We start from the raw sequence: 69,666 nt of genomic DNA on the forward strand, positions 1-69,666 counted from the left end.
CCTCAACACGAACACCCGCCCGGGATGGAAACACCCACGCGTAACTATTAGGGAAGGTCCAAGGTGGGTCTTTCTTTTCCAGAGTTCTTTTGTCTTCATCATGTCTTTTCCTAGAAGAACCTTCTCATTCCCACATTGTCACCCCACCGGTTGGCCAGGCCACCCACTGCATGGATCCACACTTGGTTCATCTTATCCTATTTTTGGTATATTTTGATATGCCTTTGACATAGTTATTCTATTTTTGGTTTTTGGAAGTTAGTTTTGAAAGCCACTGGGTGGCTCAGTGGGTTAAGCATCTGCCTTCGGCTCAGGTCATGATCCCAGGTTCCTGGGATCGAGTCCCGCATCGGGCTCTCTGCTCAGTGGGGGGTCTGCTTCTCTCTCTCTCACTCCCTCTCCCCCGGCTCATGCTCTCTCTCTGTATCTGCCTCAAATGAATAAATGAAATCTTTAAAAATAAATAAATAAAAGTTAATTTGGTTTTCTAAGCGTGAGAGCTATTTACTTGGGTCCCAAGCCCTATCTGTAAGAGAAGGGGGGTGCAAGGAAGTTGTGTCTCCGTCCTACACCCTTCAAAAACACTTATGGATTATTCTCCCCCGCTTATTTTTAAAATAGAAGCAAATTGAGAGGTGATAGATACATAGATAGACAGAAGATAGATGAGAGAGAGTAGACAGATAGTTGACACGTAGAGAGGTAGAGAGAGAGGCTGATGGACATCGGGCTGCTTTTCTGCCTCCCCTCCCCCCCCGTCTTGGATAAAGGGCAGTGCACATCTCACGCTTTCCTCTGCTTGCTCTGTTCACAGAGATCTCTGCCATCTCTCCAGAGCCGGGGGCCGAGACTGCCCTTCCCCCTCTTCGTGACTGCGTGTGGGTGAGTGGAGGTCACCCACGATGGGGCTCTGGGCGGCCCCTGACGTTTTGCTTTTATGAAGTATGTGATACCGGAACAGAAATGGGTCACACGGAAACAGCTGCAGCTTGCTCTCTCATTGACTATACTTTGATATGATTCTATGTGGCCACGTCTATGGGATGTGTGGAAGCTGGGATGGACCAGGAGGGAAGACTGTCAGAGGCCGCTGTGGTGTAGGGCACAGGACATGCACTGTTCTGGGGACACATTCATTTATGAATCCCCCCAGTTCTGTGAGGTAGGGACCCTTAGTGTCACCTTCTCATTCTACAGAGGGAGAAACTGAGGCAAGAGAGCCTGGAGAGCTGCTGGGAGGTGGCGGGGCAGAGCTTGAACAACATTGGTAGCTCACAGTGCTGCCTCCTTCAGGCAGGATGCCTGGGATTTCACCCAGACCTGGACTGAGCGACCTGGGAGGGCAGAGCCAGCCCACTGCCCCCCTCCCAGCAGCCATGGCCCACAGCAGGTGCGCCAGAAATACTCATGGAGTGAATGAAAGTGCTATGGTCTGGAGTTGGGCTGACTCCTCCTCCAAGGGGACCTCCGGATTCCCCAGCCCCACGGCTGCAGTTCCCACGCTCCGTCCGCAGATGGCAGGTGGCCACCTTATGGAAACGCTCCCTTGAGAATCTGGCACAGCCGCCAGGGTGTGTGTGAGAAACAGTACCCGGGGAGCATTCCTTTCCAAATAGATGTCTTGGGGAGAAGAGTCTTGGCTGGGGACGTCTGATCATCAGCCGCGATAGGAGAGACCCCGTTGGCAGAGCAAAGGCCCTGGGGTGGGCGTGACCCATGATGGATGGTAGGGGGGCAGCCCCATCCTGGGCCCCGGCGGTGGGAAAGCTCAGCCCCCACAGTGGCCGGCACCGCCAGCCAGCAGACGCCTGTCTCAGGATCCTCACGGTCCAGCCGGCTCGCAGCAGAAACACAGCACCCGACTTCTCTGCCTCTTTTTGTCAGAGGACCTGTCCTGACAAGCGGAGTCTCCCGCCCTGACTGCTCATGTCACCGGCCTTGAACGGTAGCATCAAGCTTTCCTGCCTTGGCTTAGAAATGGCTTAAAAAAAAAAAAATACGGGTGCCTGGGGGGCTCAGCCAATGAAGCGTCTGACTCTAGCTTTTGGCTCAGGGCATGATCTCAGGGTCCCGAGATCAAGCCCCGCTGCGGGCTCTGCTTGGAGTGGGGAGTCTGCTTGGGGTCCTCCTTCTCCCTCCGCCCCTCCCCCTGCTCTATCTCCCCCTCTCAAATACAAAAAATCTTTTTAAAAAATACAAGATGCCAAACAGCCTGCAAAAACGCTGTCGCTTGTGCCAGGAAGACTGGCCTGGCTTCAGCAAACAGTACTGAAGCAGAGCAGGCGCCTTGACGGCCCCGCCTGAGCCAGGCTTCTTCAGAGGAGCTGAAGCCGCGGGGCCTTACACATCGATCTATCATTAGGAAGGGGCTGACACGACTTTGGAGGTTCACAAGCCCCAAGATCTGCGGGCGATTGGGCAAGCTCGAGCCCCGGGGAGAGTCGATATTTCAGTTTAAAGGCCACCAGGTGGCAGGGGCGGGGGGCACTTAGTTCCTCCAGACCTTCAACTGATTGAACGAGGCTCACCCACGTTCATGAGGCTGGTAATCTGCTCTCCTCAGTCCACTGATTCCAATGTTAGTCTTATTCATTCAAAACAGCTCACAGACACACCCTGTATGTCTGGCCAAATATCCGGGCACCCTGTGGGCCAGTCAGGATGACAAGTAAAGTTAACGTCACAAACCCCCACCCCCGATGACTTATTGACCAGCTCCTGTCAGCCCAGAGTGCACACAGAGAAATTCAGTATCTCCCGTTTTTGGACAAAATAAGGATCCTTAGAACTGGGACAAAGACATTGATCTAGCTGGTTAGTATCCTGAGGCTGTCGTATTAAGTACCACGAACTGGGGGCTTAACCCAACGGAAAGCTGTTCTCTCCCAGAAGTCTGAGATGCAGGCATTGGCAGGGCCAGGCTCCCCCTGATGGCACTGTGGCGTCGGGGGCGTCCTTCCTGCCCCCTCCAACTCCTGGCCTTTGCGAGCCATTGTTGGCTTGTGGAAACTTCTCTGAGGTCACATGGCCACCGTCCCCCCTGCGTCTTTATGTCATCTCTCCCTTGTACTCATCGGTCTAAATATCCCCTTTTTGTAGGGACACTTACACTGCAGAAGGCCCCCTCCCAGTGAGCTCTTCTTAACTTGATTATCTGCAAAGACCCCATTTAAAAATAATGTCAGCTTGGGACACCTGGGTGGCTCAGTCAGTTAAAACTCTGCCTTCAGCTCGGGTCATGATCCCAGGGTCCTGGGTTTGACTCCCAGTTCAAGCTCCCTGCTCGGTGAGGAGTCTGCTTCTCCCTCTCCCCCTCCTCTCTCTCACTCATGCCCTTTCTCTCAAATAAATAAACACATCTTTAAAAAAATGTTACCTCTACAGATCCTAGGGTTTAAGAATACAACATGTCTCCTTGGGGGGGGGGGGCAGTGGGGACACAGTTCAGCCCCAAACAGTGGATCTCACCAGGCCCTGTGGGCACCCAGCCCCCAAGTTCTGCCCCTGCTACTCTGGCGGGTTGTGGGAGGCTCTCGGGGTTTGGGCCTCGTCCCTGACATGGCCATTTTCCTTTCCTCTGTGGTCGGGTCCCTGCAGACTTGCGCACTTGGTTGGGCTGCCAGGATCCTTCATACAGCTCTGAAGACCCCACGGGCAGCCCCCAGCTTTAAGATGGTCATGACAAAACGCGGCGCGCTCCCCTCCAGGAGTGAGTGGAACATTCTGGTCAATGTCGCTGCCCCATTGTTTTCAGCTGCCTGTGCCCCGGGCCCAGGAATTGGTCTGGGGGCCCGGCTCCCCACGCCTTGCCGGGTCTCTGTGCTCCACTCCCCACGGGCCCCATCACCTAGGCCCTGCCCAGCAGGGCCCTTCCCTCCTGGCCTGCCTGGTTTATCGTCCGTGACCACCTCATCCCCAAGGCTATGAGCTCAGCAAGGGAGGCCCCTCAGGTCTTCCCTGCGGCTGGTTTAACTCAGCCGATCTCCCCTGTTGTCCAGTGAACGTAGATGAGGTGCTGCTGGTTACCGTCTGGTCCCACTCCGCTGCTGGGGTCTGCTGACCCGCTTTTTGAAGTCACCTCTGCCTTTGCAAGACGGCTCGAAATAGGCATCAAGCTGTTGGAAAGGACCATTTGGCTATGTTTCTGGACCACCCCGGGCCCCTCGCCTGCCGTAGGTAAGAAGGGTCCAGTCCCTGCTTTGCCGCTGAGATCACCATTACAGACCCGAGATTGGGTCCTGATCTTTACAGCCCAAAGGAATCGGCTCTACCTCCAGCTCTCGGCTCCTGGCCTGTGCTCACCTGGTTGTTTGATCCTAACTAGCTAATAAACGAAGTGCTGGGCCTCTCTTTGTCCCCTGGGACAAGGGGTTCTGTCTGCGGAGGAAGCTTGAGAGCCTTGGGCTCAGGGAGCATATCCCGTGGGGCCGGGCGCCGGGGCACTCTCCCGGTGGTGAGCACATGGGACTCACCCCTGAGTAACCGAGCCCACCATGCATTTCAGGAGGAGTGTTAACAGAGAGGTCCCACCCCCACTCCAGCCTCCCGGGGCGGCTCTCACCGGGGCGGCATCAAGCTGGGCTGGACGGGTGCTGTTTTGGATGGGTCACCTGGGAAGGCCTCGGGGAGGTGGTGACATTGAACAAAAGGGGAGAAGGCAGGTGAGGCCCGCTGGGGTGAGCACCAGCCTGTCCCCCGAGAGAAGCTCCACCTTCAGAGGCTTAAGGCAGGCGCTCAGATTGTGGAAGAATGGAAAGGCCAGGGCCGCCAGGACAGGGAAGCGTGGTGGTGAGTGATGAACCTGGACAGAGGGCAAGGGGGGTGCCTCCCAGAGGAGCAGCCCAGAGTGGAGGAAAGAGGCATTCACCAGCAGGCCCTAATAAACAATGCCCCGTGTGCTGGTCCCAGGAAACTGAGTCTGGGACATGGGGAAAGACAGAGAGGTGGGCGGAGTGGGAGTATAGAAGGCCTCAGAGAAACTTTCCTGACTGACAGGACAGCTGGTGCAAAGGCCCTGTGGAGCCTCACAGGCAGAGGACTTGGGGTGGGGGTGCAGGGGGAGAGGGGGACTGAGACCAGAGACTGGAGGGTGAGGCTAGAGAGGGGCTTCCATTTCCATCCTAAAACAATGAAGTCAGATTTGCATTTTCCCAACCTCCCTGAGGAACCCCTGGGGAGGTCTACCAGGGACCTAGACAGGAAATGACCCTGACAGGCCCAGGGGCTGGCCTGGGGGTAGGAATTCCATCAAGAGATGCTTAGGAGGTGTTTTGGTGTTTTGTTTCTGGTGTTTTGGTGATCAGACTGTGATGACATTTTTGCCAGAGGAAGGATACCATTGAGGCCAACGTGCCAGTGTGTCTAAATGGTCAAAAATCCTAGATCAGGGGCGCCTGGGTGGCTCAGTGGGTTAAGGCCTCTGCCTTCAGCTTGGGTCATGATCCCAGGGTCCTGGGATCGAGCCCCGCATCGGGCTCTCTGCTCCGTGGAGAGCCTGCTTCCTCCTCTCTCTCTGCCTGCCTCTCTGCCTATTTGTGATCTCTCTCTGTCAAATAAATGAATAAAATGTAAAAAAAAAAAAAAATCCTAGATCAAGGAAATTCTAGATCAGGTCTCTTTCCTTCTACCCTTTGCCCCAGCCTGCTCATTTATGTGCTCTTTCTCAAAAACAAAAACAAAAAAAAGAAACACAAGATGGATTAAAGACCTAAATGTGAGACCTAAAAAAAATCCTAGAAAAGAGCACAGGCAGTAATTTCTCTGACATTGACCACAGCAACATTTTTCTAGATATGCCTCCTGAGGCAAGGGAAACAGACAAAAATGAACTATTGGGACTCCATCAAGACAAAAGCTTCTGCACAATCAACAAAACAAAAAGAAAACCTATGGAACGGGGAGAAGATACTTGCAAATGACATATCCGATAAAGAGTTAGTATCCAACATATATAAAGAACTGATACAACTTAATACCAAAAAATCCAAATAATCCAGATAAAAAATGGGCAGAAGACATGAACAGACATTTCTCCAAAGAAGACATCCAGATGGCCAACAGACAACATGAAAAAGTGCTCAATATCACTCATCATCAGGGAAATGCAAATCCAAAGGACAATGAGATATCCTCTCACACCTGTCAAATGGCTAAAATCAACAGCACAAGCAACATTAAGTGTTGGCAAAGATGTGGAGAAAAGGGCACCCTCTTTGCACTGCTGGTGGGAATGCAAACTGGTGTAGCCAATGTGGAAAACAGAAGCAAAGGTCCCCAAAAAGTTAAAAATAGAATTACCATACAATCCAGTAATTCCACTACTGGGTATTTACCCCCAAAATTCAAAAACACCAATTTGAAGGGATAGATGCCCCCCTATGTTTATTCCAGCATTATTTACAACAGGCAAGATATGGAAGGAATCCCAGCGTCCGCCGGTAGATGAAGGGACAAAGAAATGCTATACATGCACAATGAGATATTACTCAGCCATAAAAAAGAATGAGATCTTGCCATTTGTGACAACATGGATGGACCAAGAAAGACAAGTATCATACGATTTCACTTATACGTGGGATCTAAAAAAAATCCCAAATGAACAAGCAAACAGAAAGCAGAAAAAGAGGGGCACTTGGGCGGCTCAGTTGGTTGAGCGACTGCCTTCCGCTCAGGTCATGAGGCTCAGGTCACGATCCAGGAGTCCGGCATCGGACTCCCGGCTCCATGGGGAGGCTGCTTCTCCCTCTGACCTTCTCCCCTCTCATGGTCTCTCTCAAATAAATAAGCAAAATCTTAAAAAAAAAAAAAAAGGCAGAAAAAGAGCCCTAAACACAGAGAACAAACTGGTGGTTGCCAGAAAGCGGGGTGGTGGGGGGGGGGGGGGGGGGGTGAGTGGAAGGGGGCCCAGGGTCGGGGGAGGAGGGAGCAGGAGGCAGAGGCTTCCGCTGGGGAGTGAGGGAGTCAGGGCTGAAAGGCACAGCCCTGGGAATAGAGCTAATGGTACGGACAAGGCGCGGTGTGGGGACAGCCGGTGGCTGTCCTCGTACTGAGTGCCGCCCGACGCAGAGCCGCTGAATCACTGCGTTGTGGGCCTGAGACCGGTGGAACGTGTGTGTCGCTACCCTTCAACGAAACGAAGGGAAGATACAGGCTTGCTGAGAGCGAGGAGTTAGGAGCCGGTCCCTGTCGCCTTCTCTTTCCCCCAAACCCCGGGGACTGCGGAAGCCCGGGCGGCAGGATCTTGCTCTCCGGGCCGCTCGGGCCCCAGGAGGGCGGAATTGCCGCGGTGACCAAGTTCTGCTCTACAGCAAGTAACACTCAAGTCGTGCAGGGACTTCTCAGAGACAGCGAGCCAGTTGCAGCCGCAGGAGAGCAAAGCCACCTTCCTGGGGCGGAGCCCGCGCGGCAGGAGGGGGCTGGACCTGGGGGCGCCTGCGGGGCGGGGGCCGGGGAGGGGAGAGGACAGGGCGCGGGCGGTGAGGGGAAGAGGTGGAGAGTGGGGAGGGGACGACCCGGCGCGGCTCGGAGGAGGCTCCCAGGGCTCCGCTGTCCCTCCCAGGGGGCGGTCCCGCAGGGGACCCTGGTGGCGCTGGGTCATTCTGGGCCCCGGACTTGGTGGCCCCAGGCTGGCTCCAGGACTAAGGGAGCCGGTGGCCTAGGAGGGCCGTGTCAGGGTGGCGCGCCGCTCCGGGGACCTCCGGGAGACCAACGCACGCGGCAGGCGCACCCAGCAGAAGCGACCCACACCCGCACTGCTCATCCAGCACCCGGCCCACGCCGCGCCTACCGGACCCCCCGGCCATCCTGAGGCAGGGACCCCTCTCCCCGGGTTCCAGGGCCCGCAAAGTCACCCGCGGTCCCGGCGCGGGGACCCTGCCGCAGGAGAGCCCCGCACCCGCCTGCTCCCGGGCCTCGGGCTCGGTGGGTTCCCCGCGGCGGGACGCAGGGGCAGCGCGCGGAGAAAGGGACATCCCCGCCCAGCCGGGCACACTGGACCGGGAGGACCCTGGGCTGGGTGGGGGGCGTTGGCGGAACAGTGCGGGCCAGGCCCCCGCGTAGGAGGACGCAGACTTGGCACTTCTTTCTTGAAGGGCGGCAGAGTCCCCGGGGGGTTGCCCTGCCCTCCCCGGTGCTCTGCTCTCCTCACCCGAGCTCCCGGACAGGTCGACCGTCACTTCATCGAGCGTCTTGCCCTCGGGGCTCACCTCTCCCGACGGCCTCCGCCTCGAGCCCCTGGAGGCGCCCACTGAGGCGCTGAGTTCCGCGCGCTGGGGCCACCCCCGGGGCGGTGCACAGAGGCGGTCACTAATCTTCGAGGCGGTCACTAATGTTCACGACGGCCGCTTCCGGAGGCTGAGATGCAAAACTTGAACCAAGAGTTTTCTTTAAGTCAGTCCGCTTTTGTTTTTACTTAAAATATCTTAAAACTGAAACTTCATGCTTCGATGAAAGGTTTTCATTGGCAGAAATTATTGACACTGTAATGGGTTCAATCATTTCCGATAATACGAGTGCTTATAAAATTATGGATGAGTTTTTCTATTTATTAAGAAAATTGCTACAGCTCATTAAATGGAAAATTCAATTTAACATATTTTTATTTAATATTCCGATAACTTACTGTACTTTAAAGCTAACATTAAAAGCTTCAAATTTCAATTTGTATATGCGTAATCTCAAACATAAAATGATACGCTAGTATTAATTTTTTTTAAGCTTACAAGTGATAAAACAGTTACAGGTAAAAAAAAAAATGACAGTCTTTACGTTCTGTGCCCTTCCGGTGATTTAAAGCAATTCAACAAATTGATTTGCTGCGTTCATTTTAAATCTTTTCACCTGTCACTCGTATTTGCTATGTATTTATGCTAAGTATTTGCACAACAAAATAAAACTGTAAATGTTTTATACATACCTCAATATAATATCAAGTTTTTTTCTGTCAAAAATGGTAAGGTGTCTTCTACATTTCAGCGGATCTTTGGGGTTTCTTGGATGGCCCACAGCGTAGCCACAAAGGCTTGGCCCCTCGCATTATAAAATAAACAACAGTCAAATAATCACTAAATTATTGAGACTGTAAGTCACTTTTACACTTAAGGGTTCCAGGCTTTCCTAGGACCAGTGACCATTAACATAAACAACAGTGCTCTCCTTTAACCCCACAGGGTCTGCAGCCTGGACTCCTGCAGGGGACTTAGTTGTCATTTTACAGATGAAAAAACGGAACTTCAGAGTGGGCTGAGTGGCCTGCGCCAGGAACCCAGCCAAGTCCAAGGAAGAGACTTGCCGGTTTACCCAACCAAGGCCTTGATCTTGGCCCCCGTGCTCTTGCCCTTGGGGACTGTCTGTGGAGGCGGCTGTGGGCTCTGGTTGTGGGCTCAGGAACCCCATGCTGAGCCTGCAGCAGACACTCCATAAATATTTGTTGAGTGAAACACCAGATAATTAAATAAATGGAATTGCTGTATTTTATTACTAGACCAGTGTGGGCTGTTAGTCATGTTGCTGAGCCTGGTACAGTAAGATTTGGACGCAGAGGAAGTCTGGAGAAAGGTGCCTCTTGCTGAGTCCCGGAAACAGCGTCCCACAAGTGACTCACTTTCTAGTCGATTCATTGTTTTTCAGCAGCAAAACAGCCACTGTGTTTACTTCTAAGTTATCTTTGTATCTTTAAAATCTCAATTATTTTTTGAAGGTTTGTGTAAATGTTAGTTACAGTTGCTACAATCAATAACCATTTGCCCCTCCAGGCTCCACCAGATCAGTTCTGGGTTCAAGGTTCTGTGGCGAAGGAGGAGTCTGCAGTGGTCTTCCTGCCTAAGAGGCCCAAGGGCAGGGGGTGGGGGCTGGAGGTGAGCAGTGGCCAAAGAGTAGCCCTGTGGGGGAGGGGACAGTAGGTGGCTTCCAAAGCAGCACTAAGACTCTGTTACAGGGAATAATATAGAATTATCATATGCCCACTGGAAGGTAAAGCCTGTGTAAGTCTGAGGCTCCCACAAGCCAGCTAGGATCAGCATCTCCTTCTTTGGGTAACACAGAAATACAGTTAGTGTCATACTCCCTCCTAGGTCCCCTCTCCCCCACCTCCACAATTCCTCTCATATGGCCCAGAAGAAACCTTCCCTCACTGTACAGTCCCACAGGGGTGAGTGGTGTTTAGGCATGAAGTTTGCAATCATACTTCTCGACCTCTGACGCAGACATCTTTCCAAGATCTGAGCTCATTCAAGGCTGGGGATTTGTTTTCCCCCAAAGGTGAAAAACCTTTTCTCCCCAGTTTGTTCTACGCATACAAAAGATACTGTTCTCTAGGACAGGATGGAGGTAACTTCCTGCCTTTACACTTAGGATTTGCTGTTGGAATGATTAAAACAAAACAAAACAAAACTTAATTCCAAAGTGGAAACTTCAGTATAGAAAAGCGAGACACTAATTTCCAGGGAATTACGCCCAGTGGTGGTGGTGGTGGTGGTGGTGGGATTCCAAAAGATCCCACACGAGGTCATTCCTGTGGGCAAACATAGCATATTTGCAAATAACACAATTTTTGAAATAGAGGTAAGACGCGTGGCGGGCACGGTTTGGGGGTTCGGTTCTAAAAAGGGGCGCCGGGGGGGTCCTTCCGTGGTGGTTTGCTCTAGATCTTGACAGCAGTGGTAGGTACACGAGCTCACACGGGTGATAACGTTGTACAGACCTTCATGCGCGCCAACGAGGACACGTAAAATGGGGCAAGTCTGCCTAAGATCCGCGGTTTGCACGAAAGCCCAGCCCCCGGTCGTCGGATCCCTTTGTCCTTTTTTGGCAAAGTGCGGCCGGGTGGTAGCACCGGGAAAACCCGGGAAAGCCTGCAGTCGCGGGTTCCCTCGGCCGCGCGGAAAATCGGATCGACTCGGATCGAAGCGCCCGCACCCACGCACTCGGGCCGGCAGCCGCGCGCAGCGGAGGACGCGGTGAACCCGCACTCGCCTCGGTGGGTCTGCGGGGCCTCGGGGCCCCGGGACGGGGGGCGGGGCCGGCGGCGGCGGAAGTGACGTCAGCGGGCGGGGCGCACACCTGGGCACCTGGGCGGCCCGGGCGGCCGCGGCGGCGCGGGGTGGCGGCCAGACGCGCGCGATGGCGGGCGGCGGCGGGAGCCCGTGGGGCCTGGGTCTGCTGCGCACGTTCGACGCGGGCGAGTTCGCGGGCTGGGAGAAGGTCGGCTCGGGCGGCTTCGGGCAGGTGTACAAGGTGCGCCACGTCCACTGGAAGACTTGGCTCGCGCTCAAGTGCCCGCCCAGCCTGCACGTCGACGACAGGTCAGCCGCCCGGGCGGGGGCGCCGGGGCGGGCGGCGCGGCCGGGGCCGGCGCCGGGGTGCCGGGGTGCCGGGGGCTCTGCTCGCCGCCCGGGTCGCCGCCGGAGCACTCGGGAGGGAGCAGCCGGCGCCGGGCGAGGCCGTGAGCCCCGGCGGTGTCCGCGCCGCCCGCCCGGCCGAGGGACGCGGAGGCCGGGTGGCGACCTCCACCGTCCCGTTGCGCACTCCGGGCCCCGCTGCGGCTCCTCCGGGGCACTTCGGGGGGCCGCGTTGGGTGGAAGCGCTGCGAGGAGCCCGGGGGTGCTCCCTGGCTTTGCGGGAAGCCTCGGATTTTCGGGGCTTTGGACCCGCGCCCCTCGGAGGCGCGTCCGGCCCGCCCGGGACCCGCCTGGGCGCTGCGGTCTGCGCCCGGCTTAGAGAAATTGCCGTGTGGGGATCCGGGCTTTGTGCCTTAGCTACACTCCGTTCGCCTCACTTAGTAATTTACGCCGGAGCACAAATTGGTGTAAGACGGTAATTATTTCGGTCGGAAGTACTGGCTTGGCTTGGCCAGGCTTCCTCCGGGCTGCGGGGCTTGGCCTTGGGGTCCGGCAGGTGGCCCTGGGGGTCGTGTTTCTCGAAGCACTTACTCGCGGCACACTCTAGTTTTAGCGACTTTATTTCTACACCCAGCCTCTGGGAAGGGGTCTTTACAGTGACCTGCTTTGTGTCCGAGTCAGAGCTCCCTCCTTCCTTGCAAACCCCCCACCCCCCACCCTCCAGTCCAAAAGCACGGACAGCCGGAACCTGCCTGTCCTGGCCTAACAGGGGTGTTCAAGTTAATGACGATTGGAAGGGACACAGGGCCATCCCAGTTAAACACAGTCGCTGGATGGTGATCTGTGCATCGTTTTGGGGGTGGGGGTGGGAAGAGGGGGTTGTGGAGAAGCTCCTTTTACATGTGCATTTTAGGAGTTTATAGGTAAGCTTCGGTTGGACACATTTAAAACATCATTTAGTGAAAGTTTGCATTCTGCATGAAAGTATTCTGTGTGGAGATCTCCCTTACAAAGTCAGTCCCGGACACACAGACTAGGGAAAACAGCTCGTTTTAAACCCCACGTAGCCTCTGCTGTCTCAAACGCCTGGTTTGTAATCCTTGGCTTCTGGGAGGTGGGATGGTAGCGATGCCCTTCGCAGGGGCTGTCTGAGTCCCCAGGCCTGGGGTGGAAGGATTGCCGTGCCCTCAACCCCGTGTGCTCCGGCCTCATGTTTTCTTCCGGGCCTGGGAGATGAGACGGTACTGCTCTTGGAGGCTCCTCGTTCTAAGCCTCAAACCCAGTGTTTCTTGGAAACTTCGGCCGAGTGGTGGCAGGTGTCATAAAAATAGCACCAGCAGCGGTGAGATGCTGTGCAAGCCCTCCCCTCCTCCCACCTGATCCTGGTAACTTCTCAGGCCGGGAGAGGCGCTGTGGTTATTTTGATAGAATCCAAACCTCTTTGAATACTAGCTAGTGCTTAGATTCGGAAAGGCAAGACCTTGGCCCTAGCAGCTTTCTTGGGGTCTGGGGGACAGGTGTCGGATGGAGTCTGGGTCAAAGTGAGCTTTCTTCATCAGCAACATTTGTCATGCCAATTTCTTGTGTCAGAGCAAGCAAAGTGCAGCTCGTCCCCAGGCTGACACCTCCTCCTGCATCCCCCGACTCTGTGACTTCCAGTCGCTGGGCCCTCGTTTCTTGGGTGGCCCAGATGGAGCTAGGGTTTCTCCACACGAGGCAGATCACTGAGGTTGTTTCGTAGCCTGGGTGAAAAGTGTTTTGTCCTTTAACTGGAAGCCTTTCCTGCCCTGCCCCAAGCAGGCAGGCGCTGGCATGTCCTGGGCGGCCAGGCCGAGGTCAGCATCACCCAACAGGAAGAGGTTCACCTCTTACACTTGGCCGGCCCGGTAGGGCAGGCTGGAGTTCTGCGTGTGCCGCGGTGGCTGATTTCTCTGCTCTTGGAGAAGCCGGCTCTGCTCGGCTGATGGCTGACGGTGTTCGGCTCCAGGTGCTGGGTAGGAAGGGGCCGGCTGCCCAGTAGCCCAGCACGGGCTGGTGGCACTGCAGGCCTGCGAGCTTCCGGCTAGACCTCGCAGTGTGGTTTTGCTACCTGTCTTGCCAAATTGGTGCTCTCCCTGCCCTGCCATTTGCAAGATGTTCCCTGAAATGGGAAAGAGGATCTTTATGGGGTTCTGGAAGCAGCCTCTGCCCGCGACCCCCAGACCCCACGCCAGGCCCCTCGGAGCAGCCGGCCGCCTCCTGCTTGTGTGCAGGGGAGGCAGGGGCTGCCCAACCCCAGACAGCCCTGGAGGATCCCCGGGATGGTGGCGGGGTCGGGGGCAGAGAAGCCCCTGCCCAGGGAGCTTCCAAGGGGGTCTTCAGGGATTTCAGGGATCAATCTGCGTTTCCCACTCCTTATGGGCAGGTCTGGTGGCTTTGGGGAGATGAACGGCCTCCCTGGTGAACCTTAATGAGGGGGTCACGAGGGCCAGGGTGGAGTCTAGGGTTGGGCGTGTTTCCATTTCAGCAAGCATAGTGACCCCAAAGGCCCCATTCCTGAGGCTGCCGCCCCTCCCCCGGGCTAGGAGGAAGCCCTGAATAACAGAGCACCAGGCCCACAGCCACTGCGTCCCAGGCCCCCGGGCCCCGGCTAGTCTGGACGAGCCTGAGCAAACCCCAGGTTTGCAGCTACAGAGCTGACAATCTGACAAGCCCGTTTCTTGTTGGGTTTAAAAATAGCAGTGTGGGAACCCTCGGAGGCTCCCTGGGAGCGCACTGGGATGGCTGCGAGGTGAGAAGGCCGGGCCCAGAAGCCGCAGCTCGCACGTGATTAAACTTTTCTCCGCTGCCTTTCCCAAAGCTGGTTCCTGGGTCCCCCTCCCAGGAGCTCTTGGTTCCTCGTCTCCTTCGCCACATCCGACCCCCACCCCCACCCCGCATTGCCCTGCACCTCAGCCACCGCCGTCTCATCCCATTCTTTCCCCCTTTTCCACCCTGAATTCCTCCAGAGAGGGAACCCTTGGTGTCCCTCACCATCGGCCTCTTTGGAGTTTCTGAGCGAGTGGTGAGGAGAGCCCGCAGCGTCTTAGAAAGTATCTTCTAGAAACAGTCTGTCTGATGAATTTCTGGTATTTCCCTCTCACCTGCCCTCCCCGGGAGGGAGAGAGTAGCTTCGGCCGGCCCTAAGTGAGCAAAAAATTGAATTACTATAAGTGCTGTTGAGAAGGACCACGGGACAAGGGGAGCCCCACCTCAGTCCTGTTAATGCTCAGAGATTTTTCCATCTGGGACCAAGAGAGGAGGTGCTGGGCGTGGGGGTGCTTTGTCAGTTCTGCTGGGCAACAGAATTCGTAAGCCTTCCCCAGAAGGAGCTGCTTTTGAAATGGTCCCCGGAGAGAAACGTGACACTGGTTCTGCCGAAATGTGCCTGATTTTAGATACTCTGTAGGCGCGTCATAACTTTTAGGGTGCTTTGACTAAGACTGAGGTCAGTGGATTCGGGTGGCTGCGAGCTTGACTCCTAACAGCAAAGAAAGGGGTTTGGTCATGCGGACCCTGACCCGTGACCCATGGCGGAGGCGGGGGCTGGAGCTCTGTGCGCTGGGGTCCTCCAGGAACCCTGGGTCTATAGTTTCTTCTCTGTCGTCTGCCAGAGCCAGAGACACAGTTGGAGGGGAAGTATATGGAAAATAAATAATTGCTGTTGACAAGAAAACAATCGGTGGTTTCTTTTCGCTGGGGGAGCACTTTCAGTCCCACTGGGTGGCTCCCTGCGAGGGCTCATTCCAGGCTCATTGAATTGCAGATGCCTACTGTAGGGGCGTTGGTGTTGCCGAGGGAGGGGGGGCTGGGGCAATTAAAGAAAAGCTGAGGGGCGGGGTCATTTGGATTTGGGCCAGGTGGGGTCCCAAAATTGTTGTGCCCACCCCTTCTGAACAAAAGCATTGCTAGCGCTTTGGGGGCCCAGGTCAACCCCCCTCCCCAGGCCTGTGTGAGGCGTCTCCTCTCCGTGTCCCCCGAGACCTCCCCGAGGTTGTCCTGGGACCCCCTTCCTTGTCCCGGGGAGCTGTGGTGAAGGGTGGGGTCCACTGTGCTCTAGGGCATTCTGCTGGAGTTGCCGGAAGACCATTTTCCAAGCTGGCTGGTTTTCCCCCGGTGAAATGTCCTTAACACCAGTGGTCGGTTGTGCAAATCCTGCCTGGCATTCTTCCCAAGAGGGCACGGGGCTCTCAGGACACAGCTGCCTCTGGCATTTGGGAGCAGACCGGCACGGGGGCGGGGTGATGGGGAGGCAGAGGGGGGCCCTTTCTGAGTTTTTGAACCAAGGCACATTGGGTCGGGTGCAAAGGGCCTGGGGCCGGGGGAGCCGTGCCTGCTGGGGGAGCGGGAGTGAGTGGCGTGTTGCCAGTGGGGCTGTTCCACCACTGATGAGCTTGGCGAGGGATCAGAAATCACCCTTGTTTTAGGTGCTGCGCCCTTGGGGCAAAGGGAAGAAAACCCTTTATTTGCAAAGTAGCCCAGAGCTTCGGGTAATGAGAAATTGCACCTCAGTGCCGCTGACTTTGTTCTCAGAATCCGATCGGTTATCAGTCAGGCTTGGAGGGCTCATCTCTGGATGCCCCACGTGGGCAGTGACCCTCCCTGGTCACTGTCCAGCTGGTAACACCTGAGCCATCGGGCCTGTGGGCCGGGAGGGGCGCCCCGCCTGCTTTCCCATGGCAGGGTCTCGGGGCAGGACACAAGGACGCAGGGCCCCACAGACACACAGTGGGAGGGGAGGGGTGGGAAGCCAGCCGCGTTAGAAGAAAACAAAAGCAGTAAGATCAGACAAGTTCTAACGATGATTCCTAACCAGCTGGAAACAGAAGCTGCTGCTGGTGTTTTGTCCGCGGGCAGCAACTGGGGCCCGAGTGCTGGTCGTAGTGGTAGGTAGTGGGAGTAGTGAGCTCTGGGAGGGGTGGTTGGTCCTGTTCAGTGCAGGTAACTAGGTCTTCCCAGGAGGACAACGGAAGAGATGGGCCCAGGGGTCTCTTTAAATGACCAGCCTTTCCTCGGTGCTTGATGCTGGCACCCAGCCGCTCCCTCCTTGATGCCTGCGGAGCCCGGGGCAGGGTTGGGGTCTGCCTCTGTGTGCGAGGGGCTGGTGGACCTTCTGTGTTTCCTCAGGAGGGTGCAAGCAGCTCTTCAGCCCTGCACAGGGACCCCCTGCCCCCCGCCCGCCGCCGTAGGCAGCATTGCACTCCTGTGGGCATTCGGCTCTCCATTCATTGGCCATTTAACAGCGTGTTGCGCAAGCACGCTGTGCTAAACTCAGTTTTGTGCTGCAGTAATCTCCTCTCCATTTCCGATCTGTGGGTCCCTGGTTCCTACGGCCACGGGGATTCTTTGCTCCTTGAGTGTGTTCCAAACCAGATTCTCCACCTTCTCCGGGGTGCTCCCCAGCATCGGTGAGGGTCCCCCCACTGACCCCCGGTAGAGATCGAGGGCGTCCTTGCTAGCTTTCCCCTCCATACTCATCAATCGTCAGGTCTCCTCTCCGGTTCTCTCTCTCTCTGCCCGGAGCTGCGGTGACCATGTTGAGTACAGGTGCTCAGGGCAGGTGGACCTTGGGTGCTGCTGTCTTTGGCGTGTGATCTGGGTTCCTTCTCGCCAGCGGTCCCTCCTCCCTGGGAAGGGTTTTCCTAAGTGTGTGATGCTTGGTAGCTTATAGTCTCAGAGAGGAGGTCCATCCGACGTGGCCTCATTGGGTTAGGACAGTGTGGGACTCTCTGTCAGGTTGGCACACGAGGGTAGGCGGGGAGGGTGGCAGGACCAGGTGCGTCCGGGCCCTGGAAGAGCCCCTGTGGCAGGTTCTGGGCTGCTTGTGCCAGAACCTGCACTTTGGGGGCGTCCCTGAGGCCACCCTGGCCTGCTGCATGCGTGGCCGTGTGCCAGTGCTGGACCTGCTCAGTTCCCAAGATGCAAGAGGGTGTGTCTGGCACGCGGTTCTGGACCATTCCTTTAGGAGCTGATTAGAAAGCACGTTCCCCAGCGCATACCTGCAACCCATTGTCCAGGACAAACAGATTCGCTTCTTTTAATCAGGTGCATTTGACATTGTGCAAATTTAAGGTGAAGACCGTGTAACATTGATACATTGATACATTCGCATAGCCCAGAGCGGAGAGATATTTACCATATTACGTACTTACTGTCTGTGTGCGGTAGACTATGTTTGTTCACCTGTACATGGCTGTTTTCACGCTCGTGACAAGTCTGTACCCTTAAGCACCGTCGGTGTTGTCCCCCCACCCTTTTGCCCCTGGTCACCACCACTTTATTCTTTCTTAGATTCCGCATGTAAGTGACATCACGCAGAACTTTCCCTATCGGGCTCACCTTGCCGCAGGTAATGTGCTCAAGGTCCGTCTCATGCAGATGCGGCGAGAGCCTGATTCCCGTGGCCGAGTAACTGCCCACTGTGCGTGCAGCCCAGGCTTCCCACCCCTTCGTCCACTGATGGGCATTTGGGTTGTTTCCGCATCGTGGCTGTTGTAAACAGTGCTGGGGTCAACGTGGCTGTGCAGATGTCTTGTGGAAATTTGTTTTCATTGCCTTTGGGTCCCCCCCCAAGAAGCCTTGTGGAACAGTTCTGTGTTTTTTTTTTTTTTAATTTCTATTCGTATTCATTGTTTTTGCACCACACCCAGTGCTCCACGCAATCCGTGCCCTCCCTAATACCCCCCACCTGGTTCCCCCAACCTTCCACCCCCTGCCCCTTCAGAACCCTCAGATTGTTTTTCAGAGTCCATAGTTTCTCATGGTTCCCCTCCCCTTCCAGTTTCCCTCAACTCCCTTCTCCTAACTCCCCATGTCCTCCATGCTATTTGTTATGCTCCACAAATAAGTGAAACCATATGATACTTGACTCTCTCTGCTTGACTTATTTCACTCAGCATAATCTCTTCCAGTCCCGTCCATGTTGCTACAAAAGTTGGGTATTCATCCTTTCTGATGGAGGCATCATGCTCCATAGAGTATATGGACCACATCTTCCTTATCCATTCGTCCGTTGAAGGGCATCTTGGTTCTTTCCACAGTTTGGCGACCGTGGCCATTGCTGCTGTGAGCACTGGGGTGCAGATGGCCCTTCTTTTCACTGCATTGACAGGTCTGTTCTCACTCTTTGGAGGAACCTTCATCTTGTCGTCCACAGCGGTCGAGTCAATGTGCATTCCCACCAGGAGTGTGTAAGGAGTGTGTAAGGACTCCCCTTTCCTCCACGTCCTCTGTAGCACTTGTTCCTCCACGTCCATGACGCGAGCCCTCCTGACAGGTGTGAGGCGCTCACTGAGGGTTTGAGTCACACTTTGCTGATGGTTAGCGATACCCAGCATCTTCCCATGGGCCTGTTGGCCATTGTGATGTCCTCTTTGGAGAAATGTCTGTTTAGTTCTTCTTCCCATTTCTAAATCACATTTTTTCTTTAAGTTGTGTTTATTTGTTATCTATTATGGATATTAACTTTCTATCCATTAGGTGGTTTGCAGGATTTTTCTCCCATCCTGGAGGTCTTCATTTTGTTCCTTGTTTCTTTGGCTGCGCAGAAGCTTCTGAGTTGGATGCAGTCCCATTTGCTGATTTTTGCTTTTGTGCTTTGCTTTGGGTATCATGTCCAAAAAGCTCATTGTCAGGACGGATGTTAATGAGCTTCTTAATGTTTTCTGCTAGTTTCACCGTGGCCAGCCTTTCATTTAGGCTTTTGACCCGCGTTGAGTTCATCTCCGTGAGCGGTGACACCGGGTACCGCGTCACCGTACTGCACGGGTTCCTCGGCTTCCCGAGCGCCGCGTGTCAAGGAGACGCCCCAGTCCCTGCTGAGTGTTTGTGGCTCCCTCGTTGAGGATGAGCTGCCCGTGGAAACAGTGAAGTTTGCATGAATGCCGGCGGTGCTCACGTGGGCACTTCCGGTCTGGGGTGGTTTATTTTAAAGTTGGCCGAGGCGCACTGAAGCTGGGTCTGTACCGAGGGCTCTCAGGCTTGGCGCGGTTCTTGGGTAGCTCTGCGTTGGGAGCTCTCTTACACACCGTGGGACGCCGAGCCGCGTCTCTGGCTCCCGCCCGCTGGATGCCAGTGGCAGCCCTGAGCCGTGACACCCAAAATGTCCCAGACTTTGCTCCGTGTCCCTGGGCGGGGGCAGAGCCGCCAGTACGCGAGCACCCCTGATCGATACTCAGGGATGCTCTCCCCGCGACGCCCGCTGTACAGCTTCTTGGCAGATGCTCGAGACCCCCGCCGCAGCGGTAGGGGGTGGGCCGAGGGGCTGAGATCCCACCCCAGCACCCGGGGGCTGGGAGGCCTCGGCTCAGCCAGCTTTCTGGGTGCGTTTGACGGTGCCTGTTAGGACAACCGCTGACCTCGATGGCACGTGACCAAGCCGCCCCCTGTGACTTGGCCCTTTGTCCTGCGTGCACCCTGGGACTTTTGCCCATTTTGCTGACACAGACCAGGATACGGGGGACTCTAGGCTGTGAGCTCGTGGTTGCACCATGTGTGACCCTGGACCTGGGGCCGACACACTGTGGGGGGCCTGGGGGCAGATGTCCGGAGCTCTGCACCCACAGCCGCCAGTCTGCGCCGTGGGTGGGAAAGCAGTCATGGCCGTGTGGCTTGAACAGGGGAGACTGTCTTCCCGTCAGAGCTGAGGGCAGGCTGTGTGCAGTGCTTGGGGGTTCCTGAAAAGGTTTGGCATAGATGGCCCAGCTGTTCTGCTCCTCAGTGTGGAGCCCAAAGGCTTGGAAACAGGGACGCAAATGGATACTTGCGCACCAGTGTGTGCAACATACAGCTTTAGTCACAGTAACCTGACGCGGGAAACCACCTACATGTCCACCGTCAGACGAGTGGGTACGTGAGGGTGACATGTTCCTACAGTGGAACATTATTCAGCCCTGAAAAGGAATGGGGCTTGGATGCACACTGCTGTGTGCATGTGCATGCTGGCGCACGAGCATGTTGTGCTGAGATGCTGAGTGACAGGAGGACAGACACTGTGGGACGGCACTTCTGTGAGATGCGTAGATGAGTCTGTCCAGGCAGGAGGTAGCCCGGGGTGAGCGGGGCCCGCAGGACGGGGCTCCTGTTGAATGGACACGGAGTTCTTGTTGGGCCGATGAACGAGGTTTGGGTGTGGAGCGTGGTGATGGTTGCACAGCCCGTGAGTGTACGTGATGCCTTCCAACTGTACACTTAGTGTGGTTAAGATAAAAACTCCATTACATATATTTTACTACAACTAAAATGACGGTTTTAGAAGAAGGTGGCTTCGCCAGCTGACGTGCCACTGACGTGAGTGTGGGGTTGGATTCAGGGGCCCCTGGGCCAGACGGAGTGTTGGGCTTCACAAGTGACTGGGGGTCTTGGGACGGATGCATTGTCTCAAGGAAACTTCTCTTCCGTTGTCCCAGGAGACGGGATTGCCGGCATCAGCCGCCTTGCTCGGTGACCCCTGGGTTTTCAGATAATAATTAGTGTTACCGTCCCCCCAGTGCACAGAAGTGCCTGGATAGCTATAAGACGTGTGACCTTGGGAGGCCCGGAATGGGATCACGTGATGTGCGTGTGGGTCATTTTCTCCGCCCGCGGAGCTGGTGGCCTCCGGGCTGTGGTGCTTTGTGTCAGTGGCTGGGGGAGCCCCATGCACGTCTCATGTCTTCGACTTTTCCAGGGAGCGTGGGGAGCTTCTGGAAGAAGCCAGGAAGATGGAGATGGCCAAGTTCCGCTACATCCTGCCCGTGTACGGCATATGCCAGGAGCCCGTGGGGCTGGTCATGGAGTACATGGAGATGGGCTCGCTGGAGAAGCTGCTGGCGTCCGAGCCGCTGCCGTGGGATCTGCGCTTCCGCATCATCCATGAGACGGCCGTGGGCATGAACTTCCTGCACTGCATGGCTCCGCCTCTCCTGCACCTGGACCTCAAGCCCGCCAACATCTTGCTGGACGCCCACTACCACGTCAAGGTAGGATGTGCCCGGCACCATGGGCAGGGCCCCGGCGGCCCGGGCGGTAAGGGCGGAGAGAGCACAGTGCTCGGGGGGCACTCGAAGCAAAGGCCTACGTCAGCAGAAGGACTCCAGCAACCCCCGTCTTGTCATGGGCAATGTAAGCCCCTCAGAACGCGTAGCAGGGGAATGGCCCCTTCTGCACCCGGGTCGCTCCCCTAGATCCTGGAGCAGGAGCCTGAATTCTGGGCACCCTGGAAAAAAAGGCTTCCGGGGTTGCTGACGCGGGTCTTACTTAGGTCTTACTGAAATCCGGCTAGGAGTCCGCCCCTGGGTGCGCTGTGGGTGGGCTGTCTCCGTGGGCCCGCGGGCTCCGTGGTGACAGCTGCACCCCCTTCCGTGGTCTCCAGGATGAGGGTGGTGGGATATGGGGGTGTTCTTAAACAGAGGCTCCATAGAAAGAGCTCCAAAGGGGGCTCATTCTGTCCTCATGACACCACGCCCCTGAGGTCTGCTCCTGGTTTTTGTTTTTTGGGGGTAAGTTTATGAAACAGAAAAGCGTGAGGGATCATAGAGCTAAAACCAGGCACTGGTCATCTGGAATTGCAGTTCATAACGTCATCGGGTTTGTGCTCTTTGACTCAGGCTCTCCTCTGGTGTCCGGGGTCCTGTTGTGGACACCAGGGTGGACACGTGTCATGCGTCTTCTCCGTGGGGTGACGCTGGCTCGCTTGGGAGGCCCGGGGCTGCCTGCCTGCCTGTGGGATGCGCTCGTCGACGTGCTTTCCCTGCACGGGCCTGAGAGCGTGTGAGAGGGAGCCGAGGCCTGAGCCCCTTTCTGTTCCCTGTGGGAACTGTTCCTGGAAGACATTCACCTGCGGACACTTGTTCTCCTTGCCGGTCGCCCCGCGCTCTCCGGACACCCTCCCGTGCTGGTCCGAGGGCTGGGAGAGACCCGGGTGCAGTCTGGCCCTGCCCCTGGGCTCTGTTGGAAGGAGGGGCGGGACCAGGTGGCCTGCTCCTGCGGCTCCCCAGGCCCCAACTCTGTGCACCGAGGCCGACGGGGAGACCGCCGTCCACTGCGAGCTGTCCCTTGAATGGGTGTTGCCCGGAAATCAGACCGTAGCCAGCAGGTGGAGGTACCCTCCTGCTAACAAGCGGTCGGGCGTGAATGGGTGCCACGGCGGTTCCCGGGCTTTGCTGGAGCCCTGTTTCCTTCCAGCTGGCGTGCTGGCTTCCCGCGGGACCTTCTGCCCCCACTGACATCACAGGGCTGTGTCAGGGAGCGTGCGGTCCTCTGGGCACCCGGGGAGGAGCACCGCTTTCGACCTTGGGCTTGCGTACTCGTGAGCCGGAGGAGGCAGTGGCAGACCCATGGGGTGAGCCAGAGGTCCCTCCCACTGGCCAGGTGCCCTGGGGGGGGGCCTGGGTCCTGCTAAGCTGCGGCTCAGGGGTTTGGCTGCTGTCTATCATCAGTGGTAGTAGCCGTGGGGTCTGTGCCTGAACGAGGTTCACACAAACTGAGCGTGGGGCACAGCGGTGTCACACGAGGGCCGGACAGGTCCCAGGTGGCAGGTGCCCCACAGGTCGCCCACCGGGTGGGGGAGGTGTTACTCAGGGGGCTCCAGCTGGAGATGGGGGTTCTACTGGGGTGGGGTACGGGGTTTGCTGCAGGAGGCGGGGGCATGGGCAGAAAGGTCATGGAAAATTCTAGGTGTCTTAGCGGGAGGCAAAGTTAGATTAGGGATTAGGGGAGGGGCTGCTGGGTGCTCACCAGGTAAGCAGATCCTAGGGGTGCAGTCCCCACCCCAAGCTGTCACCTGGGGGTGGGGGTCCCCCTCTGTGTTGTAGTGAGGGTCAGAGGTGATGATGGGCTGACTCAGCACCTGGCCTGCGGACGTGCGCTGTGAGGGCGCCGCTGTTGGCACCGTGGGCATGGGTGGCCGGACAGTCCTGTTTGCCCCCGGGGATGCCGACCTCCGTCCAGGACGCGACTCCAGTGCTGGGTGCACGGGGCGCACTTAATGCTTGCTCAGTAGGGAAACGAGCGCCGTCCTCCACGCCGGGTGCTGGGGCTCGCGTTCCTGGTAGGTCGTCCTGCATCAGCCGCCAGCTTCTTCTGTTTGAACACGATTTTCTCCCGCTCACGCGCGTGCCGGCTGGGCAGCCTGGCGCTGGTTGCCGTTTCAGGAAACGGGTGAAGCTCCTCGAAGAACCCAGTGGGTCCCAAGGAGCTGGGGGTGACTGAAGCCGGGCCCCTCCCCCATCAGCCTGGAAGGCCCCGGGGCTGGGGGCTGCTCTTCTGGGACCACTGCTCAGCCCAACAGACAGACGACGTATTTGCATCACACGTTTCCCAAGTCCCCGAGGTGGGGCGTGGAGGGAAGTGTCTGAGCTTCTGTATTGAGGGACGGGCCCCCAGATTTTGGGGAGGCCTGTGGTCTGGGATGATCAGGATGATAAGACTCGAATCTGGAATCCTGAAATGAGATCAAGTCGTCAGCCTCCCTCCTCCCCTTGGGCCCCTCAAGACTGCCTTTCTGTACACAGCAGGGGTGGCTAGAGGTCACGGTTTCAGAGCAAACGCCTACTTTGCGGAGTGCGGTAGAGACTTAATGTTAGTGTAACACGTACGTTAGTGTGAACTGTGTGAAATACCAGGGGAGCAAGCCCATCTCAAGCGGAAAAAAGCTTCGTTTACTGTTGCTGTATTTTCTCTCTTTTTAAAACAGGCTCCACACCCAGTGTGGGGCTTGAACTCATGGTGGAGATCCAGAGTCCCGTACCACACCCGCTCAGCTGGCCAGGCGGCCCCTGAAATGGTTTAGTTTAAAATTGTAGGCTTCTGTGGTCCATTCGGCCCAGACCAGACCGTATGCAGGGGGACCCTGAGGGTCCTGTGCTCCTGGGCTCTGTAAGCCAGCACAGCCCTCACCAGGCCCTTCCTTGGTCTCGCCCAGCTGGGCCCGGAGGGAGCAGGGCCCAGGTCCTGGGGGCCTCTGTGAGCACCGAGCAGTACTGAGGCGGTGCTGCATGTGAAAGTGTGTTTGCAAATTAGAGGGCACCTGCTGTATACACGATAGACACTGGGATGGCCTGGGCCCCAGTGTCCGGGATCAGGACAGACAGGCCCTGCACGGGCAGGACAGGGCAGGAAGGGGGCGAGGAGCTACCCGATGGGGCGTGGGGGGAGGTGGCGCGGCGGGTCAGGGGAGAGAATTTGGATTTCTGATCTGCATTTTGTTGCTGTAGCGTTTACGTGAAATTTACGCTTATTTCCTCACACCGAGGACATTCTGAGGTAGACAGCAGAAATGCAGAAACGAAGGGCAATAAGGGCTTGAGCGGGGCGGGAGGCACGGGGTCGGGCCCCGGACCCCGTGGGTCTCCACTTCCGAACTCGAAAGGTCGAAGCGGCTGAGAGTTCGAACTGAGACGTCCGCACTGTGGACTTGGAGAGGTCCCGGGCCAGCTCTGTCTCGGCCCTGAGCAGCTCTGTGGGCGTGCGGGGCAGGGCAGTGGGCGGGAGTTTCTGGAAGGCCGACATGGGCAGCAAGCAGCCGGGCGCCCAGCAACAGCCAGGCTGACCCTCCTGGCACGGCCCCACGCGGTCCCAGCTGGGCCCCAGCCTGCTCCCATTCTGTCCAGCCGCTCCCTGCAGGTGTGGTCCCAGCGCCCCTGCAGGACTGGGTGACCGGGGGTACATTTCTCTCTGTGTTCAGCGGTGCTGACGCCAGGCCGTGGGCTCCCCTCCAGGGCACGCGAGCCCAGAAGTCAGGCCCAGCTCAGCCCCATTCCCTCTCCCTCCCTCTGCGTGTTTGAGGAGGGGCTCTGGAATTCACTGGAAGGCGTCACAACAATTCGTAAGCCTTGGAAGAGACCAAGAAGGGGCAGTTTTCCATGTGGGTCCCCAGTCCCTTTGTGTCAGGGAGTATGACCTGAGCCCACGCAGAGCTTCAGCCGTCGTCCGAGGGTCCCGACGTACGCAAGCGGGGGCTGAGCTGCGGGGAGCCGGTGACGCCTTCCCTCTCACCGTGGGGTCCCCCGAGCTTCCTGAGCTCTCCGGACACCTTGTCCCAAAGGAGAGGAGAAGGCGGAGGTGTGGGGCCTGCGTAGCTGGGGTCCGGGCGCTCCTTCAGGTGGGCGGGCGGCGCACGGGGAGGAGAGGTGCCTCACGCCTTTTATGTGGATGCCCTGCGTTTGGGGAAGGAGACCGTGTCTGTTGATCGCACGCTATTGCGGGTGGAGGGCAGAATGCCTCCTCCAGGCTGCATGGTGTGTGTCTTGTTTGCTTTAAAGGGCGTCTGAAGGCCCAGTTCCCTTTACAGATCATGCTGCGGCCTGCCCGTCTCCCCAGCCAGGCTGCGGCGTGACCGGCGGCGGTGGCATGGCTCGCGGCCTCAGCACCCGGCCTTGCTCTCATGTGTCGTCTGAAACCCCGACAACCCAGAGGGTCGCTCTTCTCCTTTAGGCCGACTCGGGCTGTGCCCGGTGGCAGGCGTAAGATTGTGATCTCCGGAAGTTCTGTCTCTCAGTGAATTCTTTCCTTAAAGCGTAATCTCTTCCCTGCGCTTCGAGCTCCCAATGGCCGGGACAAGGTTCCTCCAAAGCCGGCTGTGCCTTCCCTGGAGGAGCTGGAGGCCGGCGCTCCGCTGCGGGCTCCCGAACGCGCCGACATGGCAGCGTGGGGACGGAGCCGTGTGGCCCTGCAGAGGGGAGGGGATGGGAAAACCCCAGCGCCTCCCCGGGGGGCCCCACGAAGCTCGCTGAGCGCTGTCTCCTCGCTGTGTTGCAGATTTCCGATTTTGGGCTGGCCAAGTGCAACGGGCTGTCCCACTCCCACGACCTCAGCATGGACGGCCTGTTTGGCACCATCGCCTACCTCCCTCCGGAGCGCATCCGGGAGAAGAGCCGGCTCTTTGACACCAAGCACGACGTGTACAGGTGCGTGACAGACGTGCGAGTGGCCCCAGCTGGGGCTCCGCACCTCGATTCCTCGGGCACCGAGTGCCGGCTTTCCCAGGAGCTGCGGTCAGCTCCGAGGTTCAGTCCCTGTCACAGGTTTGGGGTTTTTAGCTGGGGGTCCAGGCTACCCCAGACGTGTCCCCTGCAAGTGCCACCAGCGGGGGTGGGGAGTACTCGCGCTTGGTGCCAGTTGGAGACCGCGAGCAACCGGACAGGCTCCCGCACCGGGAGAGCACTGGTGTTCTCGTGAAGTGTGGGTTCCTCTAGCCAGGCTGCCCTCCGTGCTCCGTGTGTCTCTACGTGCGAGGACGTGGGCTCCTGCCCGGGCCCCTCCCTGCAGCCCAGCAGCTTACACTTCTAATGTCACTTAGCTTTGACGGAGGAACGCAGGCTTGCTGGGGCTGTCCACAAATCAGCGTCCGTGGGATGGAGGTCCTCGAGCATAATCCCCACGCCGTCGGTGCCTGCCTTTTCCACATTGCAAAGGTCTTACTCACCCAGGCCTGTTGGAAGAGAAAAGAGGGCGGGTGGGAGGGCGCGCCCAAGCCCCTCAGCATGGGCCTTCCACGTGGTGACTGTGACCCTGAGCCCTCGAGCACGAAGCTTTGCCTTCATGACGTGGCCTGCGCCTGGGGTCCTGGCAGACTGGTTCGACCATCGCCCTTGTGTGCGTGCTCTGCCGGGCTCTGAGCTGTCCGCCTGTTGTTGGTGGCATGGTGGGGGCCTGTCCCAGCTTGTAGAGTTTGGGGACGATAAGGTTCCGTGTTTGTTTTGGAGGTGAGCGTTTCAACTTTTGAACTTGGAGACTTCGGTTACTTTTCAGTGGAGAATTCTGGGCTTCCCTATTGGAGCCGCTCTCCACTCAGGGCAGGGTGCTAGCTCGGTGTCTGGGCTCCTTGTTTTATTTATTTACTTAATTTTTAATGTATTAGACTGTGCTTTTTGGGGGGTATAGTCAGAATAATTTTTTTTTAAAGATTTTATTTATTTTTTGACAGAGATCACAGGCAGAGAGATAGGCGGGGTGGGGGAGGGGAAGCAGGCTCCCCGCTGAGCAGAGAGCCCGATGTGGGGCTTGATCCCAGGACCCTGAGATCTTGACCTGAGCCAAAGGCAGAGGCTCAACCCACTGAGCCACCCAGGCGCCCCAAGTCAGACTAATTTTGTACACTGTGTATGTATCCAGAGAGTGAGTGAGTGTGGATATGATTTCCACCAACCAAGAAAGGGCCCCAGCAAGGTCAGCTGGCCCGGCTCTCATGTTCCCCGCTCTCTGCCCAGCCCCGTGTGACATCTCAGCGAGCAGGCTCCTCGCCCTGTCCGGAGCTGGCGTCAGCGCCTCGTGCCGGGTGCCCGCCAGAAGACGGAGGGCGACTAAGCAGACACAGGCCCGTCTCCCCCGGAGCCAACTGTCCAGCCGCAGAGCCGCGTTCCTTTCCTTTGGCCCCCCCACCCCCACCCCAGGCACGCTGTTGGGGCAGCAAGAGGTCACGTGTGTCCGTCAGGCAGCATCTGACATCGGAGCCACCACCCCGACGCGCTCCGAGCGAGCCCGTTTCACGAGCCCGTGGAAAACGTCTTGGTGTCCTTTCTCCCCCTCGCCTCTCCCACTGCCTCGCTCTTGAAGACGCTGGAGCGCTTTCCTTCTGGCCCGTTGCCGTGTGGGTGAGCCTCTGGCCCGCAGAGACTGACCTGGCTGATTTTCCTTCCAGCTTCGCCATCGTGGTCTGGGGTGTGCTGACGCAGAAGAAGCCCTTCGCAGGTGAGTGGGCTTGGCTCTGGGGGCCGTGCCTCTGTCTGTCCCGGGACGGCGGAGGGCATGCCGTGTGTGGTCCCGTCTCAGTTGAAGCTGTGCCTGCGACCCGCGCGCCCAGGGGACGGGGGTGGCTCTGGGCCACGAGGCCGGCGGGACTGTCCTGGGGGCACCATGGGGGCACTGGTCCATCCCACCCAGCATGTCCTGCAGAGCCCCACAGCCCGCGCTGCAGGCCTCTGTGTGGAGACGAGCACAGTCAGAGCGCAGTTCGGGGGCCGGGGAAGGCGGCCACACGAAGGGCTCTGTTGGGCAGGTTTCTGTTTGTACCAGCTCGTTGCTCTGAGTGTGTGCATGTGTGTACGCATGCTTGTGCTTGTACGTGCGCGTGATGTGATACACGTGACACGAACAGCCTTTTATCCCTTTAAAGTGTCTGAATCGGGGACATCAAGTGCATTTGCCACTGCATAGACGCCCCCACAGCCTAGAACCAGAACATTCTCACCCCCTGAAGGGACCCTCCCCCACCCCCCGTCCAGGCCACAGGCCACCCCCACCCCCCCGCCCAGCCCCTGACAACTGCCCAGCGGCCTTCTGTCTCTCTGGATTTGCCAGCTGTGGATATTTCCAGCCAGTTCTTTTCTTTAATTTAAAACACGGCAAAATACATGTAAACTCTACCGCCTTGGCCACCTGTAAGTGTGTCATCGTGTGAGGTGCGGCCCCTGCGGGGCGACCAGTCTCCAGGGCAGCTGGGTGGATTTGGCACCAATGAGCACACCCAGGTCCCTGACGCCCCCCTTGAGGGCTGCGACATCTCGTCCCCCTTCAGGGAGCCACTCCGCCGTCTGTCCTCCGGGTGCTCGTGCCTTGTTGCGTTAGAAAAATTGAGGACTTTTTACCCTCATCGTTTTCCTCTACGGGTGTACGTGGGTCATTCGTGCTACTTTGCACTTGGATGAAAAAGATCTGGAAATTCAGAGCAGCGTCAGTGTGGGGCCCCCAGGTCCGGGAGTCCCGTCCTAGTGTGGGTTTGTGTCCTTGTTGTCTGCCTCCCTGCCCCTCCTCCGTGGTGGCCGTGGTGTGAGTCCGTGTGGTCTGGCGGTGCCACTCTGGCCCGTGACGGTCACACACGCCATCCCAGGCCAGGTGCATGACACGGAGGTCAGGAGCCAAGGCCTGTGTGCTTTATTGCTTGGGACGTAGGGGAGTTCACGGCCCGGGGAGCGAAAGGCGTTTCTGGAACTTTCCATCTGTCTGGCAGAAAGTCTTCCAGGTGTTCGCTTCGGTTTTGTCTGGAGGCCCTGCTGGGGTTTGGCGGGTGCGTCGTGGAAATGACGCGTAGCTGCTGGAGAGAGCTGTTGTACGAGATTCAACGGGAAGGCAGCCCCGAGGGTCAGAGTGGGACCCCGGCCGGCGGCGGGGACTTGGGGCCAGTTTTCCACACCCGCAGACACGCGTCTGCTGCCTGGGCAGAGCTCCCCGCCGCAGGTGTGCTGGGAACTGTGGGGGGAAAGGGGGGCGCTGGGAACAGGGAGCTTGGGGTCCTGTCTCATGGGTGTTGTGATTTTAGGCTGAGAAGAGAAAAAAGTCTGGCTCACTGAGGGTCCCCTTGGGCTCCCTGGTCTGTGACCAAGAGGATGGTGATAGTGACGAGTCCGCCGTGCTCAGGAAGGTTGCAGAGGAGGACAGGTGGGCCCACATGACGTACTGTGGGGAAAGGCCCCCGTTCACACTCCCCAGACCCGAGCGTGCTTGGAGGAGGGCAGGCGTCCTGGCCAGTGTCGCTGTGGCCGGCTCCCTACACGAGGCCCCCCAGGCCTGCGCTTTGGGATAGAAATCAGAGTTTAGGAAGGGTGTTGCATCATCACAGGGAGATCCGGGTTCACGTGGAGGCTGGACCACGTGACTTCATGACTTGTGATCGTTGCCTCCCTTTGGCATGCATGGGCCACTTTGGAACATGTCTCATCAGATAGTTTTCTTCTTTGAACCCCGTTTTCCTTGGAGTTGTTTGCCCAGGAAGATGTTCCCTGTGATACGGGCCCTGGTTCCATCTGGAACGTCGTAGGGAGTTTCTAAAACCTGGAAGCGGGAGCGCAGACATGCGCTGGGATGCGAGGAGCAGCCAGCTCTGTGCTCTGCCAAGGAAATGAAGTGGCCTCCGGGTGCCGTCGTGGGGACGGTGGATGGCGTGGGTGATGCACGCCCCTCCTCCTGAAGGGGAAGCCCACGGCCCCCGGCCCCAGAGCTGCCCTGACTTGCCCGCTTCTCCTTTGCAGACGAGAAGAACATTCTGCACATTATGGTGAAAGTGGTGAAGGGCCACCGCCCGGAGCTGCCGCCCGTGTGCAGAGCCCGGCCGCGGGCCTGCAGGGCCCTCCTGCGCCTCATGGAGCGGTGCTGGCACGGGGACCCCCGCGAGCGGCCCACCTTCCAGGGTGAGTGCCCCGGGGCTCCCTGGGACCTGCCCTTGACGGCTGTGCTGGGGGTCCTGGGAGGGAGTAATGGGCAGGAGGGGGAGGGGAGCAGACGCAGGTACTCGGACAGGCTGGCCACTGGCCTAGGTTCCTGCAGCACCTGGGGCTGGGTCAGGGCATCTGGCGCTGGGGATGGCCGTGGCAGTCCACCCCTGCTCCGGCCCGTGGCTGGTTTGCTGCCCGGCGGGGCCCACGCTCTGTGCCGCGCGTTCAGGTTTGGTGGTGCGTCTTAGGGGACTGGCGAGACCACTCACCTGGGGCTTTCTTTGCCTTTCTCCTGGGGTCTTGTTCCCCTGGAATGGGTGTATTTTTTGCAGTAGGAAAGTGATTCTTACGTAATTTGGGTTGGTCGTTACATTGGGAACACATGGAGGGTGGGGATGATGGGGCCTCGCCTGCCAGGTGTTGGCTGCCCTGGCCTTTGTGGGCATGTGGGCTGCTGGCTCTGGTAGATGGGCTTCCCCTGGGGCAAGCCTTTTTGGGAACCTGGAACGCCGTGGGTCCTACTTAGAGTCTGGCAGACCCTGCTAGTAATGGCTAATGGGAGGCCTCAAAGGGGCCCATGCAGAGGCTGCGCGGCTAGCTTGGGAAGTCCGCTGGGCCAATGGCCCGGGAAACTGGGGTGCCGGCCAGCCCCCTGGGGTACCATGCCCCAGCTGTCGCCTCTTCTGTCCCCGCCCGAGGTCACACGTTTCTGTAGTGAATGTAGAAGCCATTGTCCGAGTGACATGCCCGGTTTTCTTTTCTCCCCAATAGAAATCACTTGTGAAACTGAGGAGCTGTGTGAGAAGCCGGACGGGGCCGTGAAGGAGCCGGCCCAGGTTCTGGACACGAAGCAGCCACTGGAGCCTGAGAGCCCGGTAATGGCCCCCTTCCTGGATGTCCTTTCTCAGGACCCCGCCTCCTTTCTGCAGGCTTCCCTGCCGGCCTGGACTGGTCCCCCAGTTCACCCGGCACCTGGCGTCCCACATTCGGGAACAGGACGGCGGCCTCATGGCCGGCCTGGCTGCCCCGGGTGCCATTCCTGCCGAGCTGCGTCCCGTCCCCACCTCCTGTCTGTGGTTCAGAGTGGACAGTGTGGGCCCGCTCTTGACACTGGAGGTCTACTGGCCGGGTGATCTTTGAGCTGGGGAACAGAAGACTCGTGTAGGTCCCATTGGGGTAGGGGCTTTGGGCTCTGCTGTCTCTGCCCCCTGGCTTGGAACTCTGGCCCCGTTGTGTCTGCTGCTCGGAACTGGCCTGCTCCCAGAGAGCCACGTGGGTTGGGCGAGGTGCGATGATGACTGTAAAGGCTAGAGCTCGCTGGGCCCGCGATGGCCAGGCCGTTAGGGAAGTGTCGGGGGAGGCCTGATGCCTTACCCGGTGTCAGGCGGTGCGGGCCAGGCTGTCCGCGTGAGGCCGGGAGATGAGCGAGCATTCAAGGCGTGCCCGTTGTCTCAACGCAAAGGGATGTGTGCGTGAGTTTGGGGAGCAAAGGTGCCTGGGGGCGGCGACCTCGCCACTGATAAGGGAGAATGAGGCCCCAGCTCGAGGGCGCGACCGCGCACTGAGCCAGTGGGTCAGAGTGGACCTGCTGGTCCCAAGGAGAGGGAGGACCGGGGACCTGTGGGCTTGAACTGGGAGGGGTCGGAAGCTGCCCTTGGGCTTAATCCCTCCCCAGAAATCTGCCTTTCTGGAGGCCCGGTAGGGACACCCTCGAAAGGGCCCCGCTGGTGCGTGTGGACTAGATTGGCCCTGCTGTTGCTGGAGCCGGGCCTGCCTCACGCACTTGCCCCCACGCCACCCCCCAGCCCTGCTCATGGGGCTCAGAGGAGGGGGCACGGTTGGTTGTCAGTGAGGGGCTCCCAGCCCCTGTCCCAAGTCCTTCCTTTCTTACCCACGCTGGCCGGCCAGGTGGGCACGGCCCAGCACTCGGGCTTCCCACGCTCCCTGCGCATCTTGCCCTGCCCAGTTCGAGGGGCTTCCCGCGTCCGTCCGGTCTGTCTGGGCTCGCAGTGTGTCTGCGCCTGGTGGGCCCCGCGCATGGTCCTCGGGCTTCCCCGCGGCTGTGCACAAGGCCACGGGCAGAGCGCCCTGTGTGGCTGCCCGGGGACCCAGTGCCCCTTCCCTCTCCGTGGCACTGCCGGTGTCCTGGGTGGCTCTCATCCACCCCCCTCTGCCTGGTTCGCAGAAGCCCGTGTGCACGCCTCTCAAGCGAGCGTCCGCGCCGACCTTCGACAGTGACTACAGCCTGTCTGAGCTCCTGTCCCAGCTGGACTCGGGCACCTCTCAGACCCTCGACGGCCCGGAGGAGCTCAGCCGCAGCTGCTCCGAGTCCCGGCTGCCGTCGGCCAGCAGCGGCAAGAGGCTCTCGGGGGTGTCTTCCGTCGACTCCGCCTTCTCCTCCAGAGGGTCCCTGTCCTTGTCATTTGAGCGGGAGCCTTCAGCGGGCGGTAAGCGAGGACCCCGTTTCCCGGGAAGTAACGCACACAATGACGGGGCCGCGGGCAGGCAGTGTGTGTAGGAGCCCGTGTGCCGCTGAAAGCTCGGGCAGCAGCTTCTGGAGCCGCTGCCCATGTCTGTATCCGTGACCGACTGTCCGGGGCACCGCGCGTAGCCAGCTCGCTGAGCCCAAATGCGGAGAGGCGTGCTGGTGAGCGGCGGGCCAAGCGGCTCTGCGGGCTGTCACTTCGGAGCAGAGGGAGCGGGCCGTCCCCTGGGCTGTGCAGGCGGTCTTACCTGTGCCAACCCCAGGTGTAGGGTCTGACCTCGGCTTGGCCGAACCCTGAGTCCCGTCAAGTGAGGCCAGCGGAGAAATGAAACCCCGCACCTGGAGTCTCTCTTGGAAAGGGCAGCCCTGGCCCCCCTCTTCCTGAAATCCCTTTGCTTTCTTATTTGTGAGTCCCCCGTTCATTTTAACCACGTGTTCTAACGGGTGAGTCACTCCTGGAGGTGTTAACATGTCGATCCCATCCTATACTACCTGTTGGGGTAGGGTCCTTCCTGGTTAGGTCATCATATATTTTTATGTTAATTCTGATGGGTTTTTCCTTCAGAAGGGGGTTTTTCCCTGCCTCTGGCCCAAATGCTGATCCCTGGGCACAGGGGCTGGCTCCCCCCACATGGGGAGGGGAAGACGCAGCCCTGTCCTGCCCTCAGCGTGCTGCGGCCCCACCAGGCAAATATGGATGGTCGTGGTCAGGAGACAGTGGTGTGGGGATGGCCAAGTGCCTGGGGGCCGTGGGGAGGGTGCGGAGCCCGGCAGGAGGGGAAGTCTGTTTCTCCTGGTGGATCAGGGCCTTCCTGGAAGGAAGGGCTTTTCCCACATGCCGGGAGTCTTCTGCGATTTTTAGAGTGGACTCTGGGGCAAAAGAGGGCATTTTGGGTTGAGGAAAAGCCTTACAGAGAGACACGAGTGGGCAAGGCCCAGCCAGACAGCTTGACTGGGTGATAAGAGACGGAACAGGCAAGAGACTCCCCATCTCAGGGGGAGAAACATGTCCTAGAGCTCTCTCTGGGTCCGATGCCGTTGGAGGATCCGTTCCTGGCTGGACTCGGAAGCTGGTGCAGAGATGCTAGTTCAGACTTGGCGGACTGCGCGGGCTGTATTTTCTTGAATTCCAGCCTGTATGTCGAAGGCCCAGCCCCCGCCCCCTGCAGGTCCCCTGGAGAGAGGCAGGGAGGGCATCTTGCTCTGCACTAATGAGAACGCAGACACTAGTAGGACTAACCTTTTCATTATGGATAACGGTTCTTCCGGAATGGGAGGACTCAGTCCTTGAAGGATTCTTTCAGGAAACCTTCCTACGTCTCCTGGGTGAGACTCTGCATTTGGAGGCCGGGTCGGGGAGCCGCGGGCGGCCTGGGAAGGGTGCCCCCGGCCTCAGAGCTGTCAGCTCTCCAGTAGACTCGGGGCACACATCCTTTCTTTCCCTTTTCTCTTCCCAATGAAGTAAGCGTAGCGATCACGGCCGCTTCTGAGCACATAGAGGCCGAGGCTTGCATCCTTCTTAGACGACAACCCTATAGGTCTGTAGCATGACTTTCACTTTGCAAATGTGTCTCCCGCTGCATCTGAAACCTAATAACAGGGCCCCGCGGGCTCTTGAGTGAGTCCAGCCACTCGGCAATCCGGGGGCCACGTCCGGGCACCAGCCAGGCCCCGGGAGTGGCTGGCGGCCTGAGCCTCGCCTCTCTCTCCCCATAGATCTCGGCACGACCGACGTCCAGAAGAGGAAGCTGGTGGATGCCGTCGTGAGCGGGGACACCAGCAGGTTGATGAAGATCCTGCAGCCCCAGGACGTGGACCTGGTGCTGGACGGCGGCGCCAGCCTGCTGCACCTGGCTGTGGAGGCCGGGCAGGAGGAGTGCGTCAAGTGGCTTCTGCTCAGTAACGCCAACCCCAACCTGACCAACAGGAAGGGCTCTACCCCGCTGCATGTGGCCGTGGAGAAGAGGGTGCGCGGGGTCGTGGAGCTCCTGCTGGCGCGTAAGATCAGCATCAACGCCGCGGACGAGGACCAGTGGACGGCGCTGCACTTCGCGGCGCAGAATGGGGACGAGTGCAGCACTCGGCTGCTGCTGGAGAAGAACGCGTCTGTCCACGAGGTGGACTGCGAGGGCCGGACGCCCATGCACGTGGCCTGCCAGCACGGCCAGGAGAGCATCGTGCGCATCCTGCTGCGTCGAGGCGTCGACGTGAGTCTGCCGGGGAAGGATGCGTGGGCGCCGCTGCACTACGCCGCCTGGCAGGGCCACCTGCCCATCGTCAAGCTGCTGGCCAGGCAGCCGGGCGTGAGCGTGAACGCGCAGACGCTGGACGGGAGGACGCCGCTGCACCTGGCCGCCCAGCGAGGCCACTACCGCGTGGCCCGCGTCCTCATCGACCTGCACTCCGACGTCAACGTCTGCAGCGTGCTGTCGCAGACGCCCCTGCACGTCGCCGCGGAGACGGGCCACACCAGCACGGCCCGGCTGCTCCTGCACCGGGGGGCCGACAAGGAGGCGGCCACGGCAGAGGGCTGCACCGCCCTGCACCTGGCCTCCCGGCACGGGCACCTGGCCACCGTCAAGCTGCTGGTGGAGGAGGAGGCGGACGTGCTGGCCCGGGGGCCCCGCCACCAGACGGCACTGCACCTGGCCGCCGCCGCCGGGCACGCAGAGGTGGTGGAGGAGCTGGTCCGCGCCGACGTGCTCAACCTGGCCGACGCGCAGGGGCTGAGCGCGCTGCACCTGGCTGCCCAGGGCAGACACGCCAAGACGGTGGAGACGCTGCTGAAGCACGGCGCGCTGGTCAACCTGCAGAGCCTCAAGTTCCAGGGCGGCCGCGGCCCCGCTGCCACGCTCCTCCGGCGGAGCAAGACCTAGCCTGCCGCCCTGGACGCCGGGGCCCCCGTGGGCTTCCTGTCCCATTGCCGTGTTCACCGTGGGGACGGAAGGACGCTGTGCCGGTCGGTGCCACCCGCCACGTCTGCGGCCCGGCGGAGCCCTGACCGGGAGGACCAGCGAGAAGCAGGCGACCGCTGACTCCGGGTTCGCGAGGGACATCCGCTCGGCGTGTCCCCCTCTGAGGGCTGTCGGCGGGAGCACGCTGGGCTGTCGACCCCTCCCCCGATCGCACACACGCCGTCAGACGGACGATGGGTCAGAATCATTTCTCTGTGCTCCTCGCTCCCCGCGGGCGCCCCGGGGTGGCCGAGCCGTGGCCCGGAGCAGGTGTGAGAGGAGCTGTGTCTTGGATCCGCAGACCCCGCAGCAGGCAAAGAAGCCTGTTTCAGGGAGTTTTAGTGGAATCCTTGTCTTATAGACTGTTCAGGAAACGGACATGGTATAACTGTCACTTAAACTTGTTAAAAACGCTCACGTCCTTGGGCTGTCTGGTCCGTGAAGGATGTGAAGTAGTAAGGTTGGTTTTTAAATGCGAGCCAATGGTCACGTGACCTGCTCTTTTCTGTCCAAATGGGTCGGTCCTCGTGGGTGGCCGCACACGTGCCCTGATGGCGCAATTTGCCCTTGCTCGTTGCAGGTCGCCTAGAGTGCCACCATTTTGGCTTGGGGCCACCGTCCGTAGCTAGATGGGCCACCAGCTTGCTGATGTCTGGTGCCGTGGCGGTTTGTGTGGACTGCTACTGTCTTGGGGCCTCGTGGGGCGTGGGAGCCGCCGGACGAACGCCTACGCCGTGCCGGAGCCTTGGCTTTCTGGTCGGAAGCGCAGGGTTTGGCTGCGGATGTGGCCCTGTGCGCAGATGCGCCCCGTGGCCTGGGATGCAGTACGGATGATGTTAACGTACCGTGTGTGTTAATGTGAACCTGTGCGCGGGATACTTTTCCGTAACAGGAAACATCCGCTCTGCCTAGAGCGGGCTGTGTTTTAGTACGCCTCACACTTTCACGACGGTGCGCTGCGGTGGGATGTAGGAAGTGCAGACGACACACCGGTTGGCAATAAAACGAAGCAATCTTCTAATTGTTCTGGCGTCTGTGAGACTTCTTCCTCTTATAAAAGAGCACGAATCATCTGATCTCTGAAAACCAGAGATTTCAGGCAGTCCTGTGGTTGGAGATGACCTTCTAGAAGGGTAGTCTGGGTCCACTGAATCAAGCTGTAACGGGAGGGGGAGGGTGGCCCCAGGCTTCCTGCCTCCTTAGCTAGGCCCATCCTATTGGGTGACCCAGCAGAGAGATGCTCTGACCTTAGCAGAGGAAGCTCCTCACACCAGTGTTTTGATGTCTTTATAAGTGTTTACAATTCTTATTTTTGTCAAACTTCTATTTTGAAATAGTTTCAAGTTACAGGAACGTTAGATACATGGAACTCTGGTGGTACCTGACACCTGGAGTCCCCGGCCATTTACCTTTCCCTCATTAGCCCCGTCATTCTTTTTGCTTTCTCATCTCCTGCTCACCCACCCATGCACCTGTTTCTCCATCCGTCCGTCCATCCTCCCACCTACCCATCCACCCATCCGTTCACCTGCCCGTTTACCCATACATCCGTTGACTTGCCCGTCCATGCATACATGCTTCCATCCATCCATCCACCTGCCCATCCAACCAACCATCCGTCTGTCCGTCCATCCATCCACCTGCCCATCCAACCAACCATCCGTCCGTCCGCCCAACCATCCATCTATCCATCTGTCTAAGGTTGCAAAGAGTGTGTCCCATCACCCCTAAATCCTTTAATATGTATTTTCCAAAAATAAGGACTTTCTACTACATAGTCACAGTGTACCCATCAAAAGCAGGAAATCAACATTGATACGATACCATCTCATCCATAAATCCCTTTCAGATTTTGTTGATGGTCTCAAAATGTTTTCCGTAGGAAAAACAAACAATGGGAACAACCAGCAAATCTTCCTTCCCCCTTTCTGGCTCGGGACCCCACCATACTTTGTTGTCCTGACCGCGCCCCCCCCCTGAGTATTCAGTCCTCTGCTCCCCAGTCTTCCCTTAACTTTTACAACTTTGCCTCTTTTGGGGATTAGTTAGTTATTTTGTAGACTGTCCTCAATATAGGTTTGTCTTAATTTTCACCATTTGCTTTCCTTAAGTATTTTTGGCACAAACACCACTGATGTGATACGGTCATAAAGCATAGCTTTCCCTTCTCCCTTTTCAATACTTTATTTATATCGGTCTGCAGTTGTGGATTCCCGTTTAGTCAGTGGGCTCTACTCCATTATTGTCTTTGATTTTCATGTTCAGGTTATCCCCAATTTGGCCAATTCCAGTGTCTTCATGCCAGCGTTCATGTCCCTTTGATGTGTCCCTGTCAATCTTCAAGCACTTCTCACTTCCTGACACAAGGGGAGTTCAGACTCGTCTTGTCCTTCCTTCACCCAGCCTCAGATACCCCGAGTTCTCTAAGGAAAGCGGTTTCTTTTTGTGAGGAATGGTATTTAGACACCAAGATCTGTGGCTTAGATGTGCTCGCTGTCCCAGGGTGTCATTTCCTCCAGGCTTCAGCTGACAGACGTGCAAGAGATCCATGTAGTTGACATGTAATACACATGCGGATCTCTGTATCTTATCAGGAAGCATAGTTTCACACCAGTGCTCTCCATTTCAATCCAACACCCCGGGGCTTCATCTGGCGTGTCCATATTTGTGTCTACTTTCTCTGGCGGTGAGATTAGTCCCCATCATCCCAAACATAAGTGCACCTTTGCTCAGCCCCTGCGTGTGTGACAGACCTCCTTGCCATGCTGGCTGCTGCCTCAACCTGTGTCCCTTCACAGGGGCTGAGCCAGCCAGGGTTTGCTTAGCCTTGTACTCCTTTCTGCACCAGCCAAGTCCCCCAGCCCTGCGGAATGAGGATTCCTTTTAAAAGCATTTGACACCAGGATAAAGATGTGTGAACCTTTTCTTACTAAGACTCTGCTGCTTGGCTTAACTTTCTTTCTTTCTTTTTTTTTTTTTTTTTTTTTTTTTGCACTAGGTACCCACCTCATTTCACTTCCTGTCTTGAGGTAGCGATAGTTTACATTTCTCCTTCTTCACTTCTCAGAAAACTTGGGCGTTTCCCCCTCTTTTCGCTCTGATCCCCATTCCATGCTTTTGTGTTTTAGAAGCATCTTTTGATTTGAGGACTTCATGAGCTTTTCTCTTAGACCCTCTGCTCTTTGATCCTTTGTTCCTGGGAGGAAACAAAAGCGAGTCTTATATTTCATGTGTTGTACTGTTGTTCTAGGGCTGAGGGTCCCTTGGGACACCCCTAGCTCGTCCCTCCTGGGCCCTACCCCTGAGCAGCAGCAGAGAGGCATACCAGCCCTTCTTCAGCAGCTCTGGGATGTGGAGATGGTAGGTTCTAGAAAAGAAGTGGTTCATCCCTGGCCGGAGCAGGTTAAGAGCAACGCCCTCCTGCTCCGGCATTTAGGGTGATGGACTGCCGCCCACAGCGGCCCAGGATGATGTCAGAACCAGGAGGAGACAAGGCACCATTTTCTTGTTAACGACCACGATGTCCAGTTTGAGGACCACCTGGCCGGTGGCCAAGGTCTCAACCCCAGCCTCTGGTTCAGATCGGCCACAGTTTACACTCCACAGAGCCGGGCATGGAGGACCCAAGTCTGAGCACTGCTTTCTTCCGATGTCCATCCCCGCTCACCTCCATTGCAGTGAGAGATGCGGGCCCTGGGCTCAGGTGCGTCGTGGCTCTACAGGCAGTATGTCTCCTTCCTAGATGTACGCCTGAAGCCAGAGAGAGCCTGGCTACCTGTCTTCCTTAGCAGACAACTGGTTCACCACCTGACTCCCCCACTCCGAGCTCTGATGAGCCAAGAGTCACCATCTTTATCCAAGTCATTGAACCTCAATCCAGTTCTTCGGCACTCTGCTGGAGGCAGTTCATGGTGCTGAGTCCTCTAGCTGCTTATTTCAAAAGTGTGGGTGTGGTGGGCCATGAATTTAAGGCTTCCTGTTGACCCTGCAGCTGAAAGGGAGCAGGCATTTGTAGAAGTTGACATTCAGAGAGAGAATACCTGCCCCTAAGGTCACACTTAGGTGGTTGTATCTTGGAAACAGACTCTTAACCCTGGATGAGTTTTCCTACCCTCCCCCTCCTTCCTTCCTTCCCTCCCTACCTCCCTACCTCCCTATATTATTGATTATCCTGTGAAATGGCCCTGCGCTGGACGCATGGGCCCTGTGCTAGACGATCCTGGGGGGAGAGCTCTAGGCCTCCTGCCATGCCCATGCCCTAACATCTGAGATCAGGTGGCACAGGCATCCACAGCAATTATTACACGGGGAGAGGCACCGGATGGGCAGTCTCTTCCATGAAATAGTGCTAGTCACTGATTTAGGCGCATTGACAGAGACGGTGTACTACCTCATGAAGAATGCCAGTGTCAGGAATGGCTGGATCCAGCCATTTCCCAAACCCCAAGTTAAACATAATTCATAGATTCTTAGACCCCCTTCCCCTGCCACCCTCATGTTTCAACCGCTGTGAGAGAGTTTTTGGCATCTTACAAGTGAAATTCCAAGCATATTTTCTCCTTTGGTGGTGCTTAAGATAATGGTACATTTTATAGTTCATGGTATCTCAGGAGTTTTGCAATATGGTGGCCCCTCTGCCTGGCTGTGCTCATCCCCGAAACCCATCATGGCAGCCAGGGGAAGAGGATGTTCTGGTCAACCAGGCTGGGTCAGGCTTATTGATCTCACCTCTGAATGTGGGGCTGCTAGTTTCCTAAAGGAAAATCTGAATGTTCTTACTGGAAAAGGTGGACCAGGGGCTGCGTGGTGATGGCCACAGGTGTCCTCACACGGGGGACTCTCTGTGGAGAGCCCACAGAGCACTTGGAGCCCCCTGTGAGTGACGGATGGTGTGTCTGCATTTTCTCAGGAAAACAGACAGTAGGCTCCTTGATCCAGAGGGCCCCCTCTCGGGACCCTGGGAGAAGGGCATTGCGCATGTTCTGGAAAGCTGTTGCTAGAAGCCCAACAGCAGAGACACTGCCCAGTGGCTTTGAAAGTGAAGCAGGTAGGGCAGAGAGACAATCTGGGGACCACCTCCTGGAAGCATCAGAGGCAGGGAGGAAACCCAGGTACCAGTGCTCAGTGGAGCCCCCAAACGACGTCTAGAATAAGGAGGAGAGTTATCCTCAGCCACAGAGCTCTGCCTGGATGGGAAGGTACAGGGTGGGCATCTCTGCTCAGGGGACGGGCCAGGGGCCGTGTTCCTAACCCCAGCGGCACCTGAGAGACCACCCACCTAAGTGAGGGGACGAAGGTATGGACTAAGGGGGAGAGGCTGTAGGAACAGCCCCCTTGCTCGGGGTAGCCACTCTGTTGCGTACAGGAGGGAAAGAACGTTCTGGCGCCTCCCAGGTGGGTAGCAGCTGTGGGCCATGATGATGAAGAGCCTAGCATAGAGGAAGTTGTGTTTCTGGCCGAACCAAAGTGCCAAGACCAAGATGAGAAATGTTTGCACTAAAAGAAGGGCGCTCAGATTTGAGGAGTGTGTTTCGATGCTGGCGAGGAACAGAGAATGCCCTGGGGGCAAGCAGGCTGGGGGGGGGGGATGGGGGATGGGGCTCTGCTCTCGGCTCACCGCTCCCCACGCAGGGCAAGGCGCAGTTAAAACAACACATGCAGTTTGTGTCGTCCTTCCCCAAGTGTGAGTGGTGCCGCCCCAGAGACTGGGGACCCAGGGTGCGCCCCCCCTTTTTATATGACAGCATCTGGGTCAGACCCTGCCGCTTGGAAGGGAGCCCAGAGGTTGCACCAAGCCTGTCGCTCGGGCAACTAACAAGAATGAGGTCTCCCCGCAGGTGACTTTCTTCCTCCTGGACCAGCTGTGCTGCTGGAAAAACGAGACCAGGGGAGGTGGCAGGTGGAGGAAACGGAGTGGGGTCGGTGGGGGGTGGGGTTGGCCCTTGGGCAGAGAGTGGATCTCAGGGGTGGCTGTGGCCATGGGACCTCGATTTTCTGTCTTTCCTGGGTGGCCGGGGGAAGAGGCTGGTGAGCGGTGAAAGCCCAGGCAGCTCCCCAGGAGAGAATTTCCCCTGCCTCCATCTCCCCACTGCCTCCCAGGAACAAAGCCAGGCGAGGAGAAGGCTCTTGCTTTGTGAGGGCTGCCAGGCTCTGTCCTTGGGAGGGCTCAGAGCAGCAGGAGACCCCCTCCCCCTCCCTGCCCTCAGGGTAGTGGCAGTGGGGGAAGGAGAGGTGAGGGAGGGGGGGCTGATGCAGAGTCGTGCAGGGCAGTGTGGCCCCAGACTCTGGCTCTGTGAGCTCAGAGTGGGGAGACAGGAGCTGGCTGAGCTGGTCTTTCCAGGGCGGAGGGAAGGGGCGGACAGAGAAGCAGAGCCCTTCCTTCTGAGGGAAGGATCTGGAAGGCATCGATAGACGCATCTCAAGAGAGGAGCGTGCAAACACTGGATGTGTTTTCAAGACCAAACAGACACCTGCGTGTCTCGAGGAGCCCGCCTGGTCCACCTGGGGAAGCGAGTCCCAGCCTTGTCTGGGCCGCCACGGGCTGGGGGACACCGGAGATGGCATGAATCAGGCTGCCTGCCAGTTGCGTGGTCTGTGAACTCCTCCTTCCCGCTCCACGGAGAGAGAAGCCCAGAGGCTGAGAACGAGCATTTAGAAAACGAAGCGCCCTCTGACAGAATCATGTCATGACCGCTGAATCCGGCGAGAACCCTGTCAGCCGTCAGGGGTGAAGGCCGCAGTCTCCAGAGGGCGAGGAGAAGCATGGGGAGGAGGTGGGGACCGCTGACGGGGTTTCCCGGAACAGTTAGCCCACGGCTCTCCCCACCCTGCTCTGCACCGCTGCAGGCTCTCTCCCTACCCCGCTCCAAAGACAGGACCAGCTTGACTTGGGTGTCCCTGGGCCCCGTGACTCTGGCACAGGGGGAGTGGGGCTGGGGAAGTGGCTCCGTGGAGGAGATCCAGTCGAGTCCACGTCTTTGAGGGTGAGGACCGGGCCAGCCCCCCTCTACAGCCCTCACCCCTGTCTCAGCACCCAGCTCCTCTTGGGGCAGGAGATCTACTCCATCATCCCGGGGAGACCCTCCCCTGCCAATCAGCACCCTGGGCACACGGGGTCTGCAAACATCAGTTACTAACTCGTGTCTGGAAGGTGATCAAGGAGCCCACTAGACTCCCTGTGAGAGGGCAGAGACAGCACCCCAACCCACCAGCAAGCAGGGAACAAAGAGAAAGTGGGGACAAAGGGTCCCGAGAAAAGCTTTTATAATCTACAGCTCTCTCAGAGAGAAACAGGACATTTTAAATAAATGGCAAGCAGAACAGGAGTGTGTATGTGTGCATGGGTGTGTGTGAACATTTAGAGAATAGAAATGGAAAAATTTGTAAGTGTAATGAAATAAACCTCTTTTTAAAGAAAGATTATTTACTTATTTACATGAAAGACAGAGAGAGAGGCGTAAGTAGGCAGAGCAGCAGGCAGGGAGAAGCAGGATCCCGGCTGAGCAGGGAGCCCGATGTGGGGCTTGCGCCTGGGACCCTGAGATCATGACCTGAGCAGAAGGCAGATGCTTCACTGACTGGGCCACCCAGGCGCCCCGAAAAATAAAACTCTTAAAAGAAGAACGGTAAGAACATTCCAGGTGGTGCAACCACCCCATGGCAGGGGTCCTGACAACGGAGGGAGAAGGAGGCATCCCCGAGCCAAAGAACAGGGCCCTGCGGTGGAGGTGGCAGCACGTGTACAGACGCAGTGCCCTGGAACAGCAGGACGGGGCTCAGAGGCTGTCCTGAGAGCTCCCAGGGCTGGGGGGAGTCATCCACAGTCTCAGACTTTGAGACAGCAAAGGAGAAGCTGGAGGACAGACAATAGCGCCATGGACAAGCTGAGGAAAGTGCTCTGATGTTCTCCTTCAGTGTCCGTGTCCTGCCCATGCTCCCATCTCTCTGTGCTACTCTCTGCACCACCGGCTGCCACGCGGGAGCCAGAGCATCTCGCTGCTGCTGAGTGGAGCTGACTCGGCCGTGGGGAGCCTGCATCCCGTCTGAAGTTAGCTCGTCCACGGGCGTGTTTCCCTCAGTCGCTGTGCGTTTCATTTCCAAAAGTTCTACTTCATTCCTTCCAAAATGCCTTGCTTTCCTCAGCAGGGTCTTGTGTTCCGTTCCATGTTTTGCATCTGTAGTAACTGTCAGTGTGTTTGCTTGAAGCCATTACCCGAGCATCTTACTACCTGAGATTCTCCGGTGTCTCATTTCTGTCTTTGTCGGGTCTGCTGCCGAATTGTCTTCCTTGTGCGTCATAATTTTGGATTGCGAGCTCATGTTCAGTGGGGCCATGCCCGTGGGAGTTTGCTGTGCTCGGGCTGAGGATTCGTGGTGCTAAGACTTGGGGTTGCCCTGCCAGCCTGTGGTCACCCCATGTGGATTCCAGGGCCGAGAAAGGGCCAGCACTACCACTTCCCAAGGGCCATGTTTTTTCCCATCTGCAGCACAGGCCAAGATCCCCATGCTTTTGGGTGTTTTCCCTTTGCTGGTAGGCGGGCATGGTTCCTTGGGACCCCTTCAAGGGTATCACACAAGCCTCCGAGTGCAGAGACGACACCGGCCTTTATGTCTCTCGTCCCTTTTGGCCACTAGAGGTTTCACCCCTTTACTTTAGCTGGTCGTTTAAGAGGAGTCCCACATTTTATCCGACCTTCCTGGCCGTGCGGTGGGGAAGTTCTCATCTGAGCCCATACAGGCAAGGGGCGGGTCTCATCCTATTGACCATCACAGGGGTGTAGAAACAGTGTAAGCGGTCGCATGACTCACTGAGTGGCTATGGGCGTGGGCAGGGTTGTTGTGAACAAGCTAAATCTTCATCTTCCATAGCTGGAAATTAATACCTAAAATACCAAACAGAAGAGGCAAACCAGTGGTGGGTAAGCGTGTGATGGGCAAGTGCAAGAAGAATGGGCGACAAGACTTGAACACGGGCCGCCTGCATGGGAGAGTGAGCCGGGGGTGGGCCATCCGTGAGCAGGGGACACCTTCTCCCTGTGGGGTGCTGAAGTACCCAGGTCAAGGGGATCTGCTTTCAGTTTTTAAGGCAGCTGCCGTGACTTTCACCATCCACACAACAAACTTTCTTCAGCATCTCCCGTGGCCAGCGACCGGGGCGGGTATGGAGAGTTTCAGGACTCTCACGCAGGAATAGGGAGGGAGCGTATCAGTGATGTCCCCGTTGTACAGCCCGGCTGACCCCAAGACCTGCCCCACTGATTTAGACCTGGTCGCCTGGCTTTGTGATTAGTCCACGGCAGCTTTCCCCTTCCTGCAGAGACACCTCAAGGGCTTGCGGTGGCTTCTTGGGAAGGCAACACGACCAGGGAACTTTCCTTCTCATCCCTTTTGCCCCGGGTGGGAATCACAGATGTTTACTTGACTCTGAGTAACTGGGTGGGGCTTCCCTTCTGAGCTCGTTCCTCCTGCTTTCCTCCCTCCACCCAGACTCCGGATTAGCCTCCCAAGGAAGCAAAGTCTTTGCCTCGGACCGTGCGATCCTGCTCTCGGGCCCCAACCAGGCAAACCCATCTACTTCACGTGGCCTCGGTGGGTGGTGGAAGGCCATGGGGCGCCACCTTTGCCAACACAGCCTGTGGCCTGCCTGGTGGGTGTTAGTGTGTGAAACACACCTTCCATTGCCTTGCATGGGGACCTTTATCGTGGCAGCGGCTGCCGCGGAGACAGAACACTGTACTGGGTCAGAACACCTCAGTCCCAGTCCTGGCCCTGCCTGTCCTGACCTGGTGTCCTCAGTCACGCCTCGATGCCTGAAAACAGAGTAGATTGAAAGTTCTATGCATGGTGGAACACCACAGGTGGTACGTACCTCAAAAGAATCACAAGTAGGGATGCAAATATGTTCATGTACACCGTGCTCATGGCACCAAACAGGGAAACAACCAAATGCCCACGAGTGGGTAAATGGATAGACAGGTGTGCTCTACCCAGTCGCCGGCGTGTTGTCAGCTATAAAAAGAGCAGAGTCCCAGTGGAAGGTCACATATCGTACGATTCGATGTACGGGAGATGTCCCGAACGGGCAGATCCATGAGACAGGTGGGCGGTCAGCAGGTGCCAGAGGATGGGGAAGGAGGAGAAATGGTGGGACGGGTCAAGGGGGGGTCACGTTGGAGGATGGAGATGCAGAAGCTAGACAGAGCCGTGGTTGCACAACATTGCGAAAGTGCTGCCCTCGATTTTCACTTGGAAATGGCTTCCTGTATGTCATGTGCACTTCACATCAATACATTAAACAAGCGTATCTTGACTCCTCAACAGAAGCAAATTGGAGGACAAACCGGAACGTGAAGAGGACGAGCCGGTGGCCACGGCTCGAGTCCCTCTTGCGAACAAGGTGGGTGTTGGAGCGGCTCCCCGGGAACTGAGCCCGGGTGCTCTCATTCCTTGCATCAGCTCTATGACTGTTCTGTGATTTGCTCAGTTGCTTTTACAGGTGCATTACAGGAATGGAGCCCAGCTGCGCAAGATGAAGACGCCAGACTAAGCGTTCACTCATTCGTCCATGTCCTCCGTCCTTGGATCTGTGTTTATCTCCCAGGACCGTGTTCCTGCCAAGCACCGTGGGTCATTTCCTCTCCTCTTGTTTATAAAGAGCCCACCGCCTTCCCTGTTGCTCTGATCACCTTCTGAAGGACAGTGGGTGATGGAGAGAGCTGGCCTTGGGGAGAGTGAAGGAAGGAAGCCCAGAGATCCCCAATCTGGAGAGTGAGCCTCCATGTGGCCCCTGGGCGATGGGCCTAGAGGCCAGCATGCTGGGGGTTGTCAGGGTTGGGCCGCTGGGACTCACCTGGATGCTGGTGGGAAATGGGCATTGTGAAGACAGGGAGCATCCTGGGGTCACCCCCAGAGTGAATTCTGGACTTTTTTGGAGCGAGCTGCTAATGAGGTGTGAGCTTCCCAGCCCTTTTGGGTCTTTCCCCAGCAGGTCGATAAACTCTTGGGGCCCCACTTCTCTGGGCTGGAGGATGGGCTCCCACCAAGGTGGCTGTTCAGCTCTCCCTGTCCTCACCCTCCTTCCCACCAGCCAGCGTTCCTCCCCAGGCAAACTCCACAATGAGACCTCTGTCTTGGTGGGAGAGGGGCAGCTCAGGCAGGGCCCCAAGCCACAGCTTTGGTGGGAGTGCTTCTAAAACAGCAAAATGGAAAGGCTCTCAGGAAGGCAGAGGAGATGGATGCAGATCTCGTGGGGGGTGAAGCGCTGTGTAGCCACAAAGGCTTGGTGTTTATTAGCAGTGACAGTCATGGAGATGACGGTCTCCACTCTGGCCATGGGGATGTTGAGGGTGGAGGGGGGCTGGCATAGTCAGTGGGGGAGGGGTCTTCCAGGTTATTTGGCCAAAATCTGACCCATTCAGAAGGCTGAAAAGTCATCCCTGGCCGAGCCTGGGGAGCTGGGTGTCTGAGGCTTGTCACCAATACTTCCAAAGCCTTGACCTTCTTCCTGGTTGTGGGGGAAGGAGCAGCTCAGCAGGCCTGCTACACCCTGTTTGTCAAGGCTTTCCAGAGAAACACAGCAAGAGGAGATGGAGGTATAAATATTAAGGGGTTTATTTTAAGGAATCAGCTCACCCAATTACGGTGGCTGGCATGGCCCAAAGCTGCAGGGTGAGCCAGCAGGCTGGAGACCCAAGGAAGAGCCAGTGTTACAGTTTGAGTCTGAAGGTCACCTGCTGGCAGCATGCCCTCTGCTTCGGGGGAAGTCAGTTTTTGTTCTATTAGGTCCTTCAACTGATTGGATGAGGCCCACTCACATTACGGAGGGCAATCTGCTTGATTCCAAGTCCATAGATTAAAATGTTAACCTTATCCTTAAACACCTCATAGTAACATCCAGAAATAATGTTTGGCCAAATGTTTGGGGACTCTGGCCCAGCTGAACTGACACATAAAATTAACGGTCACATTCTCCTGACCCTTGCGAGCAGCCCTGGCCACTAAGGGTGACCTGAGATTGCTAAATATTCAACCCAGGCTCCTCCTGGCCCCCCCTGCCACTGGATGGGTGTCCCTGTCCTTGCTTGGCATCCAGGTGAGCTCAGGGGACTGAGGGGACCAGCTTCCCTAGGGACATGGTGTGGCCTGGGGGCCCCACTTGGTGTTGGGCCATGCTTCCCCTCTGGAGAGGAGCATTGGGTGGGAGGAGTTAGCCACAGCTGCCGGGGAGGAAAGTCACCAGAACCGCTTCTACTTATCTGGGCACATTTTTCTCTTGTTTATCAAAGCTGGCGGTGGCCTGTCGGGACCTGTCCCAGCGAGGTCTTCCCGGGGCAGGCCGGCCTCTACCTTCCGGCAGCCTCCCCACTGTCCTCACAGCCAGCCTCCCTGCATTGTCCACCCAGGGGAAGGGCTCCCTTGGGTCCCACCTCACCTTGGAGGGAAGCTTCTGAGGGCCTGCTGGAGTCTGGGCATCCCAGCCAGGGGCCAGCTTGTCCTGACTTTGTTCCCTAAAACGGAAGCCGATGCCGCCACTCCCGGGGGATAAAGAGGGGGTGGGCTTCCTGTCTGTCCCGACTGAGGACCTGAGTGTGTGTCAGGGCCCGGGGACAGCAGTGGGAGCCTCGGTCTTGGGTGCTCACACACAGCGAGAATTGTGGTCAAGGGCATGAAGTCTGGGTGTCGGGGAGACCTGGGGCTGACTCCCAGGTGACTGCAGTGCCTGGCATATGGGACCCCTGAGAGCCGCCACCTGTAAGGGTTAGTCTCCTCCACCTCCCTTTCCCCCTGCACCTGCCTTTTCTTTCCCTGTCTCTACTGTGGGCACCAGTGTCCTGCAGCCATCTGGGCTAGGACTGCTGCAGTATCCCTCAGCCTCGCCCTCCTGCCTCTCTGATGCTTAGCTTTTAGAATTAGCCCTCTGCTTTCTGCCAGGCCTTAGCCCAAGGTCTAGCGTGGTTTCTGGGACACCACCAGGGAGTGTAACGTCCTCCAGTGGGTGAGGAAGACCTCAGCAGGCTCAGGGCACCGTGCCGCAGCCCAGCTGGCCTTCCAGCCTCCAGCCCCCGGGGAGGGGGCACATCTGCTCCCAGGAAGTATCTCCTCCCTGCCCTGCCTTGGCTCTTGCATTTCCCTCTTGGGACACACTTCCCTGCTTCTCTGCCACAAATAAGCAGGGCTGCCTGCCCCTCAGGCCACCTGCTATGTCCCCCAAGAAATGGCCCCAGCCCCTCTGTCCCGGCAGAGGACGCCCTTGTTGTCCTCTATTAGCAGCACTTCTCTATGGCATGCAATTTGCTTCTGCTTCATCCTGGTTGTGGTTGCTTTAGGAAGGAAGGAGGAATGAAAAAAGAAAGGAAGAGAATCAAAGAAGGGATGGAAGCAGGGGGCAGGGAGAGGGAAGGAGGGGGAGGGAAAGAGGGAAAGTAAGGGCCCCAGACCACCTACAAGGCCATTTCACTCCACACATTTCAGGGGATTGAATGTTATTCCGCCATCACAGCAGGTCGGGCTGGCTCCCAGCTCTGGCCTCAGACAGCGGCCCCTCAGCATCGGGGGAAGGGAGCAATTTCCCTGGGGAGGCTCCAGCCCGGGAGGAGCCTGGCTCAGGGTGGCAAGGAGATGGGGAAGTAGGGAGGGAGGCCCATAGAGGCCCGAGATCCAGCGCTGGCCCAGAGGCCCCGGGTTGTGAGATCCCCCACCCCACGCCATCATCCACAATGCCTCTGACTTGGCCAGTTCAACATGGGCTTTTAGGGAAACTGCGAAAACTCCAGAACCCTCCAGAAAGGAGACCGGCATGCATCACGAGAAGGGGGCTTGGGTAGAAAACATCCAGAGTGCTGTGAGCCATTGCCGGGATGCTAGACATTCGTCCACAGAATGAAGTGCCCCAAAGGGACAGGATCGCCGGTGTCTGCCCAACATCGAGGCTTGGAACGTCCTGGGCTGTGTCCTGTTGGGGGGCATGGTTTCACCTTCTCCCACCGGACTCGTGCCTGATCCATCTGCATTTGAGAAACACGGATGGGGAGTGTGGGGAGCGAGCCTGGGAGGGACCTGGTGCCCCCGATTTACAGGTGGTAAGATTAAGACCAGAGCAGGCTAGGGCTGAAGCCCAAGGTCCAGAGCAGGGGTGGGGCTCAGTGCACCTGCCACATGCCCCCATCCCTCTCAGATGGCCTCGTCCAGCGTGTGGACGCTGGCTTGTCCCGTGCAGCCCCCAGGAATGTGTGAGCTGCTGGTGGTGGCCTGACACACCCGGTTCTTATAAAGGGCAGGCCCGTCCCCAGGCATCACGGGCTCATTAAAGCTCCTCGCAGGCTTAGCAAATCAAAACACGACGAGAAAGAATACGGGGTGCCTGGTTCCGTCTGAATTTCCCACAAACAATGAATCATTTTTTTAAAGTATGTCCCAAGTATTGCATAAGGCAATAGGAAAAAGTTATGCATAATACAGTTTATTAATTTTTGTTAAAACTTCAAACTCCTTTTTACTAACATTGTGTTTGAAATTGGTTCTAAAAACGATGCATAATTTTAAATGTAATGATATCTCAAATATTGCATGGGACTTATAAAAGTTGATAAACAGTTTATGAATATTTATAAAAGTCTGAATATTTATAACTTGTACTTTATTATTTATAAATGCTTATTCTAAATTTTTTTTATCTGAAATTCACATTTAACTGGGTGCCTTGTATTGTATCTGGCAATCTTGCTTTTATAACATGTTCCTAACAATGCTTGGTTATTTGAAAAGTGTAAACCTTTGTTTTTAAATGCTCCAGAATTTGGATTTCACCCAAGTAAGTTCATTCTACAGGTTTGGCCATAATCGGCACATTCCGTAATTATTACCGAAGACGTTATATTACCTCATTTATGTAGAATACATTCGTTGTTATTTGCAAAAGTGGAAATAAAACGGACGGATTGGGTCTCTTCACAATGTTAAGTCCTGATTTGCCTGGGTGGCTCAGTGGTTAAGCATCTGCCTTCGGCTCAGGTCATGATTTCAGGATCCTGGGTTCGAGCCCCGCCTCAGGCTCCCTGCTCAGCGGGGCGTCTGCTTCTCTCTCTGCCTCTGCCCCTCCTCTCTCTCTCTCTCTCTCTGTCAAAAAAAATGAATAAAATCTTAAAAACTAAACAAAACTAAGTCCCTAAATGGCTAGTCCTTGTGTTGGCCACCACGGGCCGAGGACTTTGGGGTGCTGCCCATGTGATGGGGTCCAGGAAGACGCGACCCCAGGAGGCAGAGGTCGCCGGCCCCGAGGCGAGCCCTGGGAGCACATGGAGCACAGGGACAGGGCACCAGGGCCAAGCCCGGCCACATGCCGATGGGCTGAGAGAGGCCAGGAGGGGTTAGGAGGGGGCAGAACACACGAGGGGGCCGGCAGAACTCCACGGGCTCTGGGCACCAAGTGTGAAGGCCACGGGCCCACGGTGAGCCGCTGGTCAGGGGTGTCTGCTTCAGGCCTTCCTTCCTGTGAGCACGACCGACTCCTGGGGTCAAGTGAGGACAAGGCCGGGACAGTCTCTCTGAGAGGCTCAGGGGCTCCTGGCGTCTTTCTGTCTCATCCTCCTGGGCCTGTCCCCCTGTAGGGAACTAAGTGAGGGAAATGGACTCACCCCCAGGCCTGGGGCTCCTGCAAATCCTTCAGCAGTCTCTTTGCCCCATGAAGGGCCCCCTCCCCACTAGCCTGTCCCACGGCTGGTCACCATCCCAGACCTCCATCCCTGCCCCCGGGGGTCCAGCAGCCTCATGCCGGTCCCCTCCTTCCAGTACATCTGGCCTGGCCCGCAGCCCCACCCGCGTTCCTCCTGGACCGGCATGGCCACTTTCTCCAGGAAGCCTCCCCAGCCCACACCCAGGCTTGTTATGTCCCCACCTTGGACCCCGTAGGAGGATGCCCTTCGTCCCCTGATCATGCTTTCCCACGTGTCTGCATTGAAGGATCCAGTGAGGGCGTCTTCCGGGACATCTCTCCCCCAAAGCACCAGAGAACCCCACAAAGGGGGCACCTCCCACTGGGGACGAATGTTCTCCCTCCTGGCAGGTGCCAGGCAGCTGGATGTACTCAGTGGCAGGGCTTGTGGGTGGCCAGGCAGAGAAGGAGAGGGTGGAGGCCCAGGGTGTGTGCTGGGCGGGAGCTGGGGCAGGGGACTTTCATGCAGGTTGCTCGGAGTAGGCGTTCGGATAATGAACTTTCACATGCGCGAGAAGGGGGAGGGAAGGTGGTGTGTGTGCATGTGCAGGCGCATGGGTGTGCGGGGCTTCCTGAAATTCCAACCCTCCGGAACTCAAAGCGCACACCCAACCTCTTGGGAATCGAGTTTTGACCCTGTGTGGTGTCTTGTCTACACCGGACGTGGAGTGTAGGCAGGCGTGGCAGCTACCTTTCTAACTTCTTGTGATGCGCCTGGTGCAGGAGGGAGCCTAGCCCACTGCACCTTCTCGGGACGGATCTGCGGGGCGTGGGCCGGGTGCCCCGAAGGCGTGCGGGGCAGAATTCTGAAGTGGCCCCTGTGGCTTCTGGCCCCTGGGGCGGGCGCACACACCTTCTCCAGCTGTGCCACAGCGGACTGACCTCGGTGCTGCCATGAGGGGCTTTGCAGGTGTAATTGAGGTCCCGAATCTGTGGGCCCTATTACCCAGTGGTCGGATGGAATCACGTGAGCGCTTTGGGTCCGGGTCCAGGGGTCAGGAGAAGAGAAGTCAGAGATTTGTCGCGTGAGAAGGATCAGTAGAAGGGCCGTTCCCACTGCTGGCAGTGAAGACGGAGGGCCCAGGCATGACGGAGTGCGGGCGGCTGCCAGGAGCCGAGAGTGGCCCTCAGGGAGGCCAGCAAGGACACGGGGACCTCAGTCCTGCAGGCCCAGGGTCTGGGTGAACTTGGAGATGGGTTCTTCTCTGGGCCGGGCTGTTGCCAAACTGTGCCCCACTTGGTGGGGGGAGGAAAGAGGAGCCACGCTGGGCTGCAGAGCTGGGTGCAAGTAAGCAGGTGCCATTCTGAGCTGCAGGTCTGTGCTGGTTTGTCACACAGCAACAAAGGTCTCTGATCTCGGCATCTTTTGGAAGCAAGTTGAGCCACGGTTGAAAACTTAGGACACAAACACCCTCACCGTCTGCTCCTTGGCCCCCATCTGCTTCATAATAATAAATACCGATTTATTTAGCACCAGACTCTAGACCTATGTTACCTCTAACCTGTCCACCTTCTGGAAGTTTAGTGTTGTTCTGGTTTACGCACCAGGAAGCTCGGAGGGGGACGTGTTTGACTCCCGACCCCACAGCCAGCTCAGCGGACCCGTTCAAACCCAGGAGCCCAGCCTCCAAAGCCCCAAAGGTTGTCCCACATCCTGCTGCCTCCAGGACCACATGATCCTTTTCAAAATAATTGTCGCTTTCTCCAAAGAAGTTATAAAGATGGCCCATAAGCCCACGAGGGAATGCTCAGCGTCATTCGTCGTAAGGGGAAATGCAAGTCAAAACCACAGGAGGTATGACTGTGCCCCTGTCAGAGGGAGAGAACACCGGCAGGGATGAGGAAGGGGGCTTGGATACCGGTGGGGGCGGGTGTTGGGGTCACTGCCTTGGACAACCGCAGGGCAGAGCAGTAACTACTGCTCTACCGCGTGACCCAGAAGATCCGCCCCTGGACGCGCACGCAAGAGAAATGAAGGGTCCACATGACACCGGTCTGGGAACATCTGAGGCCACAGCTTTATGCATAATAGGCAGGAAGTGGGAACAGCCCAAGTGTCATCAACCAACAGATACGCGCATTGGGGTCTCTCCCTACTGTGGAATATTACTCGGCCGTAAAAAGGAATCAGAGCCCTGACAGCCGCTGCAGCGTGGATGAACTTTGCAAACATCATGTGGAGGGGAAGAAGCGATCGTAGGACACCATGACTTTGCACTCTCAGCCTACAGACTGAGGGAGAAGAAATGTCTGCTGTGTGGTTCCCCAGCCGGGGTGGGGTTAGGGAGAACAGGTGACTTTCAGTCTACACTTTCAGTCTACACTCGCGAGGCTTGGCCAGAGGGGAAGGGCACCCCAAGGGGCGCAGGCCTCCTCTCCACACGCGGATAGAGCCTGGTTTCCTGTCCTAGACCTGGAAGGCAGGCCTTAGGGACCTTACTGGTACGCAGGTGCGGGGATGGAAGCCTCCAGGCTTCAGCCAGTTACCTTTCCCGGCTTCTGAGTCCCGCTAGAAACCCAGCCTGTTAGAGCAGGGGCTCGCAGGTCAGACCTGGGGTGTCCATACTCAGAGCCAGGACTGTGAGTCCGGGAGGCTGAAGGGGCAAGGAGGAAAGGCGGGAGCCAGCAGGAGGGATGGCAGCGGGATCAGCTGGGAGGAGGGAGAGCCAGAGGGAAGAGCGCCGGCTGCGGGAGCAAATCCTCTTAGACGTCTTGGGGTCGGTCTGGACTGGGTCTCACTGGGTTAAGATCAAGGCTTCAGTGGGGCAGGTTCCTTCTGGATACTCCAGGCAGGATCCTTTCCCTGCCTTTTCTGGCTTCTATGAGCTCCTCCTGGGCGCTCCCAGCCAGCAATCCCATCACTGGAGCCGGTTCTGTCTCTGCCGAATCCCTCTCGTGAGGACCCCGTGACGACACCAGCCCCTCCTGGATAACCCAGGACAGTCTCCCCAGCTCACCGACCTCGACTGACCCCCATCTGCAAAGCCCCTGTTGCCATATAGAATAATCCACACAGGCTCCGGGATCCGGAAGTCATCATCCCCTGTCGGGGGCTGGAGGCGGGGAGTGGGGGGATGTTGCTCTGCTCGCCGTCGGAGAGCAGAGACACTGGACTTGGAGGAGCCTTGAGAAATGTGTGTTGAATGAAAGAAGAGATTGCGTGAGGCCAGGTCTGCGCTACCAGGAGCAGCTGGGTCCTGGGTGGGGATAGACCAAGTATCCATGAGCATCTCTGCTCGTCCACCCGCCTGCCGCACCTGCCGCCCGGAGATTGGTGGGGGGAGGGGCCTGGAACCGAACCTATGCTCCATGGACCCTGATGCCCTGGTCCTACTGCAGGGGGGTGGGGGGTGAGATGGGGTGCAGGCTTCTCCCTGAGCCCCACCCTGCACGTCTTGGGGTGCTGAGCCAGCACCTGACTCTGCCCTCAGGAGAGCCCAGCCACTTTGCCTGGCACACTCAGGAGCCAGAGGAAAAGACCCGGTGCAGACCAGGAAGGTGGCTGGACTACGGAGGGTGAATGATAACAATTAGGCTGGTAAACAGAGGTCCTGGGAATCTGCCTCCCTACTCCCGGCCCCTGGGACTGAACCTTGAACCCCACTGAAAGCTCTGTCTCCACCGCAGGTGTCCTGGTCTCTACGGCAACCAGGTAGCCCCTCCCCAGCAACAGGTTGTGGCTGGCAGAACCAGCACCTTAAGGAAATCTCCAGGAGCAAAGTTTTCATTTCCACCACCGTGGTAGGAAGGTGTCAGGCCAGGTCTCAGCCCAATTCTGCCCCAGAATGACCAAGTGCAGAGAGCGGGCCTCCCAGCTTTGCCCATCAGCAGGATGGCTCTGGTCAGTGTCATGGTTAGGTTGCTTTGGGCTGCGAATAACAGAATTCCTCTCAGAGGCTGAAGCCGTAGTATTCATTGTCTCAGATAATGTGGAAGGAAAGTATTCAGTCTGAGATTTTCTTGGCTTTCCCCACAGTGGCAAGATGGCTGCAGGGGCTCCAGGCATCACACCTCGCAGGACGACATCCACTGCAGGAAGGAGGAGTTGGCAGCCAACGGGCTTCTCTTCTCATAGCTCTTTGTTACTTTTTCTAGAAGCCCTCAGCACCTTTGCCTTCCTGCTCACTGGCCAGGTAGGTAGTCACAGAGCCTCTGCTGGACATTCAAGAACTATAAAGCAACAGATGCAGGGTTGGGGGCTTCCTGAAGCCTCCAGTCTCTGCAGCGAACGTAATGTGTCCCCCCCACCACCACATACACTCTTGTGCACACACCCACGTATTCACTCTCTCTCTAGGAGCCAGAGTGATCCGTCTGCTCCGGGGGTGGGGGGGGGGTCACTGCGAGGCAGGAAGGGGAGGGCGCAAGAGGCATAGATGTTGGCTGAAGAAAATTTGGAAAGTATAAATAAGAAACTGAAAGAGGCCTCCAAGCCCAGGAGTCAGAAATATGGGCTGTTGATGGTTTAGTGTGTATTTGTCCAGTTTTTTCCCCTTGAGTGTCGCTCAGTCAGCGTCCCACTAGGAATCACATGGGTCACCGCGAGGGGTGCAGGGCCTGGAGAAGCTGGGCTGGACCCTTCCTGTGGAGAGTCCTGGAGGGGACCCTAGAGTGGCCGGGTGGCTTCTGGCCATGCACACAGTCAGGTGCCAGGTTTGCGTCTGTCCTGGGTGACCTTGACCGCCATGCGACTGCCAGCGCCTTAACTCTTGGAAAGGTGCGAGCAGACAGAACCAGGGTGGTGGGTGGGGGGTGAGGGGTGCTATGGCTCCCTCCCCCCAACATGAGGGTTAATCATTCATGGGGCCTTGGGACCCACAGCGTCCAAAGTCCACTCCTCCCCACCCCCAAGCCCACGGAAGCTGCCCTTTGGGACTCCGGAGCCAAGGAGGAGGGAGCAGTTGTCACTGTAATCACTGGCATATTTTCTATGAGGTGGACTTTGGTTGGAAAAAGTTAGACACTATAGAAGAGTATAAACAAGGACATGAAAATGACCTGCGAGCCCACTAACGGGAGGGAAGGGCTATTACATTCTGTGTGTTTCTGTCCAGGGTCCCCACGGGGGAATCCGAAGCCTGTCTACACCTGCTGTGTTTCACGGGGGAGGGGTCGGCAGCCTGGCGACCTGAGAGCCAGGAGGGCAAGCAGATAAGACTGCAAGATAAAATTTAGGACTTCCAGGTGTATGTGAATTCTAGATAAAGAGCAAATAATATTTTAGTATAAGTATACCCTGTTAAATATTTGTTTATCTTTAAAGTTCAGTAAGGCATCCCTTTCCCCCCATAAATCTGGCTGCCTGAGGTGGAGAGGCAGCCCAGCGACCAGCATCCCCAGGGAGACACACTCATGTACAGGTAGAGCGCACGCACACACGCGTGCACACACAGAGCACAATGCACGCGTGCACGCACACAGCTAGAGCACGTACAAGTGGTGACACATACACATGTGTACACACAGAGCACACGGACACACGCATACATGTAGGGCACACACAGAGCACACACATGCACGCCCGCATGCAGAGCACACACGCACACGCACACACACACGCACGCCCACATTCGTCTGGAGCATCCCCTCTGCGGGTCCTGGCAGGGAGTTGACGGGACACACAGAACCAGGTCAAGGTTCGGTCTGGAGCTTTGTGGGCAGGGACTGCCCTGTGTGCAGAACCGGCCCTCCGCTGCCCTGTACGGACGCTGGGCGGAGACCGCCACGTGGCCCACATCATGCGTCTCCCAGTCCCGAGCACCAACGATGGCTGGAACCCCCAGAAGCTGGAGGAGGCAAGGAAGGGTCCCTCCCCAGAAGCCTTCAGAGAGACCAGGACCTGCGGATGCCCAGATCATAAATTCCCGTCTCCAGAGCTGTGAGAGAATCCGTGTCTGCGGTTTGCTGATGCCTCACTGAGCAGCCCAGCGCGCTAACACGGGATGGACCTGCCCAGTGCGGGGAGAGGAAGTATCCCTTCAAATGCCACCTCGAACGAGGAGTCATGTGCACCCGACGACCTGGCCCAGTTTGTTAAATAGTTCTGTGTCCATCAACATTCTGAGAATATTTTCACAACGCAAAAGGTTTGCTTGCTAAGAGCCTGTCTTACAAAATAAAGAACCTCTTTGGAGATCAAATTTAGACCCTTAATTTATCGGTGTGGTCGCCGGCCGGCGTGCTTTGCTCTGAAACAACAAACCTGTGCCTGTAAATGTTAGGGCATTTAAAAAAAAAAAAAAAAAGGCAGTAGGTTACTTCCTTTCTCAGGACTTGGTTGCAACCACAGTCTTGCCCAACCCTGCTCTAGGAGCCACCGTGTGAGTTCCAGTGCCCACCATCCCATTTTGAAAGTTTCCTCTGCCCTGGGAAGCTGCGTGGGGGAGAGCGAGAACAGCACAATCGTCTCCATTGTCTGCCAAGCTGATGCCTGCTGTGGAAAATATGATGGTATTGATTCTGGCCGCAGGTGGGACTATTTTTAGCAGTTGGACTGGCCAGCAGGAGGGCGGTGGGGGGGGCAAGCTCTGTGTAGGGGTGTGGGGGGAGGGGCAGGGCCTCCTCCTGGAAGCCCTCCAGTGAGGAAGGAGCGCCCACACTGGCCGTGGCACCGTCCTCTGCAGCTGGGATTCCGTGTCATACTTCTGCAGCTGCTGCCCGCTGAGTCATCTCCATCAATGTGCTTGGGAAGCACCTGGCCAGCTGTTGAAATTGGGAGAGGACACGGCAGTTTGGACCCGGTCCTGCTCTGATCGCACAGGGAAGATGGCCCGAACCAGGGGAAAGATGGTTCTGGCCTGGCTGGTGCTGGGCTTTGACCTCCGAGGGGGTCTGAAGGCCGGGGGCACCTGGGAGTCCAGGCTTCGCCGCATCTCACCGCGCTCGGAGATGACGGCCACGCCTCCTTCAACGGGTCTTGTGCAACGGACGCCCAGTGCTGAGCCCAGGCATGAGTGGCCAAGCAGCGTTGAGCTTTGTGATGGTGGCCACAGTCCCCTGGCCGGCAGCAGGCCCCAAGGGAGGGGCATGTGCTGTCCCCAGGCCTGGCCTCAGCATTTTTCCTCTTGTGGGAGCCTCCCTCTCCCAGTGGCCCGCCCTGCTTCTTGGTCTGTGGGCCTGGAGGGAAGGCCGTGCACAAAAGTGTGGAGGAGTCGGCCATCCTCAAAGAGACCTAAATGCCAAGCCTGAGTCCCCTGCAGCGAGGCCGTGAGCCCACACTGCCCCAAGGTCACTGACAAGCTCACCGAGGGGCTCCACATCATCCTGAGGCTTGTCAAAGCCTGTCACTTGGAAAAGGATTTGGAGAACAAATCCTCCTGGTTAAATGGTTGGCAGGACTTCTCAGTGCCTTGGCAGCAGGACTTCTCAGTGCCTTGGCAGCAGGACTTCTAAGTGCCTTGGCTGTGCTCAGGTGCTCAGGGACTCAATGAGCAGGGATCCAGGTGCAGCATTTCCCAGGTGTTTCTGACTTTAACTGATGTTTACAAGTCAGGTTTACGGAGACGTAATTCACATACAAGAAGACTCCACTTGGGGTGGCTGGGTGGCTCAGTGGGTTAGGCCTCTGCTTTCGGCTCAGGTCATGATATCAGGGATGTGAGATCGAGCCCCGTGTTGCATCGGGCTCTCTGCTCAGTGGGGAGCCTGCTTCCTCCCAAAGCTCTCTCTGCCTGCCTCTCTGCCTACTTGTGATCTCTGTCAAATAAATAAATATATAAAATATTAAAAAAAAAAAAAAGAAGACTCAGCTTCTGAGTTTTGATGGAGGCACATGCTGTAGAACCGCTCTCCTAATGGAGACACAGAGCGCAGCTATCAACCCCCAGAGCGCCCCCATCCCCAGTTTGCTGTCAGTCTCCTCCTCCCACCCCGGCCCCGGGCAATCACAGATTGGCTCCCAGGCTCTACCATGTTGCCCTTTCCAGACGGCATCTCAGCGGAGCCCATAGTGTCTGGCCTCTTTCATTCAGCCACGGGTCCGAGCGTCATCCATGCCGTGGCGATATCCTTAGCTCCTTTCTTTCTGCTGAGCATTACCTGTCGTCGGATCCCCGTAGTCTGCTCAGTGATCAGTTGATGGGGATAAGGGTCATCTCCAGTTTGGGGATGAGTAGAGCTGCTGTAAGCACGTGTCCACAGGTTTCGGGGTAAACATTAGTTTGTATTTCTCGGGTAGATACCTAGGATTAGAATTTCTGGGTCATTTGGTCAAATATATGTTTAACTTCATAAGAAACTGCCCACCTGATTTCCCCAGGGGCTGTGCCATTCTGCATCATTATCAGCAATTTATTCCTCTGCTCTGCCTCCTCACTGGCACTTGGTTTTGTGCGATTATTATTCCTGTTATTATTATCATTTTAGTCACTCTAGTGGGTGTGTAATGGTATCTCACTGTGTTTTATTTGAATTTCTCTAATGATTAACGATCGAGTATCTTTTCACGGGCTTCTTTGCTGTCCGTCCATCTTTTTCTGCCATGCTTGTTTCACTTTTTGTTTTCTTGCCGGAGTATCCCGTGGGAAATGCTTTCCTCACCCAGTGTCTTCACTTTAAAAATGAAGAGGAGGGGGAGCCCGGGGGGCTCCGTCCGGGAGGCGTCCACCTTCGGCCCAGGTCATGATCTCGGCATCCCGGGATGGAGCCCTACGTCAGGCTCCCTGCTCAGCGAGGAGCCTGCTTCTCCCTCTGCCTCTGCCCCTCCCCCTGCTTGTGCTCTCTCTCTCTCAAATAAATAATATCTTTAAAAAAATGTTATAAAACAAAGTGACTGAGTGAGATTGTTCTTTCTACTCAACACAAAAGAAGAAGTATCCCGACTTACAAGGAAACAAATTAGCTCCATGGGCCTTGACCTTTCCTGGGACATCAGGTTAAACATTGTAGATTGAATATGTACTTTGATTTTTTGATCCTGCAGAAGAAATCCTCTAAAACACTGGCATTGGAAAAGTAAGAGGTCAACTCACCAGAACAAAGGGAAGGGAGAGGAGGCACCAGGGGAGGGTTGTTCATGAAAATTCCCATAGTCTGCCTATGGCGGACAATGCTAGTGGCCTCCTCAAACCCTTTCTCTCTTCCTCCTTGCAGACAGAATCCCAATTTCAGTGCTGGCAGTAGTGTTCCAATTAACTTGTTTCTCAACATTTGTTGTGCCTAAAGATGGCCATGTGACTCTGTAAACAGAAGTCTGCTGGGGACCCCAGGAAAATCCTGTTCCTGCACAGAGCGAGACAACAACCCAACTGCCACTGCAGAGAGGGCAGGGAAATTAAACCAGACATGCTCTAAACCTGGTGCCTCAAGAAAGAGCAAAAAGAAAAGAAAGTCATTAAGGGAGCAATACGAGAACTGTACAGTCCCAGAATGGTAGGACATCAAGTTTCCAGATCGAAAGAGCTAACTAAGTTTCTAAACAATAAATGCAAAAAACCCCACGTCATTTTGAAAGTTCAAAATGCTGGGGATTTATAAGAAGGACCATAAATATTTATAGGACAGAAATAATAGAATATTCAAAAGATCAGAATTTCTTGGTAGCAATACTGGAAAGCAGAAGATAATGGAGCAATGTCTGCTAAATTCTAACTAAGAAATGTTTCACCTGGAATTCTTTATTAATACAAGCAATCAAAGAAAGATGTTCGAAGATAGATGAGATTTATAAGTCATACCTTGCAGGCATCCTTTTTCTTTTTCTTTTCTTTTTTTTTTTTTTAGGAGGTTGCTGGAAGATGTTCTACTTGAGCAAGAAAGTAAATCCAGAAAAAGAAAGACAAAGGTTACAGGACACACTATAGCTAACATGGAAAACTAAAAAGAGGTTCTCACTGAAGTTGAAGGGAGTCCTCAGGAGGGCAGAGCTGTGTCACAAGCCAAGAGATCAGCCAGTCCAGATACATACAGGAGGGCAGAGATCTCCAGAAGGGATATCGCCATGAAAAGAAACAACAAAACAACACAACAAAGTAAAAATGAATGATTACCTGATCAGTGTGACTTTGCTGAGAGGAGCTTTTCAGCTTTATCAAATAATTTGGGGGAATAGTTGGGAAGTTGTATATAAAAAATGAAGGAGATGAAAAAAAGTGAAGCAATAACGAAGTCCAGGAAAACCCAAAAAGTTGTGTAAGAAAGAAAAGGCCGTCTGAGTGTCCTAACTGGCTGACTTGGAACAGTATTTATGGAGTCATAGTAATGTCAGTGCTAATTGTTGTTGTGGCTAAAGATTGCGATATAAATAAAGTATGGAGATAGTGGGCAGCATGAAAGAGGTTAAGAGTGTGTGTGGAGTGGTGGCCAAACTGAAAAACCAAGAAATCATAAGCTAAGTATGTTAGTTAAAAATGCAGAGGTAAAGATTTAAAAAACAACTGTTCAAAGACTTGAAACGCAAGACTCAAGGTGGGAGGGAATGGGAGGTGGGAAGGTGCATCGTGACAACCACTGTTTATCACAAGCTTTGCAACACGATTTGAATTTTCAGACAATTAAATTTTAAAAGGAAGGAATAATAATCTGGTAAAAGTTGTGTACTCTCCCCTCTGGAGAAAATCAGTGTAAGCACACCCGAATGTACCCTCTGAGTTGGTTTTAGGAGCCCAAGCCCAGTGGTGTGGACCTTGAGGTAGGCGCCATAGGTGGTCTGAGAGTCCCCTCTTTGCTGTGTCTAGCGGCACCAATGGTGGTGGCTGTGAGCACGGGCACACGTACTAAGTTGGAACCATCTCTGGCTTTTGGCACATTTATAGACCAGTACAAGTGGATTTATGGTTATGCCGCCAGCCACCAGTTAACAAGGGTGGGGTCCCGACATGTCCTACTAGCAATGCAGGCAATGGCGGAAATGGAAACTGTTCATCCAACCCTATCTTCTTCTCCACACTGTCTTCTTCAGAGTCTTCTTGTTTTTTCTCTGGGTGGAACCCAAACACTGGTGGTTAAAGCCCCAAAGGAGCTTGGAAGCTTTCTCCAGCCAGACAATGGGTTTCCTGCTTGTCATTTCTTGTCCTGCGCAGACATACCAATGTGCCTCCTTTGGACACTGGATGGGGAAGTCTTCTGCAGCAGGGTCCCTAGAGGGTCCCTGGGGTTCCTGCTGCCCTAGGGGAGAATGCAGAAGGGACTTCCTTCTGTTCAGACTACAAGACCACGTCTGACTGTGGGTCCCACGCTGAGAAATCCGAGCTGAGCTGTTTACCTTCTGCAGGAGTTCACCGGGCTGTCCTAACAAATCATATAAATTTAGTGGCTTAAACAACAGAAATGTAATATTTCAGCATTCTGGAGGCTGGGCGTCTGTAATCAGGGTGCTGGCGGGGCCCTACTCCTTTTGAAGCCTCTGGGGGAGGACCCTCTGTGCTTCTCTACTAGCTTTTGGTGGTTGCTGGCCATCCTTGGCTTGTAGACGGCTCACCACGCTCCCTGCCTCCATCTTCACGTGGCCTTCTCTTCTGTGTCTCTTACATTGTCCTCCTCCCTGTGCATCTGTGTCCCAGTTCCCCGTATCTTCCAGCTGCTCCAGTCATCGTGGCCCCTTTAAACACTAACTCCCCACGTCCTCCTGCCATCCCTGTCACCCCCGTCCTACCTTCTGTCTCTGCAGATCTGACTCCTCTAGTTACCTCATGTTAGGGGAATCACACACTATTTGTTCCTTTGTGTCTGGCTGGTGTCACCGAGCACGACCTCCTCGAGGTTCGCCCTTGCTGTGGCAGGTGTCAGAATGTCCTTCGTTTCTAAGGCTGAGGACTACTCCCTTGCCCATAGGTTCTACATTTTGCTGATCCCTGCGTCCCTCGAGGGACACTCGATTCCTTCCTTTCTCTGGGTCTTGCGAACGACGCTGCTCTGGACATGGGTGTGCAGACAGCTCTTTGAGATCCTGCTTCCAATTCTTTCAGCTTTATGCCCAGATTGGATTGCTGACCATATGACAATCTACGTTTAATTGTTTCTGGAGTTGTGAATGTTGCCTTTTAGAGCAGGGGTTTAAAGCACTGTCCAAAGTGAGACGCTTAGGGCAGAAGGAAAAACGTGTCTGAATCTCGTCAGCCCTACGAAAGGGCGCGATACTGGCTCTTCGATCATGACCAAACGATCTCACTTTTCCGAGCCTTGATTTTCTCGTCTGTGAAAGGAGAGCGCTACCATCCACCAGGGTTGTGTGGTGCTTGGAGAACATTGAGCTTTATTGGGAAAGTGCCCAAGGCTCGTGGCTCAGAGCTGGGGTCAAAGAGCTGTCCCCAGGCCCCTGTGTTTGTGCCACAGAGAGGTAAGAACAATTTTTACGCATTTTCAGGATTGTAACAAAAAAAAATATAAAAAGACGAAGACTAGGCAGCAGAGTCCATATGCGCCCTGCAAACCCTAAAATATTTACGCCCTAGCCCTATATAGGAAAAGGCTTGACATGCCCCATTTAGAGAACGGTCTCCGATTTGAGAGCTCAAGGTCAGCCTTTGCTGCATTGTGAGCCTCGAGACCTTGACCAAGCTGGTCCATCCATCTGTGCCTCGATTTCCTCATCTGTAAAGTGGGGATAACGCCCCCTCCCCCAGGCTTGCTCTCTACCCCCATCACGTCTCTGCTCAACACGGCCACACTGAGCTCCTTCTAGCCCATTCTCTATGCATGTCTCCTGTTTTCTGGGCAGTCTGTCTCCCTAGCTAGGATGTGAGGTTCACAGGCACGGGACTTCCGTGTGCTCTGCTCCCTAATGTGTCCCTGGTGCATCCAGCAGCCCTTCGCAGGGAGCGGGTACTCAGCAAATATTTGCTGAATGAGTTCTGACCCCATCAGTGGGGTTTGGGGAGAAGGAAATGAGTTAACACACAGAGCATGGGGAGACAGTGCTAGAGGGATGGCACAAGACCCCTGGGGCGCATTGAAGGTACCTTCCCACAAAGCAGGTTCGGGGGGGGGGGCGGTTTTCTCCGGGCACTGCCGTGGCCCAGCACCACTTGGTAGCGAAAACAGGAAGCATGGTAGAGAAGTCCGGCGTGCCTCCCGGAGGCTGACACATGGGGTGTGGTGCCAGCAGGCTGCGGACCAGCCCAGCAAACCAAGGCAAACACGGTCAGCTTCCTGGGGACCTACCCAACGAGTCCCCACACCTTCCTGGGCATCACCCAGGAGCCGGCCAAAGGTGGTGAAATGGCAGGTCCTGTTGCTACAACGTGCCTGGAGCTTCCCCGTGCCGCAGCCCGTGTCTGCTGAGTTGGCAAAGCGTCCCTCCTCTCTGTCACACGGCCCTGGGCGCGCACCGACCCCACCTCGCTGATGGAGGCTCGGAGGCCCTCGCTGAGGCTCGCTGCCGCCGTGCGACGTTGCCGGGACTGGGTCCCAGGAGGGTACGCTGTTGGGGCTGCTCTGACGCGGGGGATGGGTGCGTTGAAGACACACCTGAGAAGAGGACAGGAGAGTCACTGCATCTCTGACTTTCTGGAGAAGGAGGGAAGGCAGAGCATCTCTCCTGCCACGGCTGTCTAGCCGTGGTGCTTCCGGAGCCGAGGGCGGGGCTGGGGACAGGAATGGGCCGGGGTGGGTGGGGGAGGGGACTCTACTCTGACGACCTGCAGCTGAAAATCTGGAGAAAGACGCTCCGACTCGTGGGGGCCCCCCGACTCCGTCCCTAGAGACGGCCTCCCAGGGACACAGGGTTTTCGACGTCAGACCCAACAGACGAGGAGCCCTCCACGAATCTCCACGGCCTTCCGTCTTGGCTGCGTGGGGACTGACGCAAGCTCACAAATGTGCTGACCTGGTTTTTGTCACCCTGGTTCATTTCCTGCGGTTCTCCCCAGGGCAGGCCACGCTCCCAGCACCCAGGCAGCCAGGCCGGGTGGCGCACGGGGCAGGGAGGGAGGAGGGCGGAGGAGCAGAGACACACGGCTTTGTTGACAGATAAGTAAACTGATGTCACGGAACACAGGTGTCTCCCTGAACCGGAAATGCAAGAGGAGTGGCATGCCTGAGGTTTGAGAGCGATCGTTGGTGCACAATCCGCTAAGACAGGCTAACAGGACAGGCCCCGGGCTCCAGGGTGGCGGAGGAGGCAGGTCAGGGAGGCCCACTGTCTGGGGCAGAGGAACCTTCTGGCAGCTTCTCTGCCGGCTCGGGGACGTGGTGAGGTTGCCGGGATGAGGAGCCAGAAAAGGAACCACTGCCCAGCGCCGAGAGCACGATCTTCACGTCACAGCACGGCCACACTTAGACGGTGCGAACATACTGTGACCCCGGACTTTCTGCTCAGGCCCCTGCTGTAGCAAGTCAACTGGGGTTGAGATCTTTGGTGCAGACGAGACCTGAACATGAGAGGACAAGCTGCCAGCCGAGACCGCGGCCGGCTGCTGGGGCTCCTTGCTGACCCCAATCTGCACGGGGTCCTGTCCTCCCAGCTGTCCCTCAGTGGCCCTTCCCTGATGCCCCGAGCCGCGAGCTTCTATGGCCCAACACAGAGAGGAGGAAGAACGGGATGGAGAAGCTTGTTCATATGAGCAGAGAGGGGCTCCCCAAATTCACTGCGTCTGATGCCAAAGTCGCTGCATGAGCTGTTGGGAGAAGGTGAAATATGGGTGATTTCTAATTTGCTTTTGGATTCTGAGCTCCTGCTACTGTGACTCCGAAGGGTGATGTGGCTGTGCTCACTGCGGCGCAAGTCCTGGAGCTCTGCCCTCAGCCCAGCCTTTGCACATCGCAGAGCAATGGGCCTCGTTATTCTGCTCAGAGGGTCAAGGGGCACTGACGGTGGGCACGTCACACCCATTCACGATGGACATGGTCACGGCCAGTCTGGCTTGGGCAGCTGGTAAACCACAGGGACCCAGGCCATTCTCAGAAGCGGCCCGGCCAGTGACCTCTAGTGTGGGGAACACGAGCTAATGTGGAAGTGACCGGGAGGTCAGGCACGACGAGCTGTGCCACGCAGACACTCCCTGTGCCGGAGCCCAAGGCCAGAGGCAGGCATTATGCAAGCAGACGGTGACAGTGGGTGGGGGACAAAGGTGTGAGGGGTCTGGGTGAGAGAGAATGAAGAGCCTTCCCGCTCCCACCAGTGCCTGCTGCGTTTGGGCCGTTTGGGAAGGTGAAGACTGCTGGTCTCTCAGCCCTGGGCAGCCAAGTGTGCCAGAACCGTGGGGACGAAGGAAGGGGGCAATTGTGGTGCGTGCCGTCTTTGAGGGTCTTGCACACTTGGATGGGATTCTCAACTTCCCTCCTCCTAATGGTGCCCCAACAGGCAGCGGGTCATCAGGTCCCAGATCCACTCATTTGCCCTGACCTCTCCTCCTTATGCTACTGTCTAGGTTGACCCCACTGCTTCTCATCGAGACCATCACTTTGGAAAAATGCATCTCCTTGTGTCTATCACTTCTTCTTCTGGACTCCATTCCTGGCTCTGACTGTGGGTAAGTTCCTTAAACTCCAGCTCATGTCTCTGGGTGGTCATGAGCTCGAGGGATTTAGGGTGTGCAAAGGCCCAGAGCAGAGCCCGGCCCACAGGAAGGACTGAGTACCTGTTGGCTATGTTTAAGATTGCTGTGGTCTCTCCTGCCCCACTGGATCCAGCAAGCTATTGAAAACATAGCTAATCACGTTGCCTTCTGCTTTTAAGTCCATAAAAGATTATTCCCCGAAAGGTTCTGTGAAAGGGTCTGGTGTGATCCTCTCCAGTAACTGAGACCAAAATAGTCTGCCCAGGGATGTAAGAGAGAACATGAAGAATCACAGTGAGTTCCCTCCAAAAAGGGAGAGAAACTATTTCATGGCTCTCTGTTCCGGGAAGGAATTGTTGGCATAGAATTCATGGAAGGAATCGTCAACAGAGACATGAGTATGTTTGTCTACACAGAATAAAAATGTCCTGGGGTTGGGGCGCCTGGGTGGCTCAGTGGGTTAAGCCGCTGCCTTCGGCTCGGGTCATGATCTCAGGGTCCTGGGATCGAGTCCCGCATCGGGCTCTCTGCTCGGCGGGGAGCCTGCTTCCCTCTCTCTCTCTGCCTGCCTCTCTGTCTGCTTGTGATCTCTCTCTGTCGGGTAAATAAATAAAATCTTAAAAAAAAAAAAATGTCCTGGGGTAGAAATGATACAAGGCCAAAATAAGTGGAAAATTTTGCAAATATATCAGCATAAATATGACAAGAAAAGGGTTGTATCCTTATATCCAAGGTTATATCCTTGATATACAGCAGAACTCTTACCAATGAGTATGAAAAACGCACTCCACCAAAAACAAACAAACAAACAAACAAAAACCTACAGTCAAAAAGCATGCAATTTGCACATAAAACATTAGTCTCAGAACTCCGAAAATGCTGATCACACAGGTCACAGTTCTGGAGGACCCTGGCCCCAGATACCAAGCCGAGTGTTTTGCACGTACGTGATGATTCGGTCCTCACAAGGGCTCCATGAAGTGGGCCCGCCCACCCCCTGGTTTGTTAATGCACAAGGAGGCCAGAATTTCCCCCAGGTCCCCAGGTTCTAATCAGCAGAGCCAAGACCTGAGCCCGTCTTGGACTCTGAAGCCTGGAAACACTATGCTATATAATTGAATTTTTAAAGTAAGCCAATTTTTAAAGATATAATCTCACGAAGAGTCAAAAGCAAATCAAAACACTGAAGTAGCATCTTCAGCGATGGGACCGACATATGGTTTTGAAATGACGACGTGCACTCGGGGTGGGACATGTACACCTACACGCCAGTGCCTGAGAAGAAGTTGCACGATCTGTTTGGAAAGCAATTCTGAGATATGTAGGAAGAGCCTTAACAAGTGTCCTTCCTAGAGGACTGCATGGCGCAGTTGGTTAAGTGGCGGACTCGTGGTTTCGGCTCAGGTCATGATCTCAGGACCATGAGATAAAGCCCCGCATCCAGCTCTGCCCCGGTGTGGAGCTGACTTGAGGATCTCGTTCTCCCGCTCCCTCTGCCCCTCCCCCTCTGCCCACTCCCCCTCCCTGCTTGTGCACCTGCAGTCTCTCTAAATAAATAAATAAATAAATTATTTATTTATTTATTTAAAAGATTTTATTTATTTATTTGACAGACAGAGATCACAAGCAGGCAGAGAGGCAGGCAGAGAGAGAGAGGAGGGAAGCAGGCTTCCCGCTGAGCAGAGAACCTGATGCGGGGCTTGATCCCAGGACCCTGAGGTCATGACATGAGCTGAAAGCAGAGGCTTTAACCCACTGAGCCACCCAGGAGCCCCTAAATAAATCCTTTAAAAAATGTTCTTCCTCTATGACCCGGGGACTCTAGAAATCTATTGTAAAAAAGCAGAGATGTGATCAAAGATTACGAATCCAGAAGGCTTATCACAGCATCACTTACATACAAAAGTTGGAAACAACCCAACTACCTACCACGACCTGAGAGAACAAATCATGGCACCTCTGGGGGTGGGGGGCGGATATTGTACATCCTTCAAAAAGCACTTTTTTTGTTGTTTTTTTGAGGGACATGGGAAGAACTCGCAGAATCATGGGAGTGGACGGATGGTGCTGTGAGACTCAGAAGTGAAGACGTTTAAACTGGGTTTGGGGGAGTAAGGGGGGAAATTCCCAAGCAAAGGTGGAAAATGCTCCAGACAGAATTCAAGGTAAGCGAGGACCAGAGGTCTGAGAGAGCCTGGCGTCCCGGGTTTGTGAAGTGGCCCTTCAGGGGGCCGGCTGCCCAGGGCAGTGGCGGGCGGTGGGCAGGGAAGAATCAGGACAGCTGCGGAAGGGCTCGGGAACCAACCAGCCTTTTCAGCGATAAGGAAACAGGGGTTTTTGAAAACCTGCCCCCCCCCAATAAATTCTGCAGGTAGACCATCTGGAAACTCCAGCAGGTAATAAACAGGAGGAAACAACGTTGCTCTCATCTCGCACGCGGTGAAAGTGTTTATCGTGGCAATGTTCCGTTCTAAGGCATAGATGGATAGGCAGATATTTTACAAAAGAAATAACTGGAGTTTTTAACGTAACATCAATAATTCTTTATGATTCTGGGGGTGCCTGGGAGGCTCAGTGGGTTAAAGCCTCTGCCTTCGGCTCAG

At 56.4% G+C, this 69,666-nt stretch overlaps 1 protein-coding gene across 1 annotated transcript; it reads left to right on the top strand.

Moving 5' to 3' along the window:
• Positions 1–11,083: 11,083 nt before the first annotated feature.
• RIPK4 (receptor interacting serine/threonine kinase 4) lies at positions 11,084–35,928 on the top strand. The gene is made up of 8 exons (XM_032865296.1): positions 11,084–11,300; positions 21,022–21,313; positions 26,091–26,239; positions 27,973–28,022; positions 30,299–30,457; positions 31,253–31,356; positions 32,667–32,928; positions 34,683–35,928. The coding sequence occupies exons 1-8, from the start codon at positions 11,119–11,121 to the stop codon at positions 35,840–35,842; spliced, it is 2,358 nt and encodes a 785-aa protein (XP_032721187.1). The 5' UTR covers positions 11,084–11,118; the 3' UTR covers positions 35,843–35,928.
• The last annotated feature ends 33,738 nt before the right edge of the window (positions 35,929–69,666 follow it).

This window comes from Lontra canadensis, unplaced genomic scaffold (genome assembly GCF_010015895.1).
Source record: "Lontra canadensis isolate GAN:19392208 unplaced genomic scaffold, GSC_riverotter_1.0 scaffold29, whole genome shotgun sequence".
Classification (NCBI taxonomy): domain Eukaryota; kingdom Metazoa; phylum Chordata; class Mammalia; order Carnivora; family Mustelidae; genus Lontra; species Lontra canadensis.

Excerpts from the sequence above, each read along its gene's own strand:
- RIPK4 (XM_032865296.1), top strand. The coding sequence starts at position 11,119 with ATGGCGGGCGGCGGCGGGAGCCCGTGGGGCCTGGGTCTGCTGCGCACG. Across the intron at positions 30,458-31,252 it reads CGAGCGGCCCACCTTCCAGG|AAATCACTTGTGAAACTGAG; the intron begins GTGAGTGCCCCG and ends TCTCCCCAATAG. Across the intron at positions 31,357-32,666 it reads CACTGGAGCCTGAGAGCCCG|AAGCCCGTGTGCACGCCTCT; the intron begins GTAATGGCCCCC and ends CCTGGTTCGCAG.